The following is a 71,450-nucleotide window of genomic DNA, read 5'->3' as shown; positions in this document are numbered from 1 at the left end:
GCAAGCAGGCACATGGGAGCTGGCCGAGTGCAGACTAAGAGTGAGGTGGGCAGTGCCAGCATCTCTTTCCAGCAGTTCAGCCAGTTGCCTCCATGAAGCTAGCAAGCCAAACTCAATAATAACAACCCTCTCTCATGCGTGTTTTGTGTACAAGAAGTACCTACATGTTCTAAACGCCAGAAATTCCTTACCTGTGAGCCAACCTTTTTATCCCGGTGTCAAGCTCACCAGCACCATCTGGTGGACAGGTACAGACATTGCAAGGTGGCTCCATCAAATCCATTGTCTTTTCACATAGCAGCCAACCAGATGCTTAAAGGAGAAATCTATAAGCAAAGCCTGGAGGGCCAGGGCTCAGAGGTAAAGCATCTTCTTGGCATGCAGAAGGTCGCGGGTTCAATCTCCAGCATCCCCAGGTATGACTGGGAAAGACTCCTGTCTGAAACCCCTAGAGAGCAGCTACCAGTCTGTGTAGGGGATACTGAGCCAGATGGACAAATTGGCTGACACTGTATAAGATACCGTATTTTTCGCTCTATAGGACGCACTTTTGCCCCTCCAAAAATGAAGGGGAAATGTTTGTGCGTCCTATGGAGCAAATGCAGGCTCCTTGGCTTCAGCGAAAGCAAGGCAAAGCCTCCAAAGTGTAGAGGGAGCGCTCCCTCCGTGCTCCGGAGGCTATGCGTTGCTTTCGTTCTCCAGGCTTCAGGGTTAGCTGTGCAAAGCCTCCGCAGTGCCTTCACCCCGCTGCCCTGCGGAGGCTTGAAAGGTTGTCCCCGAAGCCAGAACAGAGAGACGGAGCGCTGCGCAACGTCTCGCTGTTCTAGCTTGGGGATGCCGGGGCTTTATGGGGAAACCCCAGGCTTCCCCCTTCAGCCCCGACACTGCTTTGATTCAGAATATTTTTTACTTGTTTTCCTCCTCTAAAAACTAGGTGCGTCCTTTACTTGGGTACGTCCTATAGCGTGAAAAATACAGTACTTTCCTCCATAAGCCACCCTCCCTGTGATTGCCTTCTGTTAAGAGTTTGGGTGTAATCCTTGACGCCTCCCTTTCCATGGAGGCGCAGGTTACAGCAAAAGCCAAGGCGACATTTTCCACCTTCAAGCACATTTTTCCACCTTCCAAGTAGTCAAGCAGTTGGTCCCTTACCTTTCCCGTCCCGACCTGGTCACAATGATCCATGCGGCGGTCACCTCCAGGCTTGACTACTGTAATTCGCTCTACGCGGGGCTGCCCTTGAAGCTGTCCCAGAAACTCCAGTGGGTGCAGAAAGCTGCAGCGAGGCTCCTCACAGGGTCTCTGCCATGAGAGCATATTCACCCAGTGCTTTTCCAGCTGCACTGGCTCCCGGTGGAGTACAGGGTCAGATTTAAGGTGCTGGTTTTGACCTTTAAAGCCCTTCACGGCCTAGGACCCTCGTACCTACGGGACCGCCTCTCCTGGTATGCCCCACGGAAGACCTTAAGGTCCATCAATAGCAACACCCTAGAGGTCCCGGGCCCTAAGGAGGTTTGATCAGCCTCAACCAGAGCCAGGGCCTTTTCAACACTGGCTCCGGCCTGGTGGAACGCTCTGTCTCATGAGACCAGGGCCCTGCAGGATCTGATTTCTTTCCGCAGGGCCTGTAAGACAGAGTTGTTCCGCCCGGCCTTCAGCTTAGAATCAATTTGATTCCCTCCCCCTCTTTCTTTTTTCATTTCTCCTCCTGTAATGTTTTATGCTTTAATGTTTTAATGTTGTATTTTAATCTTGTTTTTTAAGTTGTATTTCAATCAACTTTTTTTTATAATTGGTTGTTAGCCGCCCTGAGCCTGGTCTTGGCTGGGGAGGACGAGGTATAAATAAATTTATTATTATTGTTATTGTTATTGTTATTGTTATTGTTATTGTTATTGTTATTGTTATTGTTATTATTATTATTAGCCTCTGGCCTGTGGTATTCAGAGGTAGACTGCCACAGTCTGTGGAAGTCTGCATTCCAGGGGGTTGGACTAGATGAGCCTTGGGTGTCCCTTTCAGCTCTACAATTCTCTGATTCTCTGAGTGCAGCTAAAGGGGATGTATTAATGCCACATACCATATTTTTTCATGTATAACCAGTGGCGTAGCGTGGGTTGTCAGCACCCAGGGCAAGGCAAGTAATTTGCGCCACCTAACCCGTGGATTTGCGCCCCCTAACCCTAACCCCCAGATGTTGCGCCCGGTGCGGCCAGCCCTCCCTGCACCCCCCCCCCCACACTACGTCACTGTGTATAACACTACCCCGTGTATAAGACACCCTCTATTTGGGGAACTAAAAATTAAGAAAATGGGGGGAGATTACCCAGAGTTGTTGAACTTTTGGGGGGGAGGGATGCCTAAAAATGCTCACCCGGTCGCACGTGATGCAGAAGCCTTCATTCGTATTTCCGCTCGCCGCCAGCAGCCACCAAACACCCGCCCAATTGCCGCAGCAACAGCCAAAAGACAGCAGCCATTGGCGCAGCCACCAATCACCCACACTAATGCCAGTGACAATCTGCAGTAAACCATCCACCGTCCTCCCTCTGCACTACCCGTGTATAAGACGACCCCGATTTTTTACCGTTAATTTAACATAATAAATCATTGTCTTATACACATAAAAGTATGGTGCTGTTTAGTTGTTTAGTCGTGTCTGACTCTTTGTGACCCCCTGGACCAGAGCACGCCAGGCACTTCTGTCTTCCGCTGCCTCCCGCAGTTTGGTCAAACTCATGCTGTTAGCTTTGAGAACACTGTCCCACCATCTCGTCCTCTGTCGTCCCCTTCTCCTTGTGCCCTCCATCTTTCCCAACATCAGGGTCTTTTCCAGGGAGTCTTCTTTTCTCATGAGGTGGCCAAAGTAATGGAGCCTCAGCTTCAGGATCTGTCCTTCCAGTGAGCACTCAGGGCTGATTTCCTTCAGACTGGATAGGTTTGATCTTCTTGCAGTCCATGGGACTCTCCAGAATCTCCTCCAGCACCATAATTCAAAAGCATCAATTCTTCGGCGATCAGCCTTCTTTATGGTCCAGCTCACTTCCATACATCACTACTGGGGAAACCAGAGCTTTTACTATACGGACCTTTGTCAGCAAGGTGATGTCTCTGCTTTTTAAGATGCTGTCTAGGTTTGACATTGCTTTTCTCCCAAGAAGCAGGCGTCTTTTAATTTCGTGAGGGCTGTCACCATCTGCAGTGATCACGGAGCCCAAGAAAGTAAAATCTCTCACTGCCTCCATTTCTTCCCCTTCAAATATCCTATTACAAGAGCAGCAGCTCCCTCTGCTGGCCACTTGGGTTGCTATTCTGACTCAGCTTTATTCTTCTGAGATCCTTCTACAAATGTGCCACGGGGCATCGTTGCAGGTGGTTCTTTCAGACATCTGTCAGAGGGTGGGAAATGAGTAATTACTTCATTTTTTTTAAAAAAAGGAAACGTTGGCATGCTCTAAAATTAAATGAGCTACATCTTTCAACCTGCCTGGAATTCACAATCGAGGATTAGCCTGTCACTTCATTCTGCGAGAACAGAGGTTGAAACTACAGAATGTGGGACTTTGTAATGAAACCAAGTTTCCTAAGGATGGAATGATGGGTAAACATCCTAAGGGGCTGCACCTCTGCTCACTAAACTTGCTCTCCTGCTATCCATTAAGGCACAGTTAGGCATGAAACCATGAAATGGGATGCGGGTGGTGCTGTGGTCTAAACCACAGAGCCTAGGGCTTGCCGATCAGAAGGTTTGCAGTTCAAATCCCTGCGACGGGGTGAGCTCCCAGTGCTCGGTCCCAGCTCCTGCCAACCTAGCAGTTCGAAAGCACGTCCAAGTGCAAGTAGATAAATAGGTACCGCTCCTGCGGGAAGGTAAACGGCGTTTCCATGCACTGCTCTGGTTTGCCAGAAGCAGCTTAGTCATGCTGGCCGCATGACCCAGAAGCTGTATGCTGGCTCCCTTGGCCAGTAAAGCGAGATGAGTGCCGCAACCCCAGAGTTGTTCACGACTGGACCTAATGGTCAGGGGTCCCTTTACCTTTAGGCATGAAACCACCATTCACTAGAATCTCCAAAAAAGGACTACTGCAATGCTCTCTATGTGGGGCTACCTTTGAAGGTGACCCAGAAACTACAACTAATCCAGAATGCGGCAGCTAGACTGGGGACTGGGAGTGGCCACCGGGATCACATAACTGGTCCTGAAAGACCTACCTTGGTTCCCAGTATGTTTCCGAGAACAATTCAAAGTGTTGGTGCTGACCTTTAAAGCCCTAAATGGCCTTGGCCCAGTATACCTGAAGGAGCATCTGCACCCCCATCATTCTGCCCAGACACTGAGGTCCAGCTCTGAGGGCCTTCTGGCAGTTCCCTCACTGCGAGAAGTGAGGTTACAGGGAACCAGGCAGAGGGCCTTCTCGGTGGTGACGCCCACCCTGTGGAACGCCCTCCCATCAGATGTCAAAGGAATAAACAACTGTCTGACGTTTAGAAGACATCTGAAGGCAGCCCTGTTAAGGGAAGTTTTTAATGACTGATGTTTTAATGTACTTTTAATCTTTTGTTGCAAGCCACCCAGAGTGGCTGGGAAAACCCAGCCAAATGGGCAGGGTATAAATTATTATTATTATTATTATTATTATTATTATTATTATTATTATTAATGCACCACCCCCACCCCCAAAAGAAGAGGACAATAAAGGACCTCCACCTGCATAGCATTTGCACACTCTCCTTTATATGTATAGTAGCAAATTTAGAGCTACAGTATGTGCAAGTTCAGATGATGTTTGGCTCCGTCTCCAGTCAATCACAGCCAACAAGGACAAGGATAATGCATGATGGGTGTTGTAGTCAAATCAGACTCTATACAATTATGTCCTTTCATATGGGGTGGAGTCCTCTCTGGGCGTTGATGGACTCATACCCTCAGAAGCCCCAGTCAGCCAACCTAGCCAGTAGAGAAGAGATTTTGGGAGCTGTAATCCAGCAACATCGGCTTCTCCATTGCCCAGGGCTGTTAAAGCATAGTAAGATTGTGGAAAGCTGCAAAAGGATCTCTGGAAACTGAATGAATGGGTGGGGAAATGACAAGTATAGCTCAGTGTAAACAACTGTAAAGAGACACGTGTTGATGACGGAGGATTATTTAATTTCTATACCGTTTAATATATTAAAAACATGTGGTGTACAGAAAACTGAAACAACAGACAACCTGGGATACAGCTTTGTTGTTGTTTAGTCATTAGTTGCGTCCGATTCTTCCTGACCCCATGGACCAGAGCACGCCAGGCACTCCTGTCTTCCACTGCCTCCCGCAGTTTGGTCAAACTCATGCTGGTAGCTTCGAGAACACTGTCCATCTCGTCCTCTGTCGTCCCCTTCTCCTTGTGCCCTCCATCTTCCCCAACATCAGGGTCTTTTCCAGGGAGTCTTCTCTTCTCATGAGGTGGCCAAAGTATTGGAGCCTCAGCCTCAGATGATCACCAGGGCTAGCTGGCTAAATTAGTCCCACTTGGGCCAGAGAGAAGACCAATGGAGAACCAGCTGTGGGATCCCAGAGCAGGCAATCTTCATAAAAAGGGGAGGGGGAGGGAAGGAAGGGGAACAAAAGATCAGGCCAGGTTCAAATTGAAAGCTAGGCAGAATAGTTCTGTCTTACAGGCCCTGTGGAAGGAAGTTAAATCCTGCAGGGCCCTGGTCTCATGGGACAGAGCATTCCACCAGGTTGGAGCCATCACTGATAAATAGGTACCGCTCCGGCGGGAAGGAAAACGGCGTTTCTGTGCGCTGCTCTGGTTTCGCCAGAAGCGACTTAGTCCTGCTGGCCACATGACCTGGAAAAACTGTCTATGGACAGCCTCAGATGTAAGATCTCCAGGCTGATTGCTTTTTGAGACTGATGGTCATGTTGGGGACTGAAACCGGGAAGGGGGTATGGGTGGAATAGAAATTGGGAATTTAAAGGGTACATAATTATAACTTGTTTTGTTTTTGTCTCTTTTTCGTTTGCATGAGAGTTGGGAAATTCGTGGAAGGGAATTCTGGTCGACCTTAGGGAAATGTTTTAAGAATAAGTATTGATATTGATATAAAAGATTGGATGAGAGTTAAGATTGGATAAAGTAAAAGTGGTTTTTAAAATAAACTAAATTACCTAAATGAGAAGATTAAACAAAAATGAACTGAGGAAATGGATGAAAGAGAGAACGTAAAATAATAACATATTAAAATAAATTATTAAGTTAAAAAAATAAGGTTAAAGGACTTGCTGAAATAAAAATTTGAACTTGAATACAGAAATGGGAGGTGTGAGGAGGTCAAGAAAATAAGTAAAGAGAAATTGATTATGTAAGGGATTTAATTTGTTGTTGTTTTTCCTTTTTTAATGATTGTATTTTTCTTTTTTTCTGTATTTTTCTGTTTTTTTATTTTTCTTTTCTTGCTTTTTGTCTCGTATTATGTACTTTTTCTTTTTTTCCCTCTGTAATCTTGAAAACTTTGAATAAATATTATTATTAAAAAAGAAAAGAAAAACTGTCTATGGACAAATGCCGGCTCCCTCGGCCTATAGAACAAAATGAACGTGCAACCCCAAAGTCGTCCGCGACTGGACCTAACGGTCAGGGGTCCCTTTACCTTTAAGGGCATTGTGGATGGATTAACGGAGACACTAACCCGGTGAAAAAGGCAAATCCCTTGCCAAGGATCACTAGGAAAGGGTATTGAAAATGAAACTGTCTTTTTAATTTTTTTAATTTTAATTTCGTCCCAAATTATTCCCAGAAGAAATTAAGAAATTAAAAAAGAAGATAAGACATTATTCCAGTATGCTACAGCTGCCGCCAGATTATTAATTGCCCAAAATTGGAAAAGTCAAAGCACCCCCGCAATTAGTGATTGGCAAACAAAGTTATTTGAATTTGTAGAACTTGCAAAAATGACACAAAAAATTAGAAACCAAAAAAATACAAAGTTTATTAACGATTGGAATAAATTTATGACTTACATTGAAGGGAACTATAAGAACCTAAAAACTACAGCAGGACTGATATAGATCTTACGATGTGCAAATCATTATAATTATCAACTGCAGGAGAAATAAACTACTCATATTAAGAAGCCTGATACCGGGAGGGATGGAAGTCAATAGGTGTGTAGAAGAATGATTTAAATATTTAAAGATATAAATGAGAAGACAAAGAAACGTAACGGAAATTGATATTATTTACATGTTATGTTTAGATATTTATTTAGTTTTCTTTTTGTGTTTTGGTGTTTTTTGCAACTGTTGTAACTGTTGATTTGTTTTTCTTTTTGGTGATTCAAGTGAAAATTAATAAAAAGAATTTTTAAAAAAAAGAAAATGAAACTGTCAATATCACAATGTTGCTATACAAGTCTATGGTGCAGCCACATTTGAAATACTGTGTAGCGTTCTGGGCTGGATCCACAATGACCTTGTAAACATTATTAGAACAATATTAACTGTATCGTTCTAAAACATCACTGCCAAAAAAAAGCACCTGTCCATTACCTCTCTAACAGCAGTTTCCCCTGTTGTTGGTTCCTGGTTGCTCTGCAGCGCCCTCTGGTGCCACATTTTAATAACGCATTACAGTGGTACCTCAGTTTTCGAACAGCTTAGTTCCCGAACAACTCGGAACCCGAATGCTGCAAACCCGGAAGTAGGTCTCCAGTTTTCGAACTTTGCCTCGGAAGCCGAACATGCTCCTGAGCTTCCATTTTCACTGTTGCACAGCAAATTTGAGTGCCCCGCATAGTAATTAAGGATTTCTTCCTTCCGTTTTACCCTTAAGCAGCAAATTTAAGTCATCGCCCGTCCCCCACCGTATCGTAATGAAAGCCTTCCATTTCTGATTGCAGTGCTCTGAGGTGATATTTGGTGCTTTTGTTTTTGCTATTGCTTTGAGTTTTTGTTTGTGTGGCTTTTTCAATTTTGTCACTGTGGTTTGTTTTTCGTTTTATGATTGATTGATTGATAGATGTGATATAAAAGGCCAGAAGAAGGAAGGAGGGAAGTTGGGTCCGGGGAGCAGGTGTAAATGTGAAATGTAATACAATATGTGTATGTGGAGTGTGCAAATGAAAACCAATAAAGAATATTATGAAAAGAAAAATAGAGAGAGGTGACATGATCGAAGTTTATAAAATAATGCACTGCAGTGGAGCCAAGTTGAATAAAATATGGGGAGTGATCACACACACACGCACGCGCACACACACACACACACACACCACCCTGCCCTGCCCCTGCCAGAAGGGCACTGGAAGGAGGGAGGGAGGCCAGAGTCAAGCAAACACAGCCCTGGGTGAGCCCAGCAAAGTTTGCACTGCCTCTTGCCCTCAGCTGGCACTTCTGAGGCCTGGGCAGGCCAGGCTCTAGGTGTGGGAGGTGGCGCTGAGCTGGCGGGGGATGTCAGGAGCTCAGCCTACACTCAAGTAGGACCCTGGTAGAGACACATGCCCAACTGGCATGTTCCCTCCCTCCTGGTCGATCGTTTGGGAGCTTCAAAAGCTTTCCTCTGCCCGAACATCACAGCGACCGATGTCAACTGACACCGGCACACTTAGGGATCCACAGAGTCTTCGCAGCTTGCGTGACCGACCTCGGCAACTCAGCATTTTGGCTAATCTACTTTATTTACGTATAAACACACACGGAGCACTGCAACATGACTCCTTCTCTCTCTAGCATCAGACAACAAAGAGAAAGAACAAAGGACAATAGTCCCACTTCACGGAACACAGTAATAATAATAATAATAATAATAATAATAATAATTTATTTATACCCCGCCCATCTAGCTGGGCCTCCCCAGCCACTCTGGGCGGCTTCCATAGAAACCAAAAATACAGTAAAATATCACACGTTAAAAACTTCCCTAAACAGGGCTGCCTTAAGATGTCTTCTGAATGTCAGGTAGTTGTTTATCGCTTTGACATCTGGTGGGAGGGCGTTCCACAGGGCGGGCGCCACTACCGAGAAGGCCCTCTGCCTGGTTCCCTGTAGCTTTGCTTCTCGCAATGAGGGAACCGCCAGAAGGCCCTCGGTGCTGGACCTCAGCGTCCGGGCAGAATGATGGGGGTGGAGATGCTCCTTCAGGTATACTGGACCGAGGCCATTTAGGGCTTTAAAGGTCAGCACCAACAAGGTAACACAAACATCCTCTCTGTGTCACTTCCCACTCTGTGGAGTCAAAACAGATACCGTCATGTGATAGACAACAGTCCCATGACTGCAATCATGGAGCAAGAATTCTAACAGGGGACTGGCCAGGGCACAACGGCAGGCCCAGGCTGTGCACTGCTCCCTCTTCTCCCTGCCCGGATGTGCAGGCAAGTCCCCTCCATGTTGAGGGATTTGTGGGGCACTGGGTCTAGACCAAGGTCATTGGAGGGGAGGACAGGGCAGGAGGGGGGCTCCCCGGGAGAGTGGGAGGCACCCTCACATAGCGACAGTGAAAAGGACTGGGGCAGCTCGCCACGGTCAATGGGGAGAGCAAATATTTTTGGAAGGCCAAGGGGTCTGGGCCCCTTAGAGTTGGTGCCTATGACGCACGGCATGGAGGAAATGGATAGATAATATCAGGATCACAATACCTCAAGGACCGCCTCTTTCCATATGAACCTAACCGGACCCTGAGATCATCTTTTGAGGAAGACACAAGATTTACCCACCCGGGAAGAATGGCAGATGAATGTGATGGACTATATGGAACTGGCGGAAATGACTGGCAGAATCCGAGACCAAGGAGAAGAGTTGGTGGAAGAAGATTGGAAGAAATTTAAAGTTTATCTACAGAAACATTGTAAAATTAAGGAATGTTAGAAGGATGTTGGAATGAAGTAATGTGGTTTTAGCAGAAATGATATAAAGGATTAAGTAAAAATGGATTGTTAATTGGTGAAAGAACAGAATGTAAAATTATAGTATATTAAGATAAATCATTAGGATAAAAATAAAGATGGAAAGGATTTGCTGACATATCTAATTGAATTAGAATACAAAAAAGGGAGGTGTGAGGAGGTCAAGGAAATAAGCAAAGGAAAGAAAGTTATGTAAAGGATTGATTTGTTTTTTTTAATTATCTGCATCTTTTTGTGTTTTTTTCCCTTTGTTCTTGTATTGTTCGGTATTTTTATTTATTTTATTTATTTTCTGTTTAAATATGTTCTTTATTTTTTCTTTTTGTAACCTTTAAAATCTCAATAAAAATCTATTGAAAAGAAAAAAAAGGAGATCATCTTTTGAGGCCCTCCTTTGTGTGTCTCCTCCTTGAGAGGTCCAGAGGGTGGCAACTCGAGAACGGGGCTTTCTCTGCAGTGGCTCCCCATCTGTGGAATGCTCTCCCCAGGGAAGTTTGCCTGGCGCCTTCATTATACAGCTTTAGGCACCAGGCAAAAACATTCCTTTTTAACCAGGCCTTTGGTTGATCTGTTAAACATCCTATACCCTTTTAAAATGTGGCTCTTGGGGGGTTACCTTGAATCACGTATACCCTGGAACTCGGACGTTTTGGCTTCCGAACACCGCAAACCTGGAAGTGACTGTTCCAGTTAGCGAACGTTCTTTTGAGACTCAAACATCTGAGGGGGCTTCCGATTGGCTGCAGGAGCTTCCTGCAGCCAATCAGAAGCCGCAATTTGGTTTTTGAACATTTCGGAAGTCAAACGGACTTCCAGAACGGATTCCATTCCAAGGTACGACTGTATTGTGATCTTTTCTGTGAGCCGCTCTGAGACCTCCAGATGTAGGTAAAGGTAAAGGTAAAGGTACCCCTGCCCGTACGGGCCAGTCTTGACAGACTCTGGGGTTGTGCGCCCATCTCACTTAAGAGGCCAGGGGCCAGCGCTGTCCGGAGACACTTCCGGGTCACGTGGCCAGCGTGACATCGCTGCTCTGGCCAGAGCCAGAGCCAGAGCCAGAGCCGCACACGGAAACGCCATTTACCTTCCCGCTAGTAAGCGGTCCCTATTTATCTACTTGCACCCGAGGGTGCTTTCGAACTGCTAGGTTGGCAGGCGCTGGGACCGAACGACGGGAGCGCACCCCGCCGCAGGGATTCGAACCGCCGACCTTTCGATCGGTAAGCCCTAGGCGCTGAGGCTTTTACCCACAGCGCCACCTGCGTCTATATAAATTCTAATTCTAATTCTAATTCTAATCCTTCTTCTAATTCTTCTTCTTCTTCTTCTTCTTCCCCCCTTTCTCATAACACTAGAGCTCATGGAAATCTCCCGAAGTTGAATGTGGGAAGATTCAGGACAGATTCATACAGCTTATCATTAAACTATGGCACTCTTCCCCATAAGAGACTCTTGATGACCGCTAACCTGGATTGCTTTAAAAGAGGATTAAACAAAGTCACAAAAGGGAAGGTTAGGAGTATCAACAGGGCCAGATTTAGGTTTGATGAGGCCCTAAGCTACTGAAGGTCATGGGGCCCTTTCTATGTCCAGCTGTCCTTTGTCAACAACAAATCGTCGCTGTTTTTTGTGTTGAATATATGCTATATGGTAATTTATGGACCTCATAGGTATCTAAAGCCATTTGCACATAAAAAAATATGTATTTTAGCAAAATAATTGTTGAACTGAAATACAATTAAGAAGAAGTATATTAGTAGTGAAATACAATTAAGAAGTATATTGGGGGGGGCAAGAAAGTGGGGCCCTAAACTATAGCTTGTTTAGCTTATATGTAAATCTGGCACAAAGGGTGGCGCTGTGGGTTAAACCACGGAGCCTAGGACTTGCTGATCAGAAGGTCGCGGTTCGAATCCCCGGGACAGGGTGAGCTCCCATTGCTTGGTCCCTGCTCCTGCCAACCTAGCAATTCAAAAGCATGTCAAAGTGCAAGTAGATAACTAGGTACCGCTCTGGCGGGAAGGTAAACGGCGTTTCCGTGCTCTGCTTTGGCTTCACTAGAAGCGGCTTAGTCATGCTGGCCACATGACCCAGAAGCTGTACGCCAGCTCCCTCAGCCAGTAAAGCGAGATGAGCGCCACAACCCCAGAGTCGGTCACAACTGGACCTAATGGTCAGGGGTCCCTTTACCTTTTATATGGGGGGAGCAAGAGAGTGGGGCCCTATGCTATAGCTTGTTTAGCTTATATGTAAATAGAGGAGGGAGAAAGGTTGTTTTCTGCTGCTCCAGAGAAGCGGACACGGAGCAATGGTTCCAAACTACAAGAAAGAATATTCCACCTAAACATTAGGAAGAACTTCCTGACAGTAAGAGCTGTTTGACAGTGGAATTTGCTGCCCAGGAGTGTGGTGGAGTCTCCTTCTTTGGAGGTCTTTAAGCAGAGGCTTGACAACCATATGTCAGGAGTGCTCTGATGGTGTTTCCTGCTTGGCAGGGGGTTGGACTCGATGGCCCTTGTGGTCTCTTCCAACTCTATGATTCTATGATTCTATGATTCTAAATCTGACGCTGAATATCAACAACTACTAACCTCAGGGGTGAAGCTCTGCCTTCGTTGTCAGAGGCTAGAAACCACAGAAGGAGAGAATTGCTTTTTAGTTTGAGGATTTCCTACAGAGACCTGGCTGACGATCACGTTCTTCTCTTCTCATGTTCCTGGAGGGTGTGGCAGGCCGAGAGAGCATGCACAAGGTATTAATTGAGAATCGCAACAGCTATATTTTATCATCATCGTTTATCCATTGGAAGAAACAGGCTTGGTTGCAGTCACCCAGCTTTGGCAACCTCCAGATTAGATCATTACAACATGTTCTACAAGCGGCCGCCTTTGAAGACGGCTCGAAAACAGATTCGGAATGCAACCGCATGCCAGATGACAAGTGTGGGCTGATAAGCATGCAGGTGTCCCGTTCTGAAACATCTACATGGAGCCCAAGGCCAAGTGTTGTTTCCTTCCAGTGAAAGCACAAGGATGAAGCCCTTTTTCAGCTAGAGGAAGCACAACTGCCCATGGGAACATCTCAGGGGTTGCAGAGCAGCGGTGGATGAGGCCAAAGGAATTAAGTGGGTGGGTTCAAAGGTGAAAAGGCTGCATCCCTGCCATGGAAAAGCTACAGTGGGGAGTTTCTGGCTCACAGGCCAATTTCGAGCCACAAGTGGGATCCTAATTGGCCTGCAAGGCCGTTTCCCTCCAAATCACACCCATCAGATGGTAGTTGATTGGCAGAAGCACAGGATTCAGTTCTGAAACTGGCTGCAGACACCCCTTTCTAGGAGGGAACAGGAGTGTACAGCCAAGGCAGTTTTACTGAACATCCTCATCATGAGGATCATCCTCCATAGCCTCCAACATTATTCCAATAAGGACATCTGTGGTCTAAACCACTGAGCCTAGGGCTTGCTGATCGGAAGGTCGGCAGTTCAAATCCCCACGACAGGGTGAGCTCCATCAAAGTGCAAGTAAATAAATAGGTACCACTCCAGTGGTAAAGTAAATAGCGTTTCCATGCACTGCTCTGGTTCGCCAGAAGTGGCTTAGTCATGCTGGCCACATGACCCAGAAGCTGTACGCCGGCTCCCTCGGCCAGTAAAGCGAGATGAGCGCCACAACCCTAGAGTAGTCTGCAACTGGACCTATTGGTCAGGGCTCCTTTTACCTTTACTTTAAGGCAGGCATAGGGAAACTCTGCCCTCCAGGGGAAACCAAGCCTTTTGTCATACTCACTCTATATGTGGGTTCAGTATGTGAGGAGGGCTGCACTGGTTGCTTCTGCTCAGCCGCATGGCTTTAACCAGCCACTTTTGTTTCAGACGTGGATGGAACCTGAAACTAGGGCTTTTTGTATACCAATAGTTTAGGGTCTTTTACCATTTTGTAACCAAGCAATGTTTTACTGCCTGGGCAGCTTTTTCTGACTGCTCTCTGGGTGTTCAGAAACCACTTGAATGTCCCCATGCTGGTGTAATAACTATTATAGAGAGTCCCTCATCTGAAGGGAGCTAATTCAGAATCTTGTCGTGTTCCCAGGGCTTGATGTGATCATACATGTGGCCAGTTCTGAAGTCCAGAGGACCAGTGAGATCTGAGACCCAACTGCTAGCAGACATGTGGGACATTTTAGGGCCATCTATGAAACTTGACAATGACTTTTGTTGCAACTGGGTGGGCATGTATGATCAGATGGACAGTACTGAACTGGTTTCCATGGAAAACGAGATGAATTCTGGTCTCTGATATATTTGCTTGCAAATAGAGATGTCCTTTATGAGTTAAAAGGGGCCCACACGAATGCTGGGCATAACAGAGGAACATAACATCCCCAACACATAATGGAAGTTGGACTGAGAGGCCCAGAAATGTAAGACAAAGGCAGGGCACAACAAAGGGTTGAGACCCTGGCATTTAACGCCTCCCCCAATAACATCTGGATCTGCTCTAAGAGACTGCAGAAGTTTCTTATCCAGGGAAGGGGAACTGAGAATTGGCCGCTCTCCTATAAGCTCTGCAGTTAAGGTACTCTCATGGTTAAAAGCTGGGGAAACAGGTACAGCAATGTTTGCACTACTGTAAGACTGCCAGAAAGACTTTGTCATTAACTCGAAAGCTCCCAGAAAGATCTCAGTACAGTATTTTTCGCTCCATAAGACGCACTCCTAAAAAGTAAGGGGAAATGTGTGTGCATCTTCTGGAGCGAATGCAGGGGGGAGGCAAGCAGGAAATGCCCCCAAGAGCCACACACAAGCTCCGTGCGGCTCTTGCGGGCTTTTCCCCAGGAGGGAGATGGGACTGACGCGGCCAGTCAGTCCCTTCTCCCTCCTCATAGAAAAGCCCCAGGAGCCGCGCGCTCCTTAAAGGGTGCACGGCTCCTGTGGGCTTTTGCGGGAGGTGGGGGAATTGCCATAGCCGCGTGCAGCCTCTCCTGGCTGGAGAGGCTGCGTGTGGCTAAAGAAGCCAAGACAGCCAGTGGGATGGATCCCACTCACTGTCTTGGCTTCTTTGCTATTTAGGGCTGTGGGGGTGGGGGGGGACCCAGGCTTCCCCCGGCAGCCCCGAGAAGCTCTGTCCGCTGCTCTTTGGGGCTGCGGGGGGGGGGATAATATTTTTTTCCTTGATTTCCCCCTCTAAAAACTAGGTGCGCCTTATGGTCCAGTGCGCCTTATGGAGTGAAAAATACAGTATTCTTACTTGGAATCTTGTGGGGTGAGAAGGGGGAAAAGATTTGATAGAGTTCGTGCAAAACAAAAAAAAAGGTTAGTATTTACCTACAAGAGACTTGGCCGCAGGAGACTTGGCCCATGCATCTGTTTAGGAAAGTTTTTAATATTTGATTTTTTGTTCTGTTTGTTAATCTGTTGGGTGCCACCCATAGTGTCTGGGGAAACCCAGCCGGATGGGCGGGGTATAAATAATAAATTATGATTATGATTATGATTATGATTATGATTATGATTATGATTATGATTATGATTATGATTATTTACCAGTTTAGTCTCCCAGCAGTCAAGAAGTCTTCAAAAGGGTGAGGAATGAGGGCCCTGACCATATGATCTAGCTGGGGAAATTATTGTAGTAGAGTCTGGCGTGCTTTATAAATATTTCCTGCCATTGCAGTTTTGTGCTGTGGCAGGAGGTTCATTTTTTTCTGCATTAACATTTGGTTGAATCAGACAAAACCTCTAGAACAGATTATTGTGAAATGTCTGCTCAGATTTCAATGCCTTCATTGGAGGCAGCTCAGAGGGAATTACACTACCAGGGACAGGGGCTTGGCACGGAGGAAATCTTCTTCTTCCCATGAACTTCTATGGATGAGAGAGTCAGTCATCAGGAACTGGAACTGCTGGAATGGGTCTTCCTGCACAAATTATATAGATATATATATATAACAAAGATCATGGCCACTGGTCCCATCACCTCCTGGCAAATAAAAGAGGAAGAAATGGAGGCAGTGAGAGATTTTACTTTCTTGGGCTCCATGATCACTGCAGATGGTGACAGCAGCCACAAAATTAAAATAAGCCTGTTTCTTGGGAGAAAAGCAATGACAAACCTAGACAGCATCTTAAAAAGCAGAGACGTCACCTTGCCAACAAAGGTCTGTATAGTTAAAACTATGGTTTTCCCAGTAATGATGTATGGAAGTGAGAGCTGGACCATAAAGAAGGCTGATCACCAAAGAATGGATGCTTTTGAATTCTGGTGCTGGAGGAGACTCTTGAGAGTCCCATGGACTGCAAGAAGATCAAACCTATCCATTCTTAAGGAAATCAGCCCTGAGTGCTCACTGGAAGGACAGAGCCTGAAGCTGAGGCTCCAGTACTTTGGCCACCTTATGAGAAGAGAAGACTCCCTGGAAAAGACCCTGATGTTGGGAAAGATTGAGGGCACAAGAGGAAGGAGACGACAGAGGACGAGATGGTTGGACAGTGTTCTCTAAGCTACCAGCATGAGTCTGACCAAACTGTGGGAGGCAGTGGAAGACAGGAGTGCCTGGCGTGCTCTGGTCCATAGGGTCACGAAGAGTCGGACACGACTAAACGACTAAACAACAACAAATATATATAAATTAAATGGGAGTCCAGATGACTCTTCTAACTGCCAGCTTACCTTTTTACAAAATAAGGGCGGAAGCGTCATAGACTACTTCGTTGTGTCGGCCTCGCTTTTCAACTTGGCAAAAACAATTAATGCGCCGGTAAGAACAGAAAATGACCACTCCCTGTTTTCAGCGGCTACTTTAGCCTATTTCCTTGTCAATCCATGGGTGTGACGAGAGTGAAACGGTCTCTGAACATGAATGATAAGATACGCAGGATCCTGGCAGGTGTTCATAGGATGAGATTGCAACACTATTTCATAAGCGATTTGTCCAATCCGCTGGTGGACTACATGCATATTACTACAGTTACCAGACCTCATCTGATCAATTCAAATGCTGCCAAGGGAATACAGGAGAACGAGAAAGTCTGGTTCTACGGGCAGCGCAGAAAAGCAAACAAGTGCCTGTTAAGGGATATCAGGACTTTTCAGGGGGGGAACCCTTTGAAATTAACAAGATAAACATGAGTAGAGTCAGAGCAGTATAGAAGAAGTTCCTTAAGTTTCTTAAGTTCCTATAGTGAGAAGACAGTGGCAGTAGCTGATGCTAGTGGTGTCTGAGCAAAGGGAGGATAAATTTTGGGAACTGGTGTCCTGGGCCATGAACAACATAAGATCAACATTAAAGGTAAAGGTAAAGGTACCCCTGCCCGTACGGGCCAGTCTTGACAGACTCTGGGGTTGTGCGCCCATCTCACTTAAGAGGCCAGGGGCCAGCGCTGTCCGGAGACACTTCCGGGTCACGTGGCCAGCGTGACATCGCTGCTCTGGCGAGCCAGAGCCGCACACGGAAACGCCGTTTACCTTCCCGCTGGTAAGCGGTCCCTATTTATCTACTTGCACCTGGAGGTGCTTTCGAACTGCTAGGTTGGCAGGCGCTGGGACCGAGCAGCAGGAGCGCACCCCGCCGCAGGGATTCGAACCGCCGACCTTTCGATCGGCAAGTCCTAGGCGCTGAGGCTTTAACCCACAGCGCCACCTGCGTCCCATAGATCAACATTAGATGCCACCATAATGACGCAACATTGGGTGGATCACTTTGTAAAACTACTGGGAGAGCAGGCCAGGCAGCCAGCAGTTGCTGAGATGACCACTGATTGGTGAAATTTACAGTGAGGGCAAGCAGAAACCCCCATGGAAATAAAAACTCTTATCAAAAGTCTCTTATCAAAGCACCAGGTGAGGACATGCTCCTTCCAGAACTTTTTAAGATACATATGGGTCAATGGCAGCCCATCCTGTGTGGGCTTTTTACCCATATGAATAACACAGCAAAAAGTGCTAAAGTCCTAGTCTAGTCTAGTCTAGTAGCATGGGATCAATTCCAATCTGTTACCTCTGAGGATGTGGACAGTCTGCTTGGACAAGTGAAACTGACCACCTGTCTCCTTGATCCTTGCCCATCCTGGCTCATAAAAGCGAGCCGGGAAAGGCTAGACGATGGGCTCTGCAGAGTGGTGAATGCTTCCCTCTGTGAGGGATCCTTCCCAGACCCACTTAAAGAGGCGGTCATTAAACCGCTTCTTAAAAAACCATTTTTGGACCAGTCTCAAATCTTCCATTCTTGGGCAAGGTGATTGAGCAGGTGGTTGCTGAACAACTCCAAGAACACCTGGAGGATGTGGACCATTTGGATCCCTTCCAGTCAGGATTCGGGCCTCATCATGGGACTGAAACTGTCTTGGTTGCGCTGGTCAATGATCTCCAGCGGGCTAGGGACAAAGGTGAGAGCTGTTACCTAGTTCTGCTGGATCTCTCAGAGGCCTTTGATACCATCGACCACGACATCCTTCTGGACCGTCTAGAGGGGCCAGGAGCTGGGGGCACTGTTAAACAGTGGTTCTGCTCCTTCCTCCTGGGCCGTGTCCAGAACGTGGTGGAGGGTGTGTGTTGGAAAATTCCATTCCACCTTTAGTTGCAGACATGGAACTGTTGCATGTCACATGTCTGTTTACATACCAGCACAGCTTGCTGGGAACTTCCGTTGTGTGTATAGCTTCCACAAGCCTCTGTGTGCACAGTTCGATCTGCTGATATAGTGTGCCCTGGCTTTGAAGCCTGGTTCACTGATTTACGTCAGATTAGAGACTGATGGGTCTTTGCAGTGGGATGGCTGGAAGGAGGCGACCCAGCTGGGGCTAGCCAGCTGGCCTTGCAACCCTCTGCATGCCGACAGGGGGGTGAGTGTTCAGACCCCTGGGCTTTCACTTGTGGGGTGCCTCGGGGTTCTGTCCTCTCCCCCATGCTTTTTAGCATCTATACACAGCCACTGGGAGAGGTCATATGGGGGTTTGGGCTGGGTGTTCATCAGTATGCGAATGATACCCAGCTCTACCTCTCTTTCAAATCAGGACCAGTGAAGGCAGTGAATGTCCTGTGTGAGTGTCTGGAGGTGGTTGGAGGTTGGATGGCAGCTAACAGATTGAGGTTGAATCCTGACAAGACAGAAGAACTGTTTTGTGGGGACAGGGGGCGGGCGGATGTGGGGGACTTCCTGGTCCTGAATCGGGTAACTGTGCCCCTGAAGGACCAGGTCTCCAGCCTGGGAGTCATTTTGGACTCAAAGCTGTCCATGGAGGCGCAGGTCCAGGGCAGCTGTCTACCAGCTCCATCTAGTATGCAGGCTGAGACCCTATCTGCCTGCGGACTGTCTCGCCAGAGTGGTACATGCTCTGGTTATCTCCCGCTTGGACTACTGCAATGCGCTCTGCGTGGGGCTACCTTTGGAGGTGACTCAGAAACTGCAATGAATCCAGAATGCAGCAGCTAGACTGGTGACTGGGACCGGCCGCCAAAACCATATAACACCGGTCCTGAAAGACCTACATTGCCTCCCAGTACGTTTCCAAGCACAATTCAAAGTGTTGGTGCTGACCTTTCAAGCCCTAAAGGGCCTCAGCCCAGTATACCTGAAGGAGCGTCTCCATCCCCATCGTTCAGCCCAGACACTGAGGTCCAGCGCTGAGGGCCTTCTGGCGGTTCCCTCACTGCGAGAAGTGAGATTACAGGCAACCAGGCAGAGGGCCTTCTCAGTGATGGCGCCCTCCCTGTGGAATGCCCTCCCATCAGCTGTGTAGGAAATAAACAACTATCTGACTTTTAGAAGACATCTGAAGGCAGTCCTGTTTAGGGAAGTTTGTGATGTTTAATGTTTTATCATGCTTTTAATGTTCTGTTGGGAGCTGCCCAGAGTGGCTGGGGAAACTCAGCCAGATGGGCGGGGTATAATATATTGTTATTTCATCCAGGAGGATGAAAATTGAATATTACCAGACAAGGCATCCCTGTATTGGGATGTTTTTTTATGTTTGACATTTTATTATATTTTCATATGTGCTGAAAGTCACCCAGAGTAGCTTGGGAAACCCAGCCAGATGGGTGGGGTATAAATATTATTATTGTTAATTACTACTACTACTACTACTATTGCCTACCCCTGATCCCCAGAATGTATCTAGAAATGATTTTGGTAATCAGCCAGTTGTCTTTAGCACAGGTTCCCTTGTCAAAGAGCAAGGATAGTTTACATGGTGCACTGCAGAAGTTGTGGGATATCAACCCTCACCACCTCTGACCATTGGCCATCTTGGGTGGGGCTCCTATGAGGTGGACCCCAACCACATCCAGAGCCCACCCCTGAATACTCTTGTGATAGAAAATGAAGAGAAGTAGACCAAACCATTTTGCTTTATGAGATGCTGAGATTTTTATTGAGGATATAAAGGAAGGAGCCAGTGGAAATGGCCTGTTGCAGTTGAAAAGCATGCAGCAGTAACAGAGATATGAAACATCTTGTTTCTTGGAAAGCTGATATACATCATCATGGATCGAGGCGACAACAAAAAAGCAGAGTTGGTTGCTATTATGCGATGAGCCTCCTTCAGCCAAGCGCTGCTGAAACACAATTTGGTAGAGAGTCCTAGCATAGCACCAACGGCTGGGATACAAGACGCCAGGAAACAGGGGGAACCAAAGGAATAAAGTCCAAGCATGAAGCATTAACAGAAGTGCGGAGACCTCACAAATCCCACTGGCTGAACAGTAGGGTCTCTGGAGTTCTCAGCAATTCTGACTACTGTGTCCATTCATTCAGCTGCGGGTCAGAATCCTGCCTCTTCTTTCCTGGATCATCCACGTTTCATCTGGACTTAACATGGCCACCTCTTACCAGGGTAGTAACATGGCCAGCGACCGGGGCCATAATACTGTGGGGGGCAGTACTGTGGATATTGCCAAGTGTAGCCAGGACGCCACTTGGAACCATAGCCGCAACCATAACCATAACCATAGCCATAACCCCTAGGGTAGTAGCAGCTACGCTGACGTGGTCGGTAGCAGTACGGATACTGATAGAAGGAGTCCAGGCCTTCCATTTCTGGGTCATAGAAGTCCTCCATAAAGATACCGTCATTCAGCAGAGACATCTTGAAGCTGGTTGGGAAAGATCTGAAACGAGGTTATTGCAGTATAATTTTGTTATTAACTTTTTCAAACATTTTCACAATCATCTTCGTACCAAACAGCTACATCGTTTCATAAATTGACTTCCCACCCCTGATTTCCGCTGTGTTTTCACTCAAACCTTTTCTACTGTGTTCCATCTATTGCATAAAGTTTATTACAATTATGAGGTCTATTACCTAGAATGAGGTTTTTGGAAGAGCGGATATAATATGCAAAATTGGGTTAAAGCAGATATAGGGAACCTCAGGCCAAGGGGTCGAATGCAGCCTCTGAAGGTTCTCTATCTGCCCTCAGAACTCTTCCTATTATTATTATTATTATTATTATTATTATTATTATTATTATTACTAGATCAAACACCCCTCTTGGCAGCCATGCCTCTTCTCTGCTGCATCCCTCACAAAGCCCTGCTTCACGTCCCAAACCTTTTTTTGGTATGTGTGAAATGTGTCTTTCAACTCTGGTCATGCCTCTTGCATGCCTGGGTAGAGGACAAAGAGGGATTGTGTGAGTAGATACTAGACTACTACATAAAGGTAATATTTGCACCTGTTGCTCCATCCACCTTTTCCTCCCCCCCCCCCAACCACCCTGACCTTCCAGCCCCCAGCCTCAATTTTCCCTCTGGTCCCAACCCACCACGGCCATGTGGCTTCCAAGAAGTTACCCAGAATGCAATGCACTATGTGTTAACTACTCTATTCCAAACTTAAAAATGGAAAGAGTAATGCTGGTGGTCATCAAAGGTGGTTTAAAGACCCTTTCAAGGCAAATCTTTAAAAATGTAGTATAAATACTGACAACTGGGAAACACTGGCCTGCGAGCGCTCCAGTTGGAGAACAGCCTTTACCAAAGGTGTCATGGGCTTTGAAGACTCTCAAACTCAGGACGCAAGGGAGAAATGTGCCAAGAGGAAGGCAGGCTTGGAAAACCCTCACCGTGATCAATCCTGCTGGGAAACCAATGTCCCCTCTGTGGAAGGACGTGTGGGTCCAGAATTGGCCTCCACAGTCCCTTACAGACTCACTGTTAAAACCATGTTTGTGGAAGACAATCTTACTCGGCTACGAGGGATCACCAAGAAGAAGAAGACACTATGTGTTACTTTCAGAGAAAGGGGTGGGGAGAGCGAAAATGGATATTTTAAAAAATCCTGGTCCTATGTTCCAAAACTACATTTCTGTTATAGCTTTTTGTTTTTAGCATATATATATATATATATATACAGTGGTACCTCGCAAGACGAATGCCTCGGAAGATGAAAAACTCGCAAAATGAAAGGGTTTTTCGTTTTTTGAGTTGCTTCGCAAGACGGATTTCCCAATGGGCTTGCTTCGCAAGATGAAAACGTCTTGCAAGTTTGTTTCCTTTTTCTTAAAACCATGCATTCACTTCGAGGAGCAACTCATAGCACGCGGTGTGGTAGCCTTTTTTGAGGTTTTTTAAGACTTTGGTGATTTTTGAAGCTTTTCCAAAGTCCGTGCTTCGCAAGACGAAAAAATCACAAGGCGAAAAAACTCGCGGAACGAATTAATTTCGTCTTGCGAGGCACCACTGTATACACACACACACACACACACACACACACACACACACCTTCTATGTTTTATCTGTGTTCTTTCAATTAAACTCAGCTGGGGTTGCGGCGCTCATCTCGCTTTATTGGCCGAGGGAGCCGGCGTACAGCTTCCAGGTGAACCAGAGCAGTGCACAGAAATGCCTTTTACCTTCCCGCCAGAGTGGTACCTATTTATCTACTTGCACTTTGACGTGCTTTCAAACTGCTAGGTTGGCAGGAGGTGGGACTGAGCAACAGAAGCTCACCCCATCGCAGGGATTCGAACTGCCAACCTTCTGATCAGCAAGTCCTAGGCTCTGTGGTTTAACCCACAACGCCACCCGCGTCCCGTATATTAGAATCATAGAATCATAGAAACATAGAGTTGGAAGAGACCACAAGGGCCATCGAGTCCAACCCCCTGCCAAGCAGGAAACACCATCAGAGCACTCCTGACATATGGTTGTCAAGCCTCTGCTTAAAGACCTCCAAAGAAGGAGACTCCACCACACTCCTTGGCAGCAAATTCCACTGTCAAACAGCTCTTACTGTCAGGAAGTTCTTCCTAATGTTTAGATGGAATCTTCTTTCTTGTAGTTTGGAACCATTGCTCCGTGTCCGCTTCTCTGGAGCAGCAGAAAACAACCTTTCTCCCTCCTCTATGTGACATCCTTTTATATATTTGAACATGGCTATCATATCACCCCTTAACCTCCTCTTCTCCAGGCTAAAGGATATTCCCCTAGTGCGCTCCAAATCCACCAGAAGGTCCTCTTTAGGAAATGTTTGGTGCCAAGTTGAGTCCCCAAATATTATCAGTTACGCTAACTGGACAGACTCTTTTCTCCAGAAGATGTCCCCCGGGGACATTCGAAATCAGCGAGAAGCATCGGAACACCAAACCGTAGCTCAACTGAAAAACTCTTTATGACATTTCTCCAGAATTTTGCCCAGGGAGGAACTCAGAAATTTCCCTCAACATTTCACTTTGGGTAAAAGTTGGGTATGGGGGTGGGGGGGAGAGATCAAATCAGGTTAGTCTGATATTGAAGAACCTTCAGAGAAGAGAGGCATTTGCAGAACCATTTGCCCATTAAAAGGAAAGAAATTACCTGGTTTCCTACTGGATCCGAAGAGATGGTTTCAGAGGATCGGGTGCTTCTGGTGTAACCCATTGGGGGACAACCCTTTTTATACGGTTCGCTAGTGCGCATAGAGGAAATAATTATTGCTCAATTCTGGGAGCCTAAAATTAACAGTCAGCTGTTTAATTGTCAGCTGTTTAATAGGCACTCTCTCGTTATTTTCACTTCCTTGTTTCACAAGATGTTTTTCATCCCACCATCGCTTCACCTGAGGGTGGTAGCATGGGTGTGTGAAGATGCAGAGGCGGGGAGGAATAACTTAGGAAGGCTGACATTCTTTATCCTATTGTGTGCGGGTTTCACTGAACCCAATTAAGCTTATTTCCGAGCAGACATAATCTTAGAATAGTGCTGATAAAGGACTTTTTGCTGGAACCCCCATCCTGCGCTGCTCTCTGGGAAGAGGCATTTGGTGATCCCAGGAGTGTACGGCTCCAGCTAAACTAATTTGAGTAATTAACTTGGTATTTAGATACTTAGACCCCTAACTCCCCTCACCCACAGCCAGCATGGCCAAGACTCAAGACCAAGAGGTTCCCAAATGTGTATGGTCTACTGCCCCCTTTTCTTTTTTCTTTTTTTAATATTTTTTTTAATATTTTATTTTCAATGCAAAATAACAACAAAAATCGCAAACATTGAATCCAAAATAAAACAGTACAAACAAGAAAAAAACAAAACACAAGAGAAACAAACACAAAGAAACAAACAAAAAACAAAGTTACAGATAGGTAGCCGTGTTGGTCTGCCATAGTCAAAACAAAATAATTTTTTTTTCCTTCCAGTAGCACCTTAAAGACCAACTAAGTTAGTTCTTGGTACGAGTTTTCATGTGCATGCACACTTCTTCAGATACACTGAAACAGCGTATCTTCTGTTTCAGTGTATCTGAAGAAGTGTGCATGCACACGAAAGCTCATACCAAGAACTAACTTAGTTGGTCTTTAAGGTGCTACTGGAAGGAAAAAAAATTTATTTTGTTTTGACAAAAAACAAAAACACACATCTACAAATAAAACCATATCATCATTCTAATCATTACGTACATATACACATATTGACTTCCTTCCTTTCTTCTAAGACCTCAAAATTTTTGTTGTTGTTGTTTATTCGTTTAGTAATGTCCGACTCTTCGTGACCCCCTGGACCAGAGCACACCAGGCACTCCTGTCTTCCACTGCCTCCCACAGTTTGGTCAAACTCATGTTGGTAGCTTTGAGAACACTGTCCCACCATCTCGTCCTATGTCGTCCTTTTCTCCTTGTGCCCTCCATCTTTCCCAACATCAGGGTCTTTTCCAGGGAGTCTTCTCTTCTCATGAGGTGGCCAAAGTCTTGGAGCCTCAGCTTCAGGATCTGTCCTTCCAGTGAGCACTCAGGGTTGATTTCCTTCAGAATGGATAGGTTTGATCTTCTTGCAGTCCATGGGACTCTCAAGAGTCTCCTCCAGCACCATAATTCAAAAGCATCAATTCTTCGGCGATCAGCCTTCTTTATGGTCCAGCTCTCACTCAAAGTTTTTCCTCTTTCTAAATTGTTGTGTCTAATGTAGATTACCTTTATTTTTATACTTTTTGCACCATTTTTCTCTTTCTTTAACCCTGAAAAACTTCATTTGTCACATACCGATATGCTTACTCCAGAACAATGTTTTTTTAATATACTCTTTAGCACATTCCCATTATTTTAATAATTTTTGGTCCAATTGTCCCCTTATGAATGCTGTGAGGCCAACTGCCCTCTTTTCAAGGGAAAAAAAAATATTCAGTGTCCCCCTGGCTCAGTTCAATCAGTCCCAGGGGTGCAACTGGTGCTTGGGCCCGCCTGGCATAAGCCAAATAGGCTGGCAAGCTGAGATCCATTTCCCAGGCCTTGGTGAAGCTGAAAAGGGTTCATCAAAGCCCAGAAAAAAAACCCTGCTTCTAGCACAACTGCCGAATCCACAGGAGACGTTGTTGCCATCCACCACGGCACCTGACCTGGTGGTAAGCGCAATTACACAGCAGATGAAACCTGTACGAATGGTTTTTCAAAAATCTCTTCTCTTCGTTCTTTATGCTTCCCCTGCCCCCCTTTTTTTAATCCAACACCCTTCCAATTCCACCTGACACTACTGTACTTCCACCTGATGATAATTCCAGTGCCGGGGACAATCTTTCCCACTTTGGGGAACACTGGTCAAGACTGATGGAAGTTGTAGTCCGGCAATTACAATAAATAATAATAATGATGATGATGATGATGATGATGATGAATTTTTATTTATACCCCGCCCTCCCCGGCCAAGACTGGGCTCTAACCGGGTGGCTAACAACCAATAATAAAAACAAGTTGATTAAAATGCAATTTAAAAGATTAAGATACAACATTAAAACATTAGGGTGCAATCTCTTCATAGGAGGAGAAAGGAAAAAGAAAGAGGGGGAGCGAATCAAACTGATTCCAAGCCAAAGGCCAGGTGGAACAACTCTGTCTTACAGGCCCTGCGGAAAGAAATCAGATCCCGCAGGGCCCTGGTCTCATGAGACAGAGTATTCCACCAGGATTGGAGCCAGTGTTGAGAAGGCCCTGGCTCTGGTTGAGGTTAATCTAACTTCCTTAGGGCCTGGGACCTCTAGAGTGTTGCTATATATGGACCTTAAGGTCCTCCGTGGGGCATACCAGGAGAGGCAACAGAATCTACGTTTAGACCCATGATTCTTGGAGCCTTACAATTTTGCTGGAGTCCACCTCCCCCTTAGCTGGCATGGGCAATGGCCAAGGAGGATGGAAGCCTGTTCTCCAGCAATGTTGCATGTTTCCCATTCCTTGAGCAATGTCATTGCATACTAAACTGGCCTCAATCTGTCAAGGGCTTTATATACAGTGGTGCCTCTCAAGACGAAAATAATTCGTTCCGCGAGTCTCTTCGTCTTGCGGTTTTTTCGTCTTGCAAAGCATGGCCATTAGCGACTTAGCGGATTAGCGCTATTAGCGGCTTAGCGGCTTAGCAGCTATTAGCGGCTTAGCGGCTTAGCGGCTTAGAAAAAGGGGGGAAGGGGGAAAACTCGCAAGAACTCGCAAGACGTTTTCATCTTGCGAAGCAAGCCCATTGGGAAATTCGTCTTGTGAAGCACCTCAAAAACGGAAAACTCTTTCGTCTAGCGAGTTTTTCGTCTTGCGAGGCATTCGTCTTGTGGGGCACCACTGTATATCAGGAGTAAAACCATCAACTTGGTCTGGTAACAAATCGGCAGCCAGTGGAGATGTCTGAGCACAGGCCTAATGCAATGACAGGCTCCTACTCCTGGTTATAGTTGTGCTACACAATATTTTGCACTCAGGGCAGTTTCCCAGCCAACCCCATTGAATCTAACAACATCTGGAGGGCCACAGATCCACCATAGGAATTTGTTCTCTCTCCCCCCCCCCCCAAGATATAGCCCGGCCCTCCACAAAGTCTGAGAGACAGTGGACCAGCCCCCTGCTGAAAAGGTTTCCTGACCTCTTGGGCTTGCCGATCAGAAGGTCGGCGGTTCGAATCCCCAAAATGGGATGAGCTCCTGTTGCTCTGTCCCAGCTCCTGCCAACCTAGCAGTTCGAAAGCACACCAGTGCAAATAGATAAATAAGTACCGCTGCAGCGGGAAGGTAAACGGTGTTTCTGTGTGCTCTGGTTTCCGTCACGGTGTCCCGTCGCACCAGAAGCAGTTAAGTCATGCTGGTCACATGACCCGGAAAGCTGTCTGTGGACAAACGCCGGCTCCCTCGGCCTGAAAGTGAGATGAGCGCCGCAACCCCATAGTCACCTTTGACTTGACTTAACCGTCCAGGGGTCCTTTACCTTTGGGGGGGGGACGTAGTAGCAAAAGTTAGCTGTGCTAGCTCTGTCCTGCAAAACCCAATCCCTGAGTGAAACAAAATCCTGGGAACTTTTGTGAATACCCTAATACTGTTCAGAGCACAAACCATCCTGAATGTGCAATGTGCAGTGAAAAAGAAGTCCGTAGAAGCCCCAGATCACAGGGAAAAAATACATCCCTTCTCTGTTTAGTCCTTTAAGGAAGTAATGTCATTTCTTGGCAAGGAACCCAAACAGACATTCATAACAAGTGTTTCTGTTTTATTATCCCGGCACAGAGACTGGTTTACGACTTTGGGTGAAGCAACTGCTTCTTCACCCACCTTTACTGGAAAGAAACAGAGCCGCAAAGGATTCCTTGTAACCACAATTGCAGCAGTTTGCAAATAATTGCTGGGATGGTTGAGCTTATCAGGGGTGTTTCTAGCATGAAAGGAGGTGAGTGATGCCCTATGAAGCACACCTGGTTTGGGTCCTTTAATCAAGGCTCAGCTGGGTCATACATACACCTACATTGGAAGCACTTCAAACCTGCAAGCAATGTCTGAAGACACGGAATCTCTGGCAAATCTCGCTCATTACTAGAGTTATTATGTCCCTCCTTATGGTAGTCAGGGCCCTATCCAGTATTTGGAGTGAAACCAATCTGGCATGGGAAGATCTGGGCCCTAAATCGAAATTGGAGGGCGGAGGGGGGGATGCATACACATTTTAATTAGCGTTTATAACATTCTCTCTTTCTTCCCATGCTCCAACTGCATTGGAGAGTCCTACGTCTAGACTGGAGAAGACTGAGAGGTTGCATGAAACCCATCTTCAAATATCTTAAGGGCTGTCACCAGGAAGATGGAGCAAGCTTGTTTTCTACTGGGTAGGACCCAAACTAATGGATTCAAATTATGTTGTTGTTTAGTCGTGTCCTCCTCTTTGTGATCCCATGGACCAGAGCACTCCAGGCACTCCTGTCTTCCACTGCCTCCCGCAGTTTGGTAAAACTCATGTTAATAGCTTTGAGAATACTGTCCAACCATCTCATCCTCTGTCGTCCCCTTCTCCTTGTGTCCTCCATGTTTCCCAACATCAGGGTCTTTTCCAGGGAGTCTTCTCTTCTCATGAGGTGGCCAAAGTATTGGAGCCTCAGCTTCAGGATCTGTCCTTCCAGTGAGCACTCAGGGCTGATTTCCTTCAGAATGGATAGGTTTGATCTTCTTGCAGTCCATGGGACTCTCAAGAGTCTCCTCCAGCACCAGAATTCAAAAGCATCCGTTCTCCGGTGATCAGCCTTCTTTGTGGTCCAGCTCTCACTTCCATACATCACTACTGGGAAGAATAGGAATATCAGCTCAATATCAGAGAGAACTTTCTGGGGGGTAAGAGCCGTTTGACAATGGAGTGGACAACCTCAGAAGGCGGCAGGCTCTCCTTCATTAGAGGTTTTTTAACAGAGGTTGAATGGGCATCTGCCAGGGGTTCTTTAGATGTGATTCCTGCATTGTAGGGATTTGGGCTAGCTACTAGACGAGCCTTGGGGTCCCTTCCAATTCTACAATTCAATGATTCTATGATAGATAAAGGTAAAGGGACCCCTGACCATTAGGTCCAGTCGTGACCAACTCTGGGGTTGCGCTTTACTGGCCGAGGGAGATGGCATTCAGCTTCCAGGTCATGTGGCCAGCAGGACTAAGCCGCTTCTGGCCAACCAGAAATCAGGGTTTAAATTAGACATATGGTCAGGGTGTGATTGGCAGCAGTACCCAGCAGGAAGTGGTGAGGTGGTTTAGGTGACTTTCCAATGCCACACATCGCCACTGCTTACCAATTGGGCAGTGGCGAGACAGCAGGAAGCTGGGCACATTGCAAGCTCGGCAGCAGGAGCACCAAATTGAAGCCAGGTATGCAATGCCACCCCACCAGTGGCTATGGAAAAGGAAATGATTTTGGGAAATGGACGCAGGTGGCGCTGTGGGTTAAAGCCTCAGCGCCTAGGGCTAGCCGATCGAAAGGTCGGCGGTTCGAATCCCTGTGGCGGGGTGCGCTCCCGCTGCTCGGTCCCAGCGCCTGCCAACCTAGCAGTTCGAAAGCACCTCCGGGTGCAAGTAGATAAATGGGGACCGCTTACCAGCGGGAAGGTAAACGGCGTTTCCGTGTGCAGCTCTGGCTCTGGCTCTGGCCAGAGCAGCGATGTCACGCTGGCCACGTGACCCGGAAGTGTCTCCGGACAGCGCTGGCCCCTGGCCTCTTAAGTGAGATGGGCGCACAACCCCAGAGTCTGTCAAGACTGGCCCGTATGGGCAGGGGTACCTTTACCTTTACCTTTTTATGCAATGCCACCCCACCAGTGGCTATGGAAAAGGAAATGATTTTGGGAAATGATATATAATGAATTGAAGAAAATGTTCGAAATGACATTTGCAAAAAAAAAAACCAGAAGCTTTTTTGTTAGGGATTGTAGGACAAGACCTGCCAAGGAAAACAAAGAACTTATCTATGTATGCTACAACAGCGGCAAGAGTCTTGATAGCACATGGATGGAAGAACGAGGAAACCCCGACAAATGAACAGTGGCAAGAGAAATTAATGAACTATGCAGAGTTGGCTAAATTGACATACAAATTGCAAGATAAGGACAACTGTGATTTCAAAGAAGAATGGGAACTTTTTACAAATAATTTTTTAAAAAAAACCAAAATGAATTGGACTCTGAAATATACTCGGAATCGAGTGTGGCTTTCATGCTCTTTATTCAGCTCATAGTAGTGAGGAGGAATGGAAGTTCCCCCGAAATGTCTGCTTTATATACATTATTTACACAATGGGTCCCACGTGATTGGCTAATTCTGGGATTCTCCTGTAGGCCAATCAGGTTGCAGATTCACTTCTATCTGGAGTTGGATTGGGTGGCTTCTGCGGACCAATCAGACTGCTGCATTCTGGATCCTATTGTTCTAGGACCAATCAGTCTGCTGCAATTAGGATCCTATTCAACTCAGTACATAACAGACTCCTTGGCAGGTTTTGAATAAACATACACAAATTTATTGATTGTTAACATAGTAGAAAGATAATATAAGGATTTAGACAATTTTACAGTATGCAGAGAATAATATGTGCTGAGAAATCAGAGAGAGGAGCTGAGGGAAGTTTCTGGGGCAGGGGTGTTTGGGGTGTGGGGGGGAAATAATGATTAAGATATGTTTTGATAAGCTGTTACATGGAAATTGCTAATAAAAATATTTTTATTAAAAAAAGGAAAAGGCGGAGATGCACAAAGACAGCTCATTCATCTCCACCAGCTTCATTAACATGTGACCCCTATAACGATCCCTGGAAATGAGCCAGCTGAACAGCAGTAACAAGACTCCCGTCAGTTCAAGATAGTTTTATTTACAGAAGCAAATACCCAGAGCTTCGCACTCTCTCTCAGCAACGATAGATGCTCTAGTCTGAATCAGATCCCTGCCTCCAACAAGAACAGCGCCAGAACCTCACTGTCAGTAGTGCCTTGCAGGAGCCAGGCCCTGTGACCAATAGGACTTTGCAGGACTGGGGCCTTCCTAAGTTTGTTCTGAAGAGGCAAGGCGCAGGCACACAGGTGAGGCTGATTGGTAACTCACTGCACCTGGTGGCAAGAGCCGGGAAGGGATATAAGGTCAGCCACAGCAACACGTTCCCTGCCTTGCTGCGTTTGACTCCTGGACTCCTTGTTTCTTGTTCCTCGGACCCTTGACTTTGTGACTCCTTGCTTCTTGATCCTCAGACCCCTGACTCCTGGACTCCTCGCTTCTCGACCCTCGGACCCTTGACTTTGTGACTCCTTGCTTCTTGATCCTCAGACCCCTGACTTTGTGACTCCTTGCTTCTTGATCCTCGGACCCCTGAATTTGTGACTCCTCGCTTCTTGATCCTCAGACCCCTGACTCCTGGACTCCTTGCTTCTCGACCCTCGGACCCCTGACTTTGTGACTCCTCGCTTCTTGATCCTCTGACCCCTGACTTTGTGACTCCTCGCTTCTTGATCCTCAGACCCCTGATTCCTGGACTCCTCGCTTCTTGATCCTCTGACCCCTGATTTTGTGACTCCTTTCTTCTTGATCCTCAGACCCCTGACTTTGTGACTCCTCGCTTCTTGATCCTCGGACCCCTGACTTTGTGACTCCTTGCTTCTTGATCCTCGGACCCCTGACTTTGTGACTCCTCGCTTCTTGATCCTCGGACCCCTGACTTTGTGACTCCTTTCTTCTTGATCCTCGGACCCCTGACTTTGTGACTCCTTGCTTCTTGATCCTCGGACCCCTGACTTTGTGACTCCTTTCTTCTTGATCCTCGGACCCCTGACTTTGTGACTCCTTTCTTCTTGATCCTCTGACCCCTGACTTTGTGACTCCTTGCTTCTTGATCCTCGGACCCCTGACTTTGTGACTCCTCGCTTCTTGATCCTCAGACCCCTGATTCCTGGACTCCTCGCTTCTTGATCCTCTGACCCCTGACTTTGTGACTCCTCGCTTCTTGATCCTCGGACCCCTGACTTTGTGACTCCTCGCTTCTTGATCCTCAGACCCCTGATTCCTGGACTCCTCGCTTCTTGATCCTCTGACCCCTGACTTTGTGACTCCTCGCTTCTTGATCCTCTGACCCCTGACTTTGTGACTCCTTGCTTCTTGATCCTCTGACCCCTGACTTTGTGACTCCTTTCTTCTTGATCCTCAGACCCCTGACTTTGTGACTCCTCGCTTCTTGATCCTCAGACCCCTGACTTTGTGACTCCTCGCTTCTTGATCCTCAGACCCCTGATTCCTGGACTCCTCGCTTCTTGATCCTCTGACCCCTGACTTTGTGACTCCTCGCTTCTTGATCCTCGGACCCCTGACTTTGTGACTCCTCGCTTCTTGATCCTCAGACCCCTGATTCCTGGACTCCTCGCTTCTTGATCCTCTGACCCCTGACTTTGTGACTCCTCGCTTCTTGATCCTCTGACCCCTGACTTTGTGACTCCTTGCTTCTTGATCCTCTGACCCCTGACTTTGTGACTCCTTTCTTCTTGATCCTCAGACCCCTGACTTTGTGACTCCTCGCTTCTTGATCCTCAGACCCCTGACTTTGTGACTCCTTGCTTCTTGCTCCTCGAACCCCTGACTTTGTGACTCCTCGCTTCTTGATCCTCAGACCCCTGATTCCTCGACTCCTTGCTTCTTGATCCTCTGACCCCTGACTTTGTGACTCCTCGCTTCTTGATCCTCAGACCCCTGATTCCTCGACTCCTTGCTTCTCGACCCTCGGACTCTTGACTTTGTGACTCCTTGCTTCCTGACCCTCGGACTCTTGGCTTCCTGACTCCTGACTTCTTGACTCCCATTCCTGCTCCCACCCCACCATCTTGCCCCCGGTACCGATGTCCCCAGCTGGGTCTTCAATCACCCGTGAACCGGACTGTGACACTCGCCTTTCTACCCCTCCTCTTCCACTCTTCTCTGAGCCTTTTCCAGCACCGGGTGAGGACTGAGAGTCTTTATTGGCCCTTCCCCACTGTCAGTGGACAGAGTTTCCAAGCCTATTTTATCTGTTTGCAGCCCGGCTTCACTTTGGCTGTCTTCCAACTCTCTCTCTCTTCATCCAAGTTAGCAGTGTCTGGCCAGGAAAGGAGGAGTGGCAGGCTGTCAGCTCTGAAACTGAACACGCCTGAAATTTCAGATCCCACCCCCCCCCCAAAAAAAAAGCTGATGTCAAAGTTTAGCGCTAGTTTTGTGCTGTTTTGCGCCACAAGTCCCACGTTTTGTGCCACCCCCCGAAACTAGGTAATTGTCACTCGAACTGGGGTCACAAGTAAATGGCTGAAAACCCAACATTGTCAGATTGCCTCCAAAGTGGTGTCAAAGTAGTGTGCTGGTTTGATGCCCTTTTGTGCCGCAAACCCTGCTTTCTGCACCCCCCAAAACTGAGTGATTGACAGTCAACCAAGGGCCATAGATATACCCTCCAAACCGGTGCCAAAGTAGAGAGCTGCTTTAGTGCAGTTGTGTGCTGCAAACCCCATTTTCTGTTCTGCCCCCCCCCAAACAGAGTAATTTACTCTCATACTGGGGGCCATAGGTACATCACTGAAATAAAAAAATTAAGGTCATATATGTGTGTGTGTGTGTGTGTGTTCATAAATATACCAATCTAGCATGTACATAGATATGGGAACCACACATCTGCAGCAGCACAGGAAGACCGCCCTGAAACCATTTTGACTCCCAAACTGACAAAGTGTTTTCTCTGCAAAGAGGGAGGGCAGGAATTGGGTAATCGCCATCTCAAAGGAATGGGCAGGCTACCAGGAAAGGCAATCAGATAAGGCATGATCAGATAACCTAGCCGACAGGAAAAACAACAACATTCAAATTTCTTTCATAGACCACCTTTTCTGTGATGTAGGTATGATGTTTGTGGGGGGTAGTCTTGGGTTACACCTCTTCTGTGATGTATGTATGATGTATGGGGGGGTGGTCTTGAGCTCCAGGGCAAGGAATTTAAAATGTCTATAAAGGACAGGCACACCTTTGTTCTGGGTCCTCCTCCTTTCCTGCGTGTGAGGGGAGCACCCTGTTGCAACAGTTCAATAAAGATCAGGCTTACTAGCTGCTTTGCTTCTCAATATTCTCTGGTTGGCCTCTGTTATTTTCTCCGACCGACGGAGAACCTACAAAGGACTCTATAAGGGCTCTTGTGACCCCCATAAGGGAATAAGGGCAGATTTTTGTTTATTACACTACCAAACCCAACCTTTTCTGATTATGTTATTGTTTGTGATGGAGTCAGGGCACTTTGATTCAGATTCATGACTAAGCCGTGCCTTTGAAGGCATGCAAATGTTGTTTGTATGTCCCAATTGCACTGTTTTATCTCAAAGTTTAATCAATGATTAAAGTGCTTGATTTGTTGTTGTTTAGTCATTTAGCCGTGTCCGACTCTTCGTGACCCCATGGACCAGAGCACGCCAGGCACTCCTGTCTTCCACTGCCTCCCGCAGTTTGGTCAAAGTGGTCAAAGTGCTTGATAGGTTTCATTAAAGTAACTTGGAGCAGACTCATTGAAATAAATGGGATTGTGTTATCCATGGGTTCAACTGAATCTTCGCAGGAGAGGTAGGGTTGTCTGATGATGTAAAACAACAGTGTGACAACAGACCAGTGCAACTTCGTATATATAGAGGAACTTCATATATAGAGGGGGGGGAGCCCCAAAGCGATTTACAATCAAGGTAAGAAATAAAGTAATAAAATAAATAGAAAGGAGATTTAACAATGTCATATAATGTCATTGCTGCTACCCAAATGCCTAGGAAAACAGAACATGCTTTTGGCGTGGTACTGAAATGATGACAAAGTTGGCGCCAGCCAAACCTGCCTGGGAAAGTGCTCCATTAAACACATGGCTGCGACAGGGAAGAGCCAGTTTCCAAAGAACTCTGGGAAATGTAGTTCAGGGAGGGGGAACAGGGATCTCCTAACACTTCTCTGCACCCTTTATAAACTACACTTTAAAGTGGTGCTATGTACTGAGTTGAATAGGATTCAAAATGCAGCAGTCTGATTGGTCCTAGAACAATAGGAATCAGAATGCAGCAGTCTGATTGGTCCTAGAACAATAGGGTCCAGAATGCAGCAGTCTGACTGGTCCACAGGAGCCACCCAATCCAGCTCCAGGTGGAAGTCAATCCGCAACCTGATTGGCCTACAGGAGAATCCCGGAATTAGCCAATCACGCGGGGCCCATTGTGTAAATAATGTACAGTGGTGCCTCGCAAGACGAAGTTAATCCGTTCCGCGAGTCTCTTCGTCTTGCGGTTTTTTCGTCTTGTGAAGCATGGCTATTAGCGGCTTTAAGAAAAAGGAAACAAACTCGCAAGAACTCGCAAGACGTTTCGTCTTGCGAAGCAAGCCCATAGGGAAATTCGTCTTGCGGAACGACTCAAAAAACGGAAAACTCTTTCGTCTTGCGCGTTTTTCGTCTTGCGAGGCATTCGTCTTGCGAGGTACCACTGTATATAAGGCAGACATTCTAGGGGAACTTCCATTCCTCCTCACCACTATGAGCCGAATAAAGAGCATGAAATCCACTCTCGACTCCGAGTATATTTCAAGTGGTATCTCAGAATTTTAACTGTATGGTATGAAGGTGACCCAAGTCTCAATGCCATTTGCACCTGCAAAAATTTTAAGGCGGATGAACTGCTTCCTTTCCAATCAGTGCATGGCCTGTAACGTCTTGCTGAAAGCCTCCAACTTTTCATCCCACTTTTCTTGCATTAAAGAGTTGCCCCTCTAGATGGCAGTGACGTGTAAATATTATGGAAGCATCACAGAGCTTCTATTGGGAAAGATGACGGCTCAGAGATGCTTTGGTCCTGTCAGTAAAGGACTGAAGAGTTGGAGTCGGACTGAATTTCTTCCAGCACAAAACTGTACTGCTACGAACCTGCATGCTGAGGAAGCTGCGCAAGTTTGGCACACGTCTTTCCTACTATGTTTTGCATTCAGGAGCTGCCACCTTGTGGCTATAGCATAAAAACACATTATTTTGCAGAGGAGGGTTTTTTTCCTTCTGTGCCAGCATTGCGCTTGGGATCAGGAATACTGGAAGGAGAAGTTTCACTTCCAAAAGATCCTCCACAGGCTTCTCCACCCACTGAACAGAACACAGGCACACACTGTCTCTGGTACACATGCGCAAGTGTGGAAGGGTGTGCGCATAGCTCAGTCGGTAAAGCCGGAGATTCCTAATCCCAGGATTGTGGGTTCAAGTTCCACATTGGGTGGAAGATTCCTGCATTGCAGGGGGTTGAACTAGTTGACCCTCATGGTCTCTTCCCACTCTACAACTCTGTGATTCTATGTTGATTCTAACAGCTCAACTACTGTATGCACAGATGGTACACCTGAAGACAGCCCTGTTTAGGGAAGCTTTTAATGTTTAATAAACTACTGTATTTTAATATTCTGTTGGAAGCCGCCCAGAGTGGCTGGGGAAACCCAGCCAGATGGGTGGGGTATAAATAATATATTTATATTTATATTTATATTTATATTTATATTTATATTTATATTTATATTTATATTTATATTTATATTATTATTTATTATTACATTCAGGGCTCATCAACACGTGCCTTTCCTCTGCTCAGACTACAGTGTAAAGCTCAATGTCTAATCACCACTTTTTTCTTTCTTTCTTTTTTACTCTGGATCTTTCCCAGCAAAAACCCACTCTTTAAAGCTCAGTCGGCGCAAACATCAGTCCATGGAAGACCTGGATTGACATTTGCTCTGCTTCAAAGAGTTGGATTTCGCAGGGAAAGCTTGGGTGGGGTGGAAATGGTTGAACACAGAGTTTCAAATAAGTGTGTATCTCTGGAAAGAGCAGGGCAAACTGTCAGTGTGGATAAGCTCTAAGCAAACATCACACATGAATAACTTTTGTGAGTTGCACCTAAGGATGGAGCATGAGACAGCCAAGAACACCCTGCTACACTTTTTCCTCTCTGCCTGCTTTTCATCATTTTGCAAAGGCTGCTCTCTCTCCCAGAGGACTGACTATGAGTCGTGCCTCTTAGAAGGCATTGTTAGAAGGAGCATCTTACTCCATCTTCAGCCTTGAGATAAATTGAAGTCCAAAACGCTGCCTGGGGATCCAGTTGCCCAGCATTACACCTGGAGAGAGCAGTGCTTGAGTGGGGAGGAAGGGACAGCCCTCTGTGTTATGTACTGAAGTTCTCACCCTGGGCCAGCAGGGGGATACTGTAGATAGTTCAGGTCCACATATGCAAATAAGGGATCGAAAATGACATTCAGTGATTGGATAGTTACAGAAAATGGTTACTGTTGCATTCTAGTGGAGCTCTGTATAAGCAGGCTGGCTGAACCCTTCAGTTCAGTTCTGTTCTGGCCTGTGAATAAACAAGAGCTGTTTGAAGAATCGCTGTGTCGTCTGATATGTTCACCCACAACTTAACACTCTGCACATGCCCAGGGGAACTTTTCACAGAGTTCTTAATGATGGTGATCAGCTGGAATTTTGGAGCTTTACATCAGCCCTGGAAAGGGAAGGGAAGTTTTGAAAGTGGAGCCAGAGGAAGAAAACAGGAGCCTGTTCAGCTTAAGGCAGGGATGGGAAACTTTGTTCAAGCTGAGTGAGGACCATGTGCAGTTGGTGGGCGAGAAAAGAGGCAAAACAGGCTGGAGAATGAATGTGAATTTGGGACTTCCGGAGGCGGCGCGAACGGTAATGGCGGCCCCTTTACTGCTGTGAAGGGGAAGCTCCGCAGAAACTGGGTCGTCCGCTACGGCGAAGTGGAGACCCACATTGGAAACCCACAGGCAGCAAGAGCCTGTGGTCCTAGACTCGGCGGGCGCCTGAAGCGGCCCCCAAAACGCAGAAGGAACCCCGTAAGGAGCTCTGGAACGTGGAGGGGGTTGCGGCGCTGTGAGTCGTTTCGCGATCTGCGGAGTGAAGCCGCGTTGCTGCTGCCGGTGAGCGCTGACCTTTCTTCCTGGAAATTTTGATTCGGGAAAGCAACAACCCGTGAGTAAAGAAGGACTTTAAATAATTTGAGTCTAAATTAATGAATTTGGCTGAAAGCGGAGCGACGCAAAACAGGAAGTCCGTCTTCCGCTGTCACTGAACTTCAACGCAAAGTGCTGGAGGAGTGGAGGATTTAAAGGAATCTTCAGCTTAATTGATTTGAGCACCCAGTGAACTTTTCTTAAACAAAATAAGAACTTTAAGTATTGGACTATCTGATTTTTATTCGCAATGTGATACCTTTCTTCTATTGGAATTACAATTTGGATGAGAAACCCAGGTGCTGGAGCTGCCTGGGCAACCTGAGCTGTCAGCTTTACAGATCTGGCTACTGTGTATTAGAACTTGCAACAATCTGAGGGTTTGGACTTGCTACTTTGAAGTATCAATTGAAGTACCAGTATGCACTGTTTGATACAATGTGATTGTTAATACCAACTCTGCCTAAAATTTGCTATTGAAGGTCCCTGGACATTAAATTTGATTCTAGTAATTTATTAGAATTGGATTCTTCCCTTGAGTCATTTCAAGCTCCCTCTAGAGGATCTGGGATTTACAGCAGTGACATTACTTTACTTTCCTTTTCCCCGACCTCCTGTTTTGTTTTCCTCTGGGCCGCTGCTTTCTCGTGGGAACAACTCAGCTTGACCTTGACTTTCAGATAACTTTGGAATGAGTGGCGCAAGAAGGAGGGGAAGAACTAGACAAGCAACTCTGACAACTTTAACCTCAGTCTCGCAGGCACGTAGATCATCTGTACCCACTTTGCCTTCAGAGGAAGAAGCTGCTGCTCTGTCAAGGGCAGGAGAGGGAGAAACTGAACAGTTACAGTTGGAAGATATGGCATCAGGAGCAAATGCTTCTATTCTAGAGAAAATCTTGGAAAAATTGGAATCTTTGGATAAGAGAGGGGAATCTTTGGACAAGAAAGTTGATGAACAAACAGCTAAAATTGATCAAAATACAGAAACTCTAAATAGATTAACTGAACGCACAGGCGTTTGGGCAGTTGACGGAGGCCACGTCAGAAAATCGGAAATTGGCTGAGGACACTAGTAAAAAATTAGAAAATTTTGAAAAAGAGGTAAGACCAATCTGCAAACAAGTAGGTGAACATCAGACCTACCTATCTATGATTGAACTGAGGAACCGGGAGAGTAATTTAAGGATAAGGTCGATACCAGAAGTGGAAGAAGGCAATCTAGCTGAGTTTCTGACTAAAGAATTTTCCAAGTTCTGGAATTTAGAGGACTTTAAAATTGTGTCTGCTTTCAGGCTTGAAAGACTTATAAAGAAAGAAAAGCCCAGAGACTGTTTGATAATATTGAGATCAAAGGAGGAAAGGGATAAGATTTTGGGCCTACACTACGGAAAGTCACTGGACATCTTGGATAGAAGAATTGAGTTCTACAAAGATATTCCTAAACAACTGCTGGACCTTAGATCCGCCTACCTTGAACTGGTTAAATTGCTTAGGAGCAATTCAATTATCTTTAGGTGAGAATTTCCCCAAGGATTATCTTTCACTTTCAGAGGGAAGAAAATTAAAATTAGAACATTGGAAGATAGAGACAAATTTCTGACCATATACGGAGAGGACCTTCAAAAAGGAATTGAACTACCCTTTGGGCCTGGAGCATCGGCGGTACTGGCACCCTTGGAACCTGAAGACTCAGCGAACAAGATACCACCCCTGGAAAAATAACTAGATTTTTCAGGATGTCTCTGCAACTTCTGAGCTGGAACATAAATGGCTGTAACATTCCGGAAAAAAGGAGGAAAATATTCCATATATTGAAAAAGGAACAATTGGACATTATTTGCCTGCAAGAAACGCATGTGACTAGGCTCCATAGAAAAGTGCTAACAAATAAAAGACTGGGCCAGGAATTTATATCTTCGGACAGAGTAAAGAAGAGAGGTGTGGTCATTTATGCAAAAGAGAGCCTGTCACCTAAATTCCTATTTAAAGATGAACATGGAAGAATTTTGGCAATTGAGATACAACATCAAGGAGAAAAAATTTTGATATTAGGAATTTATGCGCCAAATGAGGGGAAATTGGAATTTTATAAGAAGTTGCATGAGACTATGCTGGACTATCTGGACTACAACAACATCATTTTGATGGGAGATATGAACGGGGTCGTATCAACCAATATGGATAAGTCACAAAGTCAAAATGTTACAAAAGACGGCAGACTACCAAAGACCTTTTTCGAAATGACAGACAATATGGATTTGATTGATATCTGGAGGATAAAGAACCCCTTGGGAAGAGAGGGAACATTCTTCTCTGAAGCCCAACTGACTTGGACAAGAATCGACCAAATATGGATATCTAGAGGTCTGGCACCTAAGGTTAGAAAGGTGGAAATCTGCCCAAAGACCTGCTCCGACCATAATGCAGTAAAAATGGACATGACACTAATACCAACCGGCTCCTTCAGATGGAAGATGAATGACAATTTGTTTAGAGATCAGGAGACTGTTGAGAAGGCCCAAAAAGCTTTGAAGGACTATTTTGAGATAAACATGAACACTACGGTGGAAAAAAGAACTATCTGGGATGCAAGCAAGGCTGTAATGAGGGGGTTCTTGATACAACAGAATGCTGTGAAGAAAAGGAGACAAAATGAGAGGAAAGATAAGATATTGGTGAAAATTAAAGAATTGGAGAAGAAGTTAAGATCAAACCCGAAGTCACAGCTGATCCTGAGAGAAATCAAACTTCATCAAGCACAATATTCTAAATTGATAAACCAGGAAATAGAGTGGAAGATTAAATTAATGAAACAAAAAACTTTTGAATCGGCAAATAAATGTGGGAAACTGCTAGCTTGGCAGTTGAAGAGGAGACAAAAACTAAATACAGTTACAAATTTAGAAATTGAAGGAAGAAATATTCAGAACCCTGTGGAGATCAGAAAGTGCTTCCAAAGATATTTCAAAAGATTATATACTCAAGGGCCGCAAGATGAGGTTGAGATTAAACAATTTCTGGAAAAAAATGGACTAACAAAATTGTCACAAGAAAATAGATCAATCCTGAATTGCAAAATAACACGACAAGAGATTGAACAAGCCATTCAGAACATGCAATTGGGCAAATCCCCAGGGCCAGATGGGCTGACCTCCAAGTACTACAAGACATTAAAAGACTATCTGATACAACCACTAATGGAGGTCAGCAATGAAATTATGGAGGGGAAGAAGGCGCCGGAATCGTGGAAAGAAGCTTTTATCACATTGATACCAAAATCGGAAGCTGAAAAGACACAACTTAAGAACTATCGTCCCATCTCCCTTTTAAATGTGGATTACAAAATATTTGCAGATGTTTTGGCAAGTAGACTCAAAAAAATATTAAATGAAGTAATTCATAAAGATCAGGCAGGCTTTCTCCCAGGTAGACACTTGTTTGCTAACACAAGGAATATCATTGACATTTTGGAACTTTTGCAAACAGACATAAATACAAAAGCAGTGTTAATTTTTATAGACGCGGAGAAGGCCTTTGATAATATCTCTTGGAAATTTATGAAGGGAAATTTAAAAGAAATGGGAGTGGGACGGGGTTTTGAGAGTGGGATTGATGCAATATATTCAGAACAAAAAGCTAAATTGATAGTTAACAATGTGGTTACAGAAGAGTTTAAAATTGAAAAAGGAACACGACAAGGTTGCCCTATTTCCCCTTTGCTATTTATTTCGGTTCTGGAGGTGCTCTTGAACATGATCAGAGGGGACCGGTTGGTGGAAGGAATCCAGGTCGGAGTGAAACAATACAAAGTTAAAGCTTTTGCAGATGACCTAGTTTTGACTTTGCAGGAGCCAGAATCTAGTACGAAAAGAGTGTTACAATTGATTCAAGACTTTGGTCGGGTGGCGGGATTTAAATTAAACAAACAGAAAACTAAGGTGTTGGGAAAAAATTTGACAGATACAGAGTCGGAACGGTTTCAGAGAGAGACAGAACTAACTGTGGTTAAAAAAGTAAAGTACCTAGGGGTGAATATAACAGCAAAAAATCTGAGTCTTTTTAAGGATAACTATGAAAAATGTTGGTCTGAAATTAAAAGAGACCTAGACAGTTGGACAAAATTGAAACTTTCTTTGTTAGGCCAAATTGCCGCTATTAAGATGAATGTATTGCCAAAAATGTTGTTTTTGTTTCAAACACTACAGATTGTGGACAAGACGGAGTGCTTCCGGAAGTGGCGGAGAGATATCTCTAAGTTTGTCTGGCAGGGCAAAAAACCCAGAATTAAGTTTAAGATATTAACTGATGCGAAAGAAAGAGGGGGCTTTGCCCTGCCAGACCTAAAGTTGTACTATGAGGCCGCAGCTTTCTGCTGGCTAAAAGACTGACTACTTCTCGAGGACACTGACGTTCTGGATTTGGAAGGTTTTAACAATGCTTTTGGATGGCATGCATACTTATGGTATGACAAGGTTAAGATCAATAAGGCCTTTAAGAATCATATTGTCAGAAAAGCAGTGTTTAATGTCTGGACAAAATATAAAGACTTATTGGAAAATAAAACTCCAAGGTGGCTTTCACCGCTGGAAGTTAAGGCCCGAAAAAAACCCAATATGGAGGTCAAATGGCCAAAATATTGGGAAATACTAGAAAAAGATGGAGACAATTGGAAATTGCAGAGTTTGGAGAAAATGAAGGATAAAGTGCGAGACTGGTTACACTACGCTCAGATTAAAGAAGTTTTTAAAAATGACAAAAAGCTAGGGTTCCAGGTGGAGAAATCGAAATTGGAAACAGAACTGTTAGAACCTAAGACTAAGGTACTTTCAAGAATGTATAACTTGCTGTTAAAATGGAACACACAAGATGAAATGGTTAAATCGGCTATGATAAAGTGGGCACAGGATATTGGGTACAACATTATGTTTGAGGACTGGGAAAGGTTGTGGACCACTGGGTTGAACTTCACTGCATGTAATGCTTTGAAGGAAAATGTAATGAAAATGACATATAGATGGTACATGACCCCAGTCAAGCTTGCAAAGATATACCATGTGTCTGATAATAAATATTGGAAGTGTAAAGAAGCCGAAGGAACATTCTTTCACCTCTGGTGGACTTGCCCTAGAGTGAAGGTTTTCTGGGAAATGATTTATAATGAACTGAAAAAGGTATTTAAGTATACTTTCCCCAAGAAACCAGAGGCCTTTCTCCTGGGTATTGTCGGCCAGAGGGTGTTAAGGAAGGACCAAACATTTTTTATGTATGCAACAACAGCAGCAAGGATACTTATCGCTAAACACTGGAAAACCCAAGATCTACCCACACTGGAAGAGTGGCAGATGCAGCTGATAGATTATATGGAATTAGCCGAGATGACTGGCAGAATCCGAGACCTGGGAGAAGAGAAGGTTGAAGAAGACTGGAAGAAATTTAAGATTTATTTTAAAAAGCACTGTAATTTGGTTGAATGTTAAGAAGGATGCTAGATCATAAATAATTGACCACCACTAAATTAGATGGAATTAGGATGATAAGTAGATCGAGGAAAATATAAACCATTTGGAGAACGATTAGACTATGTTTAAAAGAATGGGACCTAGGAATATAAATAAGATGATAATTTGCTGGTTAAAATTTAAGAAGATGTAAGTGGGAGCGGGAGATGTGAGGGAGTCCAAAGAGGTTTTGAAAATATGTCATGATATATGCTATATTGTTGATTATTTTTGCATTTGTATTCAAAAAAATCTTTAATAAACATTTATAAAAAAAAGAGAGAGAGAGAGAATGAATGTGAATTTGGCCTTTGCAAATGAGGGAGTTTCTCTACACACAAAGCAAGTCTGGGAACGGGTGTGACATGCAGAGAGGCTCATGGGGTCTGAGGGAAATGCATTTTTCTCCATCTCTGGTGGAGGAACAGGAGGCCTGGAACTCCAAGAGACTTGAAGGGAGATATCTCTCATTTGGGCACTAGAGCTGGACTGTTGGGGTCTCTCCCAGTGTTTACAATTCTACTATTCTGTGCATTGGCAGACTCTGCTAAGAAGGAGCTAAAAACCAGCTGGAGGTCGAACAAAAGGGGCTGGCTGCCAGCTCGTAACCACACCTCTCCTCTCCATAAACGCCCCCACCTTCCTCTTTTTGGCGCACAGAAGAAAATGAGCTCAATTTTTCTCCTCCTAAAAATGCTCAACCTCTCATCACTTCACACAGCTTTCAGACCCATCCTCTGAATGGATTTATGATGAACGACCAATGTCTGTGTGTCTTGAAGAGGAGTCCTGCACGCAGCCGGCAAAAGGGGACTGCGAATGGCTGCAAACGAAGCCTGGAGCTCTTTCTTCTGACTCTCTCTTTGCTTTCTTCTCCCTCTGGTAAGTCCTCCAAGGCTTCATAAGGTGATATGTGCTTGTTTTTCCAGGAAAAGACGTTTGTGTAGAAGGGCTCCCTGCCAGCTGAAGCTGTTATTTGGTAACATCTAAAATAAGCTACAGAGCGCAAGCAACAGAGGCGATGCAGCCAGGATACTCGCTGTTCTGTAATGGATGGATGCAGAGGCCGCCGACTATATAATCGTTTGAAACAGTACTGCTTCCTTCTCAAGCAAGAGCATTTTAGGGTTGAAACAGAGCGAGATGCCTCGGTTTTCTTCCTCTCAAAATGGAGGTGGAGGGATTCTTATGTGCAGGAAATTTCATTTCAGTTTTAGCTGGGGAAAGCTGGTCCCGCAAGCGATCCTTCGAAGACTCAGTCCTGGAATATCTGGTTGATTTGTGTTCAAAAAGGCAGTTTGCCATGATGCTTCTGCAGTCTGACAAAGCACCTTTCAGAATTGAATAATGATATCCAGTGCGCTCTGAGTGGGTCTCCTTTTGGGCTTGAATTAAAAGCTGCAGTTAGTGTATAATTCTGGTATGAGTGAGACCCTGTCCACATTTAACTCCTCTCCTCAGAGATCTGCACTGGCTTGTGCTCTGTTATGGGGCTAAATTTAAGGCATTTAAATTTAAGGCAGTTTATGTGAAGGATCACCTTGCCCCATACAGGCTCTTGAATTGGTACTGCTTACCAGTGCCACATAATATTCATTTCACACCTGCAAGAAATCAAAATTTTAATGTGGCAGAACCTAGACTTTGGAACTCCCTTCTATTTTGCATCAGACAGGTGTACTTAATGCTTAAAACCTCTCCATCCAGGCAACCTTACCCAGACATACAGAATTTGGCATGGGGCTCCTAGAATTCAGAAACCTTTTTATTTTTTTATCTTTTTTTATCCACAGAAACGTACAAAGAGCATAACTTAAAAGCCTGAGTAAAGGTCAGTTCCTGAAATTAATAGGCAAGCAGAAATCACAAAAGATATTGTGCAAAAATATGTTTTAATGTTAATGTGTTTTAATCCTTGTCAGTCACCCTGGGACCTTAGAGCGAAGGGTGGGCAATATATTGCAATCAAGTAATTAATTAAACTGTAATGGGTTTAATCAATTAAAGTCGCAGACTGAGATGGTGACATTACATCACTCACTCTCATTTTCATATAAATTGCAGAATCAAACTATTCTGATCCAAAACGTACCCTCTGTTTAGCCCTCCCAACCAGTTTCAGTTTATTGATCAACCTTTCAACTGAAGCTGTCTCCTCAACCTTTTAATATACCAATATTCTGGTGTAGCTCCTTCTAAGTCCTCCAAAAACAGATAGTTCTTCACTTTGCCTTCCCTTAAAAGATGACCGATCAACATTTTACTTCTCACCTTCTTATTGCTGTTTGAGAAACTGCTTAACAAAGCTAAATGACAATCCATTTCTATATCTTGATTGGTTATATTCTCAGTTTCATGAAATACTACACTCCCGCAATCTTCTTCAAACTGTTGTTAGCTTGTCTTTGTTGGGTTTTTTGCTAATAATTTTTATTAGTTTTCAATTACAATCCAGCAATAGCCTCAATAAAATGCAATACAAATTTATAATACAATTATTAAAACCAATTGTTCAAATACCAAATTATATAATTTAGATAAGGTGGGTCGCCCCACCTGCTAGAATTGATGGCTTGATTATTTGCTTTATTTCTGCGTTCCAAAATCTTATTAATTTCCATTACATTCAAGTCATCATAATAATCCCTTATAGAACAACTGCAGTTTAATAACTTCTAATCGTGTTGACACATTAAATGATTTATAAAATTACAAGTGAGGAATGCAAACTGTATCCTTGTTCTTTCTGTGTGTGGCAATTATTCTGTCCGCGGTGTTTCTTCCTGTCCTCGTAAAATGTTATGTCTGTCTTTCCCCCGGTTGTTGCTGTTATCCACCATGCCTTGGGCGAAGCTGATATCCCATTGTTGTTCCAGAAATTTCTCCATCCCATGCTTCGTTATTTTGCAACTTTCTCAGGCTGGGTAGAAAAGAGGTCTGTTGAACTGCAGATGAAGGATAGAACTTTTTTTATGTACGCAACAACAGCAGCAAGAATACTCATCGCAAAGTATTGGAAGACACAAGATATGCCCACTCCGGAAGAATGGCAGATGCAATTGATGGACTATATGGACCTAGCAGAAATGACTGGCAGAATCCGAGATACGGGAGAAGAACAAATAGAAGAAGAATGGGAGAAATTCAAAGATTATCTGCAAAAACATTGTAAACTATATGAATGTTAATATGATGCAGGATATTGAGACAATGTGGCATTAGTGACAAAGCTGAAGGAATGTGCAAAGATGTTTCATTAGTAACAAATAAGAGAATCACAGTTTAGTTAACCTAAGGAGGGAAGATAAAAAGATGAGTGGATAGCAGCAGGAATGGTTAACTTTAAAAGAAATTAAGACATATTAATTTGGTTAAAATGGGGGGGAAATCTGCTGAAACTAAATTGGAAATTTGAAAACAGAAAAGGGAGATGTGAGGAAGTCCGGAAAGAAAGCTATATGAAACCAAGAATTGAATTTTGTTTGATTTTTGTTTTGTATTGTTTGTTTGTATTGTTGTTGTGATGTTTTGCTTTTTGTGTTACTATAAAATTTGTTGAAACTTTAATAAAAAATTATTATAAAAAAAAGAAAAGAAAAGAGGTCTGTTGAACTGCAGATGACTCAATAATGAACCTTATCAGTTCCTTGGCAAGTTCACAGACTCCTTTCATCCTTCCGTCGAACTGAAGATAAATGAGCAATTATACTGCCAATTAAATTTAATTCCAAGTCCTCTTAGCATTATTCAGTTCATTCCATAAACAATAAAGGATGGGGAAGAGTCAGCTCTAGTTTTTCATTGTAATTCTTTTGCAAAATAGAGTTTCCCTCCTTTTTTTCCTTTTTTTTACCCACGTAGTTCCGTTTAATGTTATATTCCATATCTATAATCCAATTTCTTCCATCCTCACTGGTACAAATATAATTTGAACTAACATTCAGAGGAGGGTTGCCGAATCATAAATGTAGAACAGAAAATTTTATATAAAGAAATCATAGCTCCCTTCCCCACACACGTCTTTTGCACCAAATGAAGTCTTCTCTCAAGTTCAAACCTTAAAGACCTTGCAGTTGGTTTTGTTCCACAGTTTTTGATCTCATCTTTTCTATTATGTGCTTTTGTACACAGCTTCTCCCTGCCTCCCACAATCCATTCCGGAATGAGAGCCAGGTACCAAGACGAACTGTGAGGGAAGCCCATTCCTCCCTGTCCCTGGGGGAACTTGCAAGGATAATTACCCTCAATCACCCTTGTTTTTCCTTAGCCAACAATCTCCCGCTGCTGTGGGGTCTTCCTCCATTAAGGCAGAGTGGAACCGGAAGCCCCAGTTGCATTTGCTTTATTTATATCATGACTTTTTAAAATACCTGTTTTTAACTTTGTTATTTTTAAAAGGGTTTTTTCCCATTTAAAATCAAGTGGTTTATGCATTTGGTTAGGTAAAAATAACGAATAAATCCACACATTTGGTAAAGCTTTAAATCAGTGATTCTGAGACACTTTTCCATCCATTGTCCCTTTCTTTGACTTTGTTTCTCCTTTTTCCTTCCTTCTTTTCCATGAACTTTTTAAGGTACTGCAAATATCAGAGTACGGAATCCCCACAAGGAGAAGTTGAATGGGGTCCTGGGAGGCTGTGTGTTGCTCCCTGTAAATATCCCCCCCGCGGAAACACTGAAGACTGTCGAGTGGTATTTCCAGGGAGGAAATGGTTCGGGAATTCAGCTGGCTGAATTGAAGGAAGGAAGACTGCAGAGGCCCAATCCAGGGGACAGGTTTGGACCAAGATTGGAGATGGCAGATGAGACCACCCTGAGGATCAAAGACTTGGAAATGGATGACAGTGGCAAATATTCCATAATAGCAAAGTTTGCTTCAGCACAGTATAAAGATTACACCTTCCACCTCTCTGTGTATGGTAAGTAATTCTTTATTCATATGTGTCTATTTATTGTGGAATAGAACCTGGAAAAAGAGCCTGCCTTTTTCTCCTTCAGCAGTGATGTTGCTGGGCAGTTGCTGACACCCATGGAGGGCACACATTTCTATTATTATTATTATTCATTCATTCATTCATTCATTCACACATTCATTCATTCCCCGCCCATCTGACTGGGTTTCCCCAACCACTCTGAGCGGCTCCCAACAGAATATTAAAACCACGATGCAAGATCAAACATTAAATCTTCCCTTGACTTCAGATGTCTTCTAAAAGTCAGATAGATGTTTATTTCCTTGACATCTGATGGGAGGGCGTTCCATAGTGCAGACGCCACCACTGAGAAGGCCCTCTGCCTGTTCCCTGTCGCCTCATTTCTCGCAGGGAGGGAACCGCCAGAAGGCCCTTGGAGCTGGACCTCAGTGTCCAGGCTGAACGATGGGGGTGGAGATGCTCCTTCAGGTATACTGGGCCGAGGCTATTTAGGGCTTTAAAGCTCAGCATCAACACTTTGAATTTTGCTCGGAAACGTATGAGCTTTTCATATGTTTTTCCACAGAACCAGTCCCAGAACCAAAAATCCTCTCCCAAGTTGTCTCCAAGAGCCCAGATGGCTGCAATGTGACCCTGCAGTGTCAGGTGCCTGGAAAGGGGGAATTCAACATCTCCTGGAAAGGAGGAGATGCCTTCAGGGACTTAGAAGATGGTTCAAAGTCATATAACCTCTCTGGCAATGGCAACAATCTCCACTTGTTCTGGAAGCTCAACTCCTCAGAGCCTAACATCACCTGCCTGGTCACCAATCCAGCAGATCAGAAAAGCATCTCCTCCAACTTGCTGCACATCTGCCAAACTGAAGGTGAGCGACTCTCTATTTTATTTAGAAAACTGCAGAAACCACTTGCCGTATTTTTTGCTCTATAAGACGCACCAGACCACAAGACGCACCTAGTTTTTGGAGGAGGAAAACAAGAAAAAAAATATTCTGAATCTCAGAAGCCAGAACAGCAAGAGGGATCGCTGCGCAGTGAAAGCAGCGATCCCTCTTGCTGTTCTGGCTTCTGTGATAGCTGCGCAGCCTGCATTCACTCCATAAGACGCACACACATTTCCCCTTACTTTTTAGGAGGGAAAAAGTGAGTCTTATAGAGCAAAAAATACGGTAATTAAAAATTCATTAATTTAATCTTTAAAAGCGCATAAAACACAGTGAAAGCTGAACAGTTATTTGTCCTCCTCCCCTTCCTCATTATGCATTAGCTGGGTAGTTGACTGGGGTGCTGAACACCCAACACTTCGCTTCCATGTTAATTTCAAAATGAGCCTTATCATGGGGTCAATGAAATGGAAAGATTTTAATTTTTTCAAATGGAAATCTAGACAGATTCATGAGCCAGTGCAAACTTAGGAATCAGTCCTGGTAACTAGCCGAGGATGGCTGGGGACGATTGCACGATTCCTGCCAAAAGCAAACGGGTGAAATTCAGGGCGTTGTCTTATCCGTTTCTTCTCTCTCTCTCTCTTTATACTAGTGGTTTACAAAGGAATCTAGAATATTCATTAAAACATACTTTTAAAATCAGCCCTCAAAAGCAAGTTACATAATTTTTTGAGATAGAAATGAAATCAGTACAGTAGCACTTTGAATCTCAAACGCCTTGGCTCCTGAACCAATTGACTCCCGAACGATCAAAATCCGGAAGTGAGTGTTCCTGTTTTCAAACGATTTTTGGAACCTGAACATCTGATGGTACTTCCACGGCTTCCAATTGGCTGCAGGAAGCTCCTGCAGCCAATCAGAAGCTGCACTTTGGTTTCCAAAAGTTTTGGAAGTTGAACGGACTTCCAGAACAGATTCTGTTCGACTTCCAAGGTACGACTGTAATTTGAAAATAATCATTCTTACTAAAATCGCATGTTAAAAAGTGCATGCTCTGGTGATTTAAAATTATCTGGCAACTTTAATAAAGAACTCCAGCACTATCCAGTCTTTTCTTTCTTTCTTTCTTTCTTTCTTTCTTTCTACCTTACAACATTTCCCCACCCAAAAATATGGACAGATGGTCCAGTATCTCTCCGTTTAAGCCTTGGACATTTTTTAACAGAGAAACTTGTGGGGAAAGACTTCCCTCTCCAGCTGCCTTTTATCGTCTGAAAATTGCAGCTTTCACAAGCTTCAAAAGCTATAACAGACACCGTAAACACAGGCCTCTTTGTCTGCGCCGTCATTTATGTGGCTCTTATCATCCAGATAACGGCATTATATTTTAAAGCACATTGATAACAGTGGTTATCTGAAAGTCTCCCTAGATACGTATATATTAAACCCAAAACAGTGTAGCCTGCTATGGGACAGATTTTCTCACAAAGTCCAAAATATTCCACCTCTTTTCCACTTCACAGACTGTGATGGTTCTAGGGGTTGCTCGTGCGTAAGCCGGTGCAAACACCCGGCTGTATTGCCTGAGTGAACCTTTTCTGTCTGGACAGCCACTCACCCGTGGCTGTCTCAATCGCTGGCAGAATCCGTCAGTGGGCGTTTCTTAAACTGCTTCCAGCAAAGAAGCTCTTTGACGCCTAGTCTCCTCCTACTCTCTCTGCGCGGAAGCCTTCTGCGCAAGGAGGGCGTGGGCAGCGGAGGACCCTTACTCTCCCCGCTGGTCCCCAGCAAGGAGTCATGGGACCGCCTCGCCGCTTCCCCCATCTGCCCCCCTTCTCCACTGGTGCTACGCTGATTCTCTTCCCCAGAAGATGGGCTGCCTCTCCCAATCCCAGGATGCTCTCTGGAATCCCTCTGGATTTTGCTCTCTCCCTCCGGCCCTGATGGCAGTTCCCTGACACAGACCCAGCTGTGTTTTTGTCTCCAAGTCTAAAACACACGTTGTTGGGACTAACCATTATTTGAGCTTGCTTTCTCAGAGCAGCAAGAAGGTCATTAATTGGCAGCCGTCAAGCCAACATCTGGCATGAGAAAACATCTGGGGATTATGAAATGTGGGTTTTCTTTCCATGGAAAACAGCAGCTTTGGCAATGAATGGAGTTCTCTAAAAATGAAAGGAATTCACAGCCATTCGATCACTCTCAGCATAGCTTATAAACCACATAATAATAGTAATAATAATAATAATTTACCTCTAAGTACATATAATAATGAGAAAACAAAAAGGAAAGAAATAGGAACCAGGTGAAGTGATCAGGAATAGGAGATGGATCACTGCAGATAACCACTGGGTGAAACTTTTTTACCCCGCAATATTCTTTTTATTCTTCTATATCTGTTTTAAAAACCGCAAGTTTTCACAGTAGTCCTGCTAACGTCTTAATGATCTGTTTGCAATTTGTTTGTAAATATTCAATAAACCACTTCCGTTCCTTAATAAAAAAAAAGGTTGTCTTGATTTCTAATTCTTCTAGTAAGTTTTGCCATTTCTGCATATCCCATTATTTTCTGTAACCATTCTTTTCTCATTGGAACTACATCTTCTTTTCGTTTTGGGGCAAATATATTCCTGTGGCTGTAGCTGTATACATAAATAAGTTTCTATATTGCTGAAGTAGCTCTGATCCCATCAGATAAGTGGAGGCTTTCAAGAAGCTGTTGGCGCACAGCTCTAGCCGAGACCCTTGTCCATGCCATAGCTGTCAACTTTTCCCTTTTCTTGCGAGGAATCCTATTCAGAATAAGGGAATTTCCCTTAAAAAAAGGAAAATGTTGACAGCTATGGTCCACGCAACCCACCATTGAACTGTGGGTTCTCCCTTCAGAGCTCGTATTGCCCAACATTTTAGTGGTCTTCCAATATCTTGCATGAAAAAACTATTATTTATCCAATCTTTACAGGTGGCAATCAACCCAGACTGCATTGGAGCTGGAGCTGGACTTTTCTCATCATTTTCTTCATAATTTTGCTCCTCTTGGCTGGATTTGGGCTAAAGACCTGGAAGAAAAGAAGGAAGATGCTACCCAACAGAGGTAGGAAGCTTTTCGTAAGAGCAGAAGGAAAGTCTTGAGGGAACCGACCAAAGAATCTGTTGGGATGACCATCCTGTCCCCCACAGCTTATCTCTGTGAAACTTGAGTCCCTTTTAGTGGGGGTTTAGGGTTCCTATACATAGTTCTGTACCCTTAAGTAAAGGTAAAGGGACCCCTGACCATTAGGTCCAGTCATGGCCAACTCTGGGGTTGTGGCGCTCATTTCGCTTTCTTGGCCGAGGGAGCCGGCGTACAGCTTCCGGGTCATGTGGCCAGCATGACTAAGCCACTTCGGGCGAACCAGAGCAGTGCACGGAAACGCAGTGTGTGTAATTAGCATATGTAATGAGACATGTTTAGCATATTTGGCATATGTAATGAGACGTTACATCACATATTCTAAAGCTATTTTTGGACATCTGCATACTATCCCTTGCTTTTTCTTATAGGACTAATTGCAGTTGTTAACAGTCGTCAACAGGTTTACCATACCCATTGGGTCAATCGCCCATCTCCTGCTACCCTCCTGAGAAAAACCCCACCCCACCCTCCCACTATATATCAGGGTCTGGTGACTTCTGTTTCAGTGTATCTGAAGAAGTGTGCATGCACACAAAAGCTTATACCCAAGGTGCTACTGGATTAAAAAATAATAATAATTTATTTCGACTATGTCAAACCAACACGGCTACTTACCTGAACCTGCTAGGCAGGTGTGGGTGACCCAATAGAGTAAATGTCTTATGTTCCCCTCTGCAGCTACCTCCATGATGCCAAGGGAGGAGCCACTTCCTGAGCTTCAGTACTCAGAGGTTGCAAAGAGAAGCCCCCCAGAAGGCGATGATGACCAGGTGAGAACTTCTTGCAGAACAGAATGGTGGGGGTGATGGAAATTGCGGTGGTGATGGAGATGATCGTGGCAATCCCAGTGGTGGTGTTGATATGGCCTAGTTCGTAAGACCCCCTTTAAGCCCTTACCATCTTCACTATTGGAAGGGAAATATTTACACTCAACATCTATGTGTCTGCTCTGCATTAAAACGCTTGAGCATGTATTACTGTACTGTTCATATTATAGGGCATTCACGCCTTATATAAAGCACCCATTTTAATTAATGTTTGAGGCAGATCTGGGCTGGATCTAGACACATCAAAAAAAAAACATTTCAGGAAAATGTGTTGCAAACCTCATAGGGGGGAATCACGTTGCCTAAAGATGGAACTCTACAGCGCCATCTGGTGTCAGTGTTATAATGGATTTAAAAACCTTTTTTTATCAATGTAGCTGAGTCCCTGGTAACTATACATATACATAGCTATATATCTATATCTATATATCGATATTGAGATATATAGATATATACCTATCTATTTTTAATTTAAATTTTCTGTTTCACACTTTAGAATTTTCATTCAAACAACCTTAAAATGTCAGTGACTTCCCCTCTTCTTTTTCCATGGTTCATTTTGCATATCGTAAATCCCTTCATATTTCACATAAGCTAAACCACTCAGTATTTCATTATTACATCCATCAAATCTTGTTTACACTGTTGGATTTATCTTAATGCTGCCAACATTCTCAAGTCCCCCCCTCCCCATATATTCAATAAACATTTTCCAATCTTCTTTAAACGTGTGTTCTTCTTGTTCTGTTATACTATGCATTAGTTCCGCAAGCTGCGCATGTTCCATCAGTTTATGTTGCCACTCTTCTTTAGTTGGGACCTCGCTCATTTTCCATCTGAGGGCTAATGAAACACGGGCCGCAGTGGTGGCATACATAAATAATCTTTTTTGACACCTGGGAAAGTCCTAGTCCCTGGTAACTTTTACAGTTCTCCCTCATTTCACCAGGCTAGCGAAGTCACAACTGAAGTGGCAAAATTATGTACGTTTAACTATCCTTAGCAAATATGCTCGTGTTCAGCAAGCCATTCTGCACTCTGCACTTCCACCTGCCCCAGCTGAGTCCTCCCCCACAAGCAGTTCATCAGCTCTCTTATTATTTATACCTCGCCCATCTGGCTGAGTTTCCCCAGCCACTCTAGAGTGGCTTGCAAAGATAGCAGCAGTAAATGCAAAGCAGGAAGAGGTGGCAAATGTCATTTCTGCTGTGTGAGTGTTCTGGCGGCTGCTCCTCTTTCAAGAGGTCCAGAGATCTGAAACAGATCCCTTTGCCTTACACCCCTGCCTCCCCACCCCATTTCAACCTTCTTTGTACACTGGTCATCAGGAGAGATGCTTGTTTTAATAACCCTGTTCTGAGGTTGCAAGTGGTAAAGGTAAAGGGACCCCTGACTGACTCTGGGGTTGCAGCGCTCATCTCACTTTCTTGGCCGAGGGAGCCGGCGTACAGCTTCCGGGTCATATGGCCAGCAGGACTACGCCACTTCTGGCGAACCAGAGCAGCACACGGAAACACCATTTACCTTCCCGCCGGAGCGGTACCTATTTATCTACTTGCACTTGGACGTGCTTTCGAACTGCTAGGCTGGCAGGAGCAGGGACCGAGCAACGGGAGCTCACCCCGTCGCGGGGATTTGAACTGCTGACCTTCTGACTGGCAAGTCCTAGGCTCTGTGGTTTAACCCACAACACCACCCGTGTCCCAGGTGTTGCCGGTGGTAGCTGAGGATGAAGCTGTCTCAGTCCTGAAACCCTGCTCATTCTCTGGCTCTCTGCACCTGCAGTCTGTCCACATGAACGCAGGTTGCCAAACGAAAATACGGTTTTGTTTTCCCATTTTGTTGAATCACAGGACAGGAACCAGCTGGCTCTTTCAGTCTGTTCTTGTTCTACAGTTGCTTAGAATAAATGTTTCTGCTTATAGTTGTTGTCTTTTCCCTCTTCCTTTGTTTGTAATTTGCATGTTTGTTTCTGTTTTGGAAGTGAGGGCTGCCTCGAAAACAATGCTAGTCAAAGGAAGTTTCCACAAATTTACTGTATTGCATAAAACAAATAACCACAGCATTTACCCACCTCCACAAACGTTGTTCAGAGCTCAGAGGAAACCCACAGGAAATCCAGTCTCTTGGAATAGAAGACTGAACAAACACTTCTTGAACAAACATGTTAACCCAAGCACCTGTACACCCTCATTCACAGATGCTGAGAGTGTCCTGTCAGCTTAGGTTAACCTTTGCATGTCGAGGTCCCCAGGCCACCCCAAATAACTCACACATCACACAGAATTTTTGTTTAAGGTTTTTGGCTTAATTTTGGCCACAACTTTATTAAAATACAAAAAATGTGAGTGGTTGCTTGGGCATTGGTTGCGACTCTCTGCCCCCCATTGGGGGACAGACTGACATTTCGCAAGCCTGTGAAAGTCAGAAAAGGGGAATACATTTGGGGGTAGCCCTCAGCCTTCTGTTTCTTTCGATTTCTGATTTTGCCAATCCCAAGGTTATTTCAACACATTTCTGCATCCACTTGTGATTTTGTTTTGTTTTTTAAGTCCCCATGAAAATTAATCACGATCTTAGGACACATTTCTCCTAATAAATGCTCTTCAGGGTATGTATTTGTTGTATATAATATAGAATCCCGCTAAGCAGCCTAGAACTTTTCAGGTTCCTCCAAGCCTTAGGCAACACATAATTTATAAGCTATTTTTTCAGCTAATGCTAAACTGCACATCTATTTATACAAAAGTGAAAGTTGCAAATCCTGCAAGGCTTTCCATTTAGGGGGCATTGAGGTTGTTTGGTGCTTCTGCAAAAGAAACAGGGGAAATATATTCGTTGTTATGAAAATAAAGTAACGAGGAAGTAACGAGATAACAGTTGGTTATTTCTAAGTCGGTAAATTCCACCTTATGGAACACACTTTGCTTATTTATGATACAAATCGATAGACAGATGGGAAACAATTCAACTTCCTCTAGGCAACCATGTTTGTGCAGGGAAAATGATATTTGCCCAGTGCCTTAATAGCACCTAAAGATATCTTGGAAATGACCCCTTAGCAGCTGCTAGATATAAATCCATTGTTAGGCATACACAGAGCAGCACTCACTCGGTTGCATCACACCTTTTAATTTCAGTGGGTCGACTTTGAGTAGAACTAACATTGGATACAGCCGATTTTTTAATTCATGTACTATGAACACCAGGATGAGAAAACGTGGGTAGATTACTGGTAGGGTGAGTCTTGAAGATGTTGCATGCATCCCAGTCTCCAAACAGGTGGGGGAGATTTCAGGGGTTCGGTTTCCTTGCAAATGAAGGTGAATGGAGACTGTGCAGTCTTTGGGATGCATGATTTTATTTACACAGATATGCAATCTGAGGGTATTAGGTGAGAGGTAGTACTTCTGGTGGGGGATAAGGTAAAGGTAAAGGGACCCCTGACCATTAGGTCTAGTCGTGACCAACTCTGGGGTTGTGGTGCTCATCTCGCTTTATTGGCCGAGGGAGCCGGTGTACAGCTTCCGGGTCATGTGGCCAGCATGACTAAGCCACTTCTGGCGAACCAGAGCAGCACACGGAAATGCCGTTTACCTTCCTGCCGGAGCGGTACCTATTTATCTACTTGCACTTTGATGTGCTTTCGAACTGCTAGGTTGGCAGGAGCAGGGACCGAGCAACAGGAGCTCACGCCGTCATGGGGATTCGAACCGCTGACCTTCTGATCAGCAAGTCCTAAGCTCTGTGGTCCTAGGCTCCCAGCAGCCTGCCATGAGGGAGGGGGGTCGGGTTCCCTGAAGCCTGACACCTGACCATTGGCCATGCCAGCAGCTAAGGCTGCTGGGAGTTGGAGCTCAGCAATGCCTAGAGACACTAGGACCCCATCCCTAATCTAGGCAGTGAAGCATGAATGGGGAACATCTGTGGATCTCCAGATGCTGCTGGGAGCTGTCCAGCAACATCTGGAAGGCCACCAGTTCCCCATCCCTCCTTTATTCCTTAAACCTCTGGTCCCCCAGGTGTTGCTGGACTTAAGCTCCTGTCACCCGAGACTAGCAGTCAGGGAGGATGAGAGGTCTTGTTCAACAACTTCTAGAGGGGCACAGGTTGCCCAACCCCGATTCAACACTTTCCCCTGTTTGGTTCCTGAATATAAACCCCTTGCTCCCTTTCTGGAAGCTGCTATCAGCAAGCCAGTTTTCTTCCTGTCCATCATCTGTTCATCCTTGCTTTTGTACGCCTCTTTTCTTTTTGCGCTTCATCTCACCTAGAATTTTCTGCCTGTCCTTTCTTGGTTTAGAGCATCTGAGGGGACATACCTGAATGGGAGAGCCTGCACGTTGCCTGAAAGAAGGTCCCAGGTCCACTCCTCAAAATCTCCTGCAAGATTTTGGGAAAGATGGGCAGCGTTTGCAACATCCAAAGTCTTGTGTAGCCCCCATGCCTCCATTCTCAGTGGCTCCCAAGGTAAAGGTAAAGGGACCCCTGACCATTAGGTCCAGTCGTGACTGACTCTGGGGTTGCGGCGCTCATCTCGCTTTATTGGCCGAGGGAGCCGGCGTACAGCTTCCGGGTCATGTGGCCAGCATGACTAAGCCACTTCTGGCGAACCAGAGCAGTGCACGGAAACGCCATTTACCTTCCCGCCGGAGCGGTACCTATTTATCTACTTGCACTTTGACGTGCTTTCGAACTGCTAGGTTGGCAGGAGCAGGGACCGGCAACGGGAGCTCACCCCGTCATGGGGATTCAAACTGCCGACCTTCCGATCGGCAAGTCCTAGGCTCTGTGGTTTAACCCACAGTGCCACCTGCGTCCCCAGTGGCTCCCAAAGGCCACCATAAATGATATAAGAGAATCACATATGCAGCTCGGCTAATCTCGGCCATTCACCGTGCATCATCCAAGCGCAGGAGTTCGGATGGTTTTAGCGCAGGGTCTGTAAAGGATATCATTTTGTTTCCCTCTTTCAGGAACGGGCTCGTCTCCAAGACACCCCAACGTCATTATCAACAGTGTATGCGGAGCTACAACCACCTGCACGTCATTCTGAACAGGTCACATGAGCAAGGTGAGGCTGCAATTCGGAACAGGGGGAATTCATGCTAACAGACCCTCTAAGATGTCCCTATTTTCCAGGGACATCCATGATTTAGAGAAGCAGCCCTGGTTTCTGATTTGATCCCGGAATGCCCCGCTTTCCCTTAGGACATCTCTGTTTTCACTGGAGAAATGTTGGAGGGTATGGAGTTATCCGGCCCCCGAGCCGTCTGAAAGCAATCCTAAACAGTCGTACATTGGATCCTGAACGCCTTGGTTCTCAGACGTTTTGGCTCCCGAATGCCGCAAACCTGGATGTGAGTGTTCCGGTTTGCAAACATTTTTTGGAACCTGAACGTCTGACGGGGCTTCTGCAGCTTCTGATTTTATGGGCTACAATACACAACAACCCCGAAACCATACATCTCTCAGCAAAACACACATTTTTCCAACCTTGATGAGCAAAGATGAAAATACTCCAAGCGTCTTCAGTTTTGACTTTTAAGCTCGCTTTCACTTAACTGATCAGATATCACTCCCTGCCCTACCTCCCACTTCCTTTTAGCTCCTCCACATTTGTGAAAGGATGAAAGGGTGAGTCACTGTCAAATTCAAGAGCAAGAACTGCTCTTTGACATATAAAAAAAGGACAGTCTCTCTGACCAAAGCCAGGAGAAAAAAAAGTGTGCTTTAAAAAGGGGACCGAACAGGTCACCAGCACAAAACGTTCTGTTGCTCTTGCACGAAGCCAAGAACAAACACTCCAGAAAACAAATTACACATTACCGTGTGTGTGTGTGTGTGTGTGGTCAACCACAGCAGAACTGCAAATGGTGACAACCAGCTGTTGTGCAAAATACAATGCAAAGGACACAGGAAACTTCCCAGACGTTCTATCTCAGTAAAGTCGTGCTACAAACCTGAGGGGTGCAAAGCGAGCTGTCTGCTTCCGAGATGATGGTCTCTCTTAAGGTGTTTTATCTGGGTCTTGACTTACACTGGGGTTGGGAAGGGTTGAACCAAGTGATGACCTCATAAAAGCGAAGGCAGAGGCGGCGGCAGGTGAGCAGCAAGCCACCAATGGCGGACATTTGGCGCACCGCGTGCCCACGACCCCCAAGCCTCCCCCAGCTGTCAAAACAAAGGGGGAAAGGAGGAATGCAGCTGGCAATGGGGCACAGCTCCCCCCTTCCCCCAACAGCTCGGGGTAGGCTTGGGAGTCACGGGTGGGCAGCGTGCCAAAAGTCACCCCCCTCAGTGAAACACCCGGGGCAGACCACCCCCACCGCACACCCCTTCCTCTGCCCCTGGGCAGAGGAGCTTTAGAGGGAAAGGATATTGGCTGGGTGGGAGATGGGTGCTTTTTAAGTTCAGACTGGCTTAGGAAACAAGCTTGGGTTATTTCCACCAAGTCAGTCCAGTTCAGACTGGAAATGGCAGTGGCAGTTTCTTGAAACTGGTGCCCCTTGTAATTAAAAAAAAAAAAAACAACCCATAGATTGTACATTTCTTTCTGTTTCCCTTTTCCCTGCAGGTCTGATGAAACGGGGAATTCCAAATTTTCAAGGCATCTTTCCATTACCACAGAAGCCTGGGCTGCTGGGAATCTCAGGAATCGCTGCTGTATACATTCCACTTCCTGCCAAGTACATGAATGCAATTGGTTAAACAGCTTCCTTGCTTACTTTTTCCACCGCCTGTAGAATCCAGCCCCGATCAAAGCATCTTACTCTGTTTTAAATTTGGTCAGTTTGCAGTCTTGAATCAAATACGTATTTGCAGAAATTCAGAGTTACTTGCTTATTTATTTTTAAAACAGCGCACTAGGTGTGCTGGGCCAAGAGGATGTCTGTGCAAAGGCAATTTCTGGTCCCCACCGCAAAAAAGGGAAAAAAAAGGAACCATTAGTGAATTGTCAGAAAGGCAGACATGCAGGCACCATATGGAGCTTATAAACCACTTAGAGTTCCATTTTGACATTATGCACACTCATTATGTTAGTACTGGAGATTTCAAGGGAAGATACGGATATAAATTATATCTATCTAATTCATATTCCCTTTTGAGAACAGGTCAATGCTTTTGTTTTCTTTTTTTAAAGTAACTTCTCTTTTCTGTTTCCCTTTTTTATTTTATTGCCAATACATTATCAGCCCTTCTATCACAGCATATGATTTATAATTAGAAATGTACTTCGCTAAGAATGAAAGAGAATTGTTCCTACTTCCTCTGCCAGAGAGGGTCAGTCTGGGGGGAACAGTTTCTGCAACAGAAGTTCAATTCACAGAGGCGTTTAGTGGGGGAGACGACAACAAAAAACCAAGCGGATTTGCCCATGGTGACAGAGCCTCATAAATAGTCCCACACATTCTTGTGGTAGTTTTGCAGATCAAGGCATCGCAAGGCGTTTCTGAGGTCCGGAAGTGCTGACAGCTTGGGGGCCTCTGAAGTTCCAGGGAAACTTTTACTCAGAAAAAGCCCTCAGTCACCTGGCAGCGATAAGATCAGCCCCAAACCCTCAAAGCCACCAAATTTCTAAAGAACTTCTGAAGAGCTCTGAGAATCAGGAAGAAAAATGGAAGCCTCTTTGATTGCAAGAGGAGGAAACTTTTGAGAAGAGCCCTGCTAATAGCTGCTTTACCTTCTGATTCTCTGTTTTTGCAAAAGAAAAGAAAAAGAAACTCTTCTTTCGAACAGCTATCAACTTAGGCCTTGTCAGGAGGTGTTACGGTCTGGTCTACGGGCGATCGAAGTCCCAGCTGAGGATGTCGGGACCGGGGGCAAGATGGCGGGGTGGGAGCAGGAATGAGAGTCCAGAAGCCAGGGGTCCGAGGGTCAGGAAGCAGGGAATCAGAAAGTCAAGGGTCCAAGGGTCAAGAAGCAAGAAGCAAGTAGTCACAAAGTCAGGGGTTCGAGGGTTGAGAAGCAAGGAGTCAAGAAGCCGAGGCCGAGGATCAGGAAGCAAGAAGCCAAACGCAGCAAGGCAGGAAACGTGTTGCTGTGTTGCTGTGTTGCTGTGGCAAAGAACCTCACCTGTTCGGCCACGCCTTGCCTCTCCAGAACAAACTTAAGAAGGCCCCAGTCCTGCGAAGCCCTACTGGTCACTGGGCCTGGCTCCTGCACGCACTCCTGACAGGAGAACTGTGGACCATGGGTTTGCTTTTCCATGCTACTGTTTTTTCTCCATTTTTAATACACAGACATCATAATGAGTAGTTTCTGTTGTAACCACGCCAAAGATGGAGGCACAGCTGGGTTAGGGGGAACCAAAGTTCACAGAATAGACAGACACAGTCGTACCTTGGTTGTCGAACACCCTGGAACTTGGATGTTTTGGCTGCCAAACGCTGCAACCCTGGAAGTGATTGTTCCGGTTTGAGGACGTTCTTTGGAACCTGAATGCCCAACACGGCTTCCGTGGCTTCGTGCAGCCAGTCAGAAGCCCCAGTTTGGTTTTCAAACATTTTGGAAGTCGAATGGACTTCTGGAACAGATTCCGTTCGACTTTCAAGGTACGACTGTAGATAGATAGGTAGGTAGATAGGTAAATGATGGATAGATATAGGGAAAGTGGCTGGTTTAGGGGCCTGGGTGTGTTCAGTGGCACAGTATTCTAGACAAAAGTTGGAGTTGGGAGCCTCTGAAATGGACTTGTTGGAAACGAGGACGGGACCACTTCTGCAACATATTGTTCCATTTCTTACTTTTGTTTATGATTTGCTGTTGTCTTGGGTGTCACATGACCGTATTTTGTACTATAGTTTGTGTTCCCGTTTTTCAAAGTGACTGTGATGTTTGTATTTATTCTTGCAAAGCTGCCTTAATGCCATTGGTCCACCTCTGTAAGTATCTGTAGATGCGGGGGGGTGGTGGCAAGTATTAACCCCTTCAAAGGAACAGGGGCAGATTTAGGTTTGATGATGCCCTAAGCTACTGAAGGTATGCAATTCCTGAGTTTGGTCCAGAAAGCAGGAATTTAGCCATGCAGGCAGAGGTGCTCCTGCCTGGGACGTGTTCTGGTCCTCAGGTGGGTTTTGAAGCAGCCGGGTCCTGGCAAAGTGATGTCTTTGCCCCCAGAAGTGCTCAATGTCTTAAAGAACTGCCAAGATGACTGCAGATCCCAGAAGAAGGTTGCAAGAGAGGCCATATTGCGCATTGAGGCTGCTGCTCAGGTGCAGAACAGACACAGGGAGCTCAACTGTCAATCTCGCTGCTGCCCCCAAACCCACTCCCATCCTGCGCATTACACGAGGGGAATATGCTGTACTTTTGTCCCAGGAAAACTGGTTGAGTTTAATCTGCCGGCTTTGCTTCTCTCTGTTCCCCATTCTTTTAAAATGAAAATCCGGCTCCCTACAGGTCGGCAGCAGTTTTCAATTTTTATAAACCTCCTTGTGAAACTTTCTCCTAGTAAAAACATTTTGACTAATATACAAAATTCCCCTGGTACAATACATTATTGTATGCTATCTGTGTTGAATGGTCTCTTTAAATTCGAAGGTTCATTATTGTTCCACAAGATGTGTATTCCTTTAAGGGCCAGAGCAAATAACGTGACCTAGTTTTACAGCTGTGAAGCAGTATAGCAGGTGCTGTTAAGTTATGTTAATTAAGCTGTTGGGTATAGTATATAAAGAGCAGCACCTAGCTCTCTCAGTACCCTGGTGGACGGGTCATGCTTATTGATATATTGTAAAAGGAGCTTTTGTTTTTGTTATTAAAACCTAGCAAAAATTATTTTTGCGTTCCTTGTAATGTGTGGTCTCCTCAGCATGCCTTCTGCAGCGCAACTAATCTGCTAATCTGCACTAATAAATTCATTCTTGTGCACACTTATCCCTTAACAGATGCTCTTTTTAAAATAAATAATGTTTGAATGGGGAACTGCATCACAGATTCAAATAAGTGCAAATTCCAGAGGGTGGCTGTGAGTTAGATAGATTCGCTTTTAAATACAAACTGAAATGACCTTCTTCTTGATTCCTAGTTGAGGTTAAAAGTACTCTTTGGGTTGAACTCCACAGGACTGCAGAGCCTGGAATGGCACAAACAGTGGCTGGGAATTCCTCCTTCACCTCAAGCGCTGCCGGCTTGGCATGGACTTCCTGAGAGCTGGTTTTTGGGGATATCACTGTTGGGGGGGGTCAGGACACGGGTCATTCACACATCACAGGACACGGGTTTGGGGTGAGGCTTTGGGGGTTTTGGCGACGGTGGACCAAGTTCCAGGAAGGCAGAAGAGAAGACACACCTGTGATGCTGCAGTGAAGCTTTAATAGAGGAGAAGAAAGGAAGGAACCTTCTCTGTGGTCAGCAGTTTAAGTGGGAGAAGAAAAATAAATAGATCCCATTCCGAGTAAAGAGCACATTCACTATTGAGGTGCTACAGATTGTGAGAAAACAAAATATCTCTAAAGAGAGGTGGTCAAGCAGAAGGAAGGAAGGAAGGAAGGAAGGAAGGAAGGAAGGAAGGAAGGAAGGAAGGTGGTTGGTTCTCCCCAGACTTTCCCTTTGTCCCGGCCCAGATGGCTAAAAAGTTCCCAGTTAGGAACTCCCTGGAAGATGTGCAGATCCTGAGGCTCTCCTTACTCAGAGAACGGAGGGTTGCGGGACATAAATGGAGGAGAGACAGCAGAGGAAGAAGGGAGATGTGCAAAGGAACAGCCAAGGGCAACTGAGGAAAGGTGAGGCATTGGCAGCTGCAGATGTCAGAAAAGATGAGCACCTGAGACCATCTTTGCTTTGGATCCCAGATGCTCATCATTCCCGACTTCCTGCCCTGAAAAGAAGGCAAATCATATCCAGGTTTGTCATCTCAGTTTTCCGCTTGGAGCTTCCCTTTAGGATGGGGAATGTGGAGGATTCTCAGTTGGGTCCGTATTGTGAGTGACGCTGAAACTCTGCCTTCTCTTCAGAACATGAGGTCACCTGGAGCCTCCAAGGAGGCAGCAGAAGGGAATACTCAGAGAGGAAGAGATTAAACCCGCATAACGTATCTTCCTGTTGGAGTTAGGACAGTAATAGTAATATCAAGACAAATAGTAACAGTTCCATCCATGGGTTGCAATTGCTGCAGAAGAAAGGGGCTGATACTGGACATCTTGGAGGAAGCTTTAAAATCTGAAATGAGAAATTTCCATATATAATTTCAGAAATATGTGGATTCCTAAAGAAATAAGAGTTTGAATTAATGTTGTTTAATTGCCGTAGCCTGGCCTGGGATATTAGGGTGAATGAGGCATAATAAATTCAATAAGGATTTTGAAATGGGAAATGCTAAAAGATTCTACCTCCCCTCCCCACCATTTTGACCCTTCTTTGCTTTTCTTCTCAACTAAAAAGTCCCCAAAACTGCAAACATTCTGCAATCCCTTGATCATTAGGGCTGCCCTTTTCCACTCTCCAATATATTTTTTGAGGTTAGGAGACCAGTTCTGTACCCAGCATTACATTCAGAAGAGAGGGAGCTCCTTTTAATGCATCTGACCATCTAGCAGAGTGTTGTCCCTCGAGCAGGAATGGGGAACGCTTTGAATCTGAACTACAAATCTCAGCAGCTGCAGGAAGCAGAGGAGACGAGGCTGTAGTTTGGCAATGTCTGGAGGGCCAGAGGTTCCCCACCTCTCTTCACCAGAAAGAAGGATTCCCTTTCCAGGGTTTCAGGGGAAGACCTGGCTCTGCCAGACCTGCCTCATGCAGGAAAGGGTCAGTGTGGCTGGAATAAGGCAGCCCTGCATAGAGGGAGCCTCAAAAATCCAGTTCAGATGCTACATGGGCAGCAGGGGTGACCATGGCCAGAGCAGCTTTCTCCAGAAAGACAGGGAACAGGGACACTAGGCAAGGTATTGCAAAACCACTCAGGACCACAGCTGCTGACTATCTGTTTTTCCTGAGTTGGTTCCATAGTAATAATAATAATAATTTATTATTTGTAGCCTGCCCATCTGGCTGGGTTTCACCAGCCACTCTGGGCGGCTTCCAACAAAGATTAAAAATACATTAAAATGTCACACATTAAAAGCTTCCCTAAAGAGGGCTGCCTTCAGATGTCTTCTAAATGTCTGGTAGTTGTTTTTATCTTTGAGATCTGATGGGAGGGCGTTCCACAGGGCGGGCGCCACTACCGAGAAGGCCCTCTGCCTCGTTCCCTGCAGCTTTGCTTCTCGCAATGAGGGAACCGCCAGAAGGCCCTCGAAACTGGACCTCAGCTGCACCTCCAACCATGAAAGTACCCAGTTTCACATTTCTAAAAGCCCCAATACAACTCTAGGTTAAAATGTGTGCAGATTATCTGTTGAGCCCTAAACAATCCCAGTAGCACAACTTCTAGGATGTGGAGATTTGCGTTTCTCTTCCCAAAACTGCTTCTTGTCTCTCAATTGACAGCTAATTGAGTCAAACCAAATTTCAAGATTATTTTGTTCCATAATCAAACAGTTCCTTCCTTCTCTCCTCTAAGAAGCAATTCAGTTAAAGACAACTTACCAAGTGATGGAGAAGCCGAGTGACAGGAGAGAGGAGATGTTTCAAGGCACTGGTGGAAAAGCCTTTTATACGGTTTCTTTCTGGACTTTTTGGGCAACAGTTTGGCATGGCGTCACTAATTTGGCTAAGTATACCCCACCTCAGTCAAGTCTAGACTTTACCAGAATGCTCCTGGCCACCCTCCAAGACCATGTAACCCAATTCTAAGATGCTATCTTTCATGTCAGGCGACGTCTTGGCTCAGGAAACTGCTTTGCTTTTGGCTCAGCTTCATCTTGGAAGTTCTTTGTGTTCCTCTTTATGGCATTTGGGGTTCCTCCTTCTCCTCATGGCCTGTGACTGGACTGGCCAAGAGGGAGGGAGGGAGCAGTCTGAGGAGGACAATGAATGGAAGGCACCTGCCTCTCCTGCTGCATCTTCCTCACGTTGCCTTCCTCCCACCCGAGGCCCACCGACAATCACCCATCCTAGGAACCAGGAGAAACGCTCCTCCACTGCTCTCGAGGCTTTGGAACAGGAACTGCCATGATGGCCACAGCATAAGTATCCACCTTCCTTTTGGTACATATTATCCCTTGAATGGGACGTGGGTGGCACTGTGGGTTAAAGCACAGAGCCTAGGGCTTGCCAATCAGAAGGTCGGCGGTTCGAATCCCCACGACGGGGTGAGCTCCCATTGCTCGGTCCCTGCGCCTGCCAACCTAGCAGTTCGAAAGCATGTCAAAGTGCAAGTAGATGAATAGGTACCGCTCTGGCAGGAAGGTAAACGGCATTTCCGTGCGCTGCTCTGGTTTGCCAGAAGCGGCTTAGTCATGCTGGCCACATGACCCGGAAGCTGTATGCCAGCTCCCTCGGCCAATAAAGCGAGATGAGTGCCACAACCCCAGAGTCGGTCACGACTGGACCTAATGGTCAGGGGTCCCTTTACCTTTACCTATCCCTTAAATAGATCGGAATCTAAGTTCAACATTCATCGTGCCTCTATCATTGAGATTCAGTTCACGAGCGTCTTGCCCATAGAGGCAAGTGGTACGGGGCGCCAGGGCACCAAGTTCTGGAGCACACCAGGGAAGAGGCAGAGGCTGCACGCGGCGTCTCCAGGCATCAGCTCGCCGCCTTCGCCCGCCTCACTGAAGCAGCGCCATGCCCAGAACCTCGGCCTCTTCCCCACCGGAGGACCCGCCTTCCAGCCGCTGCCCACCTCCTCCAGCCCCACAAAGCTGCCGGCAGTCCCGTAAAAATGTTGGCAACTCTGGGAAACGGGTGGGGGGGGTGTGCCGAAGGGATCTTTGCACCACGTGCCGGATATACGTAAGACAGCCCTGGTTCAGCTCATGCCAAAGACTTCTTTACCAACTTCTAGGAGGTTTGGGAAGCATTCAGAGTGAGCTGGAGCGGTGGTGGCAGAAAAGCCAAACAGGACAAATAGCTAAACCTGGCTTTATAAATGTGAGGCTGAGGAGTCAGGTACCCTAGACTGAGATGAATCACATGCCTCCCAGTATCAATCCGCGTAGTGTAATCTACTGTGGTTGGAATTGCCTGACATTCATGAATCTCTTTGTAAGTGTGAACTTAAGTTGATGGGCTCCTGCTGCTTTGAACCAAAGGGCTTTGCAAAACCAGGAAAGCCAAACCTTATTGCACTGTTGGAGAAAATGTCTTGAGGGCTTTAAGTGCAAAGGTCGAATGTTCTGGAGCAGGCTGTTTGCCTTCAGGAGAGTCGATGGAGAACATTCCCTACTTGAAGCCAATTAACTCCCTTCATTTCACGTAATTAAAAGGCTAAGGACGGCCACCCTGTTGCAATTAGGAATTAGGACTAGAAGTTATGGCTTCTAACATGTCGTCGTCATCAGGCCCAACAACAGCAACACAACATTTTAGCACTTCTACCATCGCTTCTGTATGGAAGAAACAAATCTGGGTAACAGGATTGGGCAAGAAATGTATAGGGTACCTGTTGGACTTCAACCTTCAACAAATTAAAAGGCATCCTATTTATCAAAACCATTTCATATCCAAAACAGAATGGGATAAAGGTACCAGCTTAAAAGGCTGTTTAGAAAAGGAACGTCTGCTCTAAAACGGCATGTAGTTTCCCCCTTGTTGTTGATGATGTTTGGTCGTTTAGTCGTGTCCGACTCTTCGTGACCCCCTGGACCAGAGCATGCCAGGCACTCCTGTCTTCTACTGCCTCCCTCATGCTGGTAGCTTCAAGAACACTGTCCCACCATCTCGTCCTCTGTCATCCCCTTCTCCTTGTGCCCTCCATCTTTCCCAACATCAGGGTCTTTTCCAGGGAGTCTTCTCTTCTCATGTGGTGGCCAAAGTCTTGGAGCCTCAGCTTCAGGATCTGTCCTTCCAGTGAGCACTCAGGGCTGATTTCCTTCAGAATGGAGAGGTTTGATCTTCTTGCAGTCCATGGGACTCTCAAGAGTCTCCTCCAGCACCAGAATTCAAAAGCATCAATTCTTCAGCAATCAGCCTTCTTTATGGTCCAGCTCTCACTTCCATACATCACTACTGGGAAAACCAGAGCTTTGACTATACGGACCTTTGTTGGCAAGGTCCCTTCATGGATCACTCCCCTTCATGGATCACTGCCTTGCCGTGGCGAAGGGGCTTTAGAGAAGCTATGAACTATGCCGTGCAGGGCCACCCAAGATGAACAGATCATAGAGGAGAGTTTTGACCAAACGTGATCCACCTGGAGGAGGAACCAGCAAGCCACTCCAGTATCCCTGCCAAGAAAACTCCATGGACAGAGACAACAGCTTCCCCCTTACAGAACTACAATTCCCAGCACCCTTATCAATCTAGAGTTCTTTCAGGGGTGAAATCTGCTTGAAAGGTATAGTGTGCATGTAACTGTCATGACTTCACCTCCAAATGTGGTGCTTCAGAAACATGAAGGATTTGGGGCGGGGTGCAGGGGTAACTGAATCTCATTAAAAGGAACACAAATTACGGTACACCCCAGATGAAGCTGAGCCAAAATAAATCAAAGCAGCTGCTTGTGCCAAGGAGGAGCCAGGCATGAAAGATAACATCTCTGAAAACATTACATCAAGAGGTGTCTTAATGGCTAGGAATATTCTGGCCGAATTCTAGACCGAGCTGTGGTTGGGTATACTTAGCCAGATTACTACCGCCAGGCCAAACTATTAGCTTCCAGGGCCAAGAGGAACCATAGAGAAGGGGTCACCTCCTGGCTGGGCCCCTGGGACTCTTTTGCGCCCACAAAGAATTTCACTCAAATTTGAGCTTGCACTTCTCATTAGACTCTTAGAAACATGCAGCTGGCTACACTAATGTAGCATATGTCCATAACCAACAGTCCGCTTGGACTACTGCAAGGTGCTCTATGTGGGGCTACCTTGGAAGGTGACCCGGAAACTGCAATTAATCCAGAACGCGGCAGCCAGACTGGGAGCGGCCGCAGAGACCACATAACACCGGTCTTGAAAGACCTACATTGGCTCCTAGTACGTTTCAGAGCACAATTCAAAGTGTTGGTGTTGACCTTTAAAGCCCTAAAAGGCCTCGGTCCAGTATATCTGAAGGAGCATCTCCACCCCCATTGTTCTGCCCAGACGCTGAGGTCCAGCACCGAGGGCCTTCTTGCGGTTCCCTCATTGCGAGAAGCAAAGCTACAGGGAACCAGGCAGAGGGCCTTCTTGGTAGTGGCGCCCGCCCTGTGGAACGCCCTCCCATCAGATTTCAAAGAAATAAACAACTACCTGCCATTCAGTTTTTAATGTGTGACATCTTAGTGTATTTTTGGTCTTTGTGGAAGCCGCCCAGAGTGGCTGGGGAAACCCAGCCAGATGGGCGGGGTACAAATAATAAATTATTATTATTGTTTCTTGTCTGTTTCAGGGACTGGAGTGTCTTCCCTCCCCTGCAAAGCCAGGAGGCCCCTTTGATAGGTGAACTACCCCTTGGGACTCTTGTGAAGATCAAAAGAGGAGCTGAAGGAAACGTACACACGGGGAACCCATGTACGTTAAGGAAAGCCATTCAAGAGCTGATTCCTCACGATGCAGCTGCAAGGCACTTTGTGACTGCCTTGGCAGTGTTGCTGGGCAGAAGTGGCACAGTCAGGCTGGGAGGGTGAGGGGCTCAGGTTACAGCCTTCAGAGTGGGAAAGGGAAGAGAGCGTAGAGCACTCTGGAGAGAAGCATTGGAGCTGAGGCCTTTGTGGAAGAGTTGCAGGACTCCGTTGCAAGAGAATTGCAAGAGAACTCTTGCGGACTTTGGCGCAGCAAGGGCTTCGTAAGCAAAGAGACCGTCCGGGCTCAGAGAGGGAAAGCTGGTTGTAACATCTTGTAAATAAATACGTGTGTGAAAGAAAGAAAGAAAGAAAGAAAGAAAGAAAGAAAGAAAGAAAGAAGGAAGGAAGGAAGGAAGGAAGGAAGGAAGGAAGGAAGGAAGGAAGGAAGGAGGGAGGGAGGGAGGGAAGGGGCAGCTGGGCACTTTTGTGGGTGGAAACAGATGTGGGTGAAGAATTAGGATCTCTTGCTCCCAACAGAGCAAAACTTGCAGGCTGGCTGTGTGTGTGTGTCCTGTTCTGGATCTGCTTGGCCTATGTTTGAAAGATCAGGTGTGCGGCATGGGAGCTCCTTGGGCCCACCCCCACCCCCTTCTGGGATGCTCCATTCATGGCTGCTGGCGTGACTTGCTTTGCAAAGCTTTGGCCAGTGTGGTGTAGTGGTTAAGAGCAGTAGACTAGTAATCTGGTGAACCGGGTTCGTGTCTCCGCTCCTCCACATGCAGCTGCTGGGTGACCTTGGGCCAGTCACGCTTCTTTGAAGTCTCTCAGCCCCACTCACCTCACAGAGTGTTTGTTGTGGGGGAGGAAGGGGAAGGAGAATGTTAGCCACTTTGAGACTCCTTCGGGTAGTGATAAAGCGGGATACCAAATCCAAACTCCTCCTCCTCTTCTTCTTCTTCTTCTTCTTCTTCTTCTTCTTCTACCTACATCCTCAAGCAAGGTTGCGCTATTGTGTTAATGTTGGAGGCGAGTTCCAGAGACAGTCTTCAGTCCAGCAGTCCAGGCTGCCAAAGAGGGGAGGAGAGAGAAGCTTTTGGCTTCTGAGTCAAAATTACTGCCTTTTGCTGTGGGTCTCTCTAACCACATAAAAGGGGCAGGCGATGTGTTCCCCTGCCCTCCAGATGCTAGGCTACCCATCCCATTATCCCTGGTGGTTGGTCAAACTGGCTCCTGAGTCTAATGGGAGGAGTAGCTCTTATTGTTGTCTGCTGTGATGCTATCTCACCCTTCCTCCCAAAGGAGCCCGGGATGGCAGACAACAACATAGCAAAACAATACATTTTTTATTCAAAACGAAAAGCATCTTTAAAGCATTGCGATCATTCAGTAACATCTGGAGGGAACCACATTGACGACCCAAGCCATGCAAAATATAACCTACCTGAAACATGAACCAAGTGTTTTGCCTTTTTTATGTTCGAATGCAATGCTGTTGTACTTTGCATT

At 45.5% G+C, this 71,450-nt stretch overlaps 1 protein-coding gene and 1 long non-coding RNA gene across 4 annotated transcripts; one reads left to right on the top strand and one right to left on the bottom strand.

Annotated features, from left to right (window-relative positions):
* Window positions 1-20,228: 20,228 nt before the first annotated feature.
* LOC307205292 lies at window positions 20,229-23,816 on the bottom strand. Its single transcript, XR_013833972.1, has 2 exons — window positions 23,683-23,816; window positions 20,229-20,993 (listed from the first exon to the last, which is right to left on the bottom strand). It is a non-coding gene; the product is annotated as an uncharacterized lncRNA (long non-coding RNA).
* A 20,094-nt stretch (window positions 23,817-43,910) lies between these two features.
* On the top strand, window positions 43,911-63,199 carry LOC307205653 (SLAM family member 9-like). Of its 3 annotated transcripts, XM_079958327.1 has the most exons (8): window positions 44,342-44,477; window positions 45,389-45,426; window positions 48,172-48,516; window positions 49,097-49,396; window positions 52,380-52,511; window positions 53,271-53,362; window positions 58,396-58,493; window positions 59,997-63,199. In XM_079958327.1, exons 3-7 carry the CDS (start codon window positions 48,393-48,395, stop codon window positions 58,486-58,488), a joined length of 741 nt encoding a protein of 246 aa, XP_079814453.1. In that variant the 5' UTR covers window positions 44,342-44,477; window positions 45,389-45,426; window positions 48,172-48,392; the 3' UTR covers window positions 58,489-58,493; window positions 59,997-63,199. The 3 variants fall into 3 exon arrangements, with proteins under 3 accessions (XP_079814452.1, XP_079814451.1, XP_079814453.1); XM_079958326.1 differs by lacking the exons at window positions 45,389-45,426; window positions 59,997-63,199 and adding an exon at window positions 58,631-59,503 and having other exon boundaries at window positions 43,911-44,477; XM_079958325.1 differs by lacking the exon at window positions 45,389-45,426 and having other exon boundaries at window positions 43,913-44,477.
* Window positions 63,200-71,450: the final 8,251 nt, after the last annotated feature.

Source organism: Podarcis cretensis (genome assembly GCF_951804945.1).
Source record: "Podarcis cretensis genome assembly, chromosome: 16".
Classification (NCBI taxonomy): domain Eukaryota; kingdom Metazoa; phylum Chordata; class Lepidosauria; order Squamata; family Lacertidae; genus Podarcis; species Podarcis cretensis.
This window is presented reverse-complemented; position numbering and strand designations above follow the sequence as displayed.

Bases quoted from the DNA above. Each gene is read 5' to 3' on its own strand.
- LOC307205653 (XM_079958325.1), top strand. From the start codon at position 44,345: ATGATGAACGACCAATGTCTGTGTGTCTTGAAGAGGAGTCCTGCACGC. The intron at 44,478-48,171 runs GTAAGTCCTCCA...GAACTTTTTAAG, and splicing joins TTTGCTTTCTTCTCCCTCTG to GTACTGCAAATATCAGAGTA. The intron at 53,363-58,395 runs GTGAGAACTTCT...TCCCTCTTTCAG, and splicing joins CAGAAGGCGATGATGACCAG to GAACGGGCTCGTCTCCAAGA.